Below are 72,089 nucleotides of genomic sequence, written 5' to 3' on the forward strand. Positions count from 1 at the left end.
TGGGACCGAATCCCATGTCATGAAGTTAAACATTTACTTACACTAATTCAACTACCCCGGAGTGGTCATTTTATCTTATATCTACCGCCACCAAATATCTATACGTGAATAAAAAAAATATACTGCAGAAATAATCATATGTTTACGTAAACCATGGAAAAGGAAATAATATTGCGCGTCTCCACCAGTTGGAAGACAAATGAAATAAAAATCACACGAACACAGGCTCGACAACGAACCCGTCACTTCCAACAACTACCAGTGAAAAATTCACGAAGTCTAAATTCGCGCAGAACAGTACATAACACAAAACAAGATCACACTCTGAAAAAGAAACACATATTATACACCAACACAAAGTATAAATGGCTGTATTTCATCTCGCAGCACCCGCTACTTGAGCGAGCTATCGGTCCCTTCTGTGCTCTATTGAGGTTCGAACCTGAGACTCTGGTCGTCTCCATCAGGGACACTGAAATAAAAACCCTAATTAACCTAATCATGTCAAGAACAGTCATAAATTCCTACATTGCCTTTAGATTATGGCTGGTGGATCGTGTGTGGTAATTACGTAAATATTCTGTCTTTATTCTCACAGAAGACTGCACCGTCTTAAAAGAACATTTCTCGGCCAAACGACTCCCCTCAGCTGCCCTCTCACAAGGACCTTCCCATTCTGGGGCCATAAATCTTCCCTTCGCACAGCGGCGAGAGACCATTTAACGCACTCAATATCGGCAGCCACCGAGTCATCAAAATCATATAATCGAGCTAATGCAGGGTACACCTGCTCGAACCAGCTCATACTATCATTATGTCCTTGAATCATTTCTCAAATTAAGCCGCTATCTTATACCAAAAATCCCGTCAACTCTCCAGGAGTCTGGGGTTCAACCATACATTTCTTCCGTCGTACGTTTTTTACCACAGTTACGTCAGCCTTTAACCCAAAGAACGATGTCCCCTAATCTCTCCCCCTTGAGGCGAGATTGTGTACCTGTCATATACTACCCTACTACTCGAGATATATCGGTATATAAAAATCACCGATCACATTACTTTAAGAAAATACATATAATAATAATAATAATAATAATAATAATAATAATAATAATAATAATAATAATAATAATCCACTAACCTGTTGCTTGAAATGTATCAGTATAAAACACTGATCAAGTTACATTAAGAAAATAATGATAATGATAATAATAATAATAATAATAATAATAATAATAATAATAATAATAATAATAATAATAATAATAATAATAATATTCAGACATGATCAAACTCAACTAGAAAATCTCTACTTTATTAGCCTAGCTAATGTGTAGGGTGGGCCAGGTTTGAACCTCCGCACGTATTTTCTCGAACGTCTTCAGTTACAGCCAAACTTATACACTAGCATGCAAAAACTAACTACTGTCTCTACGTTTATGACTTGAGTGCTGTCACTATCCCACATTAACTTCTGTATAGGCACATGTTAATGATACTGACACCTACTAATCCCTGCTCGTATTATGCAGTCACGCAGATGAAATTATGGCATTAACCTGGCCAAATTTCTATTCATTTTTCCCCCTTAAATCCTTCTCAGCACTCATAACAAAAAAATATAGTATAGCATGCGGCTTCTAAAAGGGGTCCCAAACTCTATACATCCTTCCTGGTTCACTTCCTTCCCATATCTACTTACAAAAAACAAATTAAACAAGGGTCATCCGACCACTCCAGGTAATTAACCTATCAATTACCTCATCATTAACCCTATCTTTACAGTAACTTTATTTACAAGGGGAAATACTAACATTGGAAGAAATTAGCTCAATACTCAACAGTTTATGATGTGTTTCTGGCCCCCGTCCTAAGTTTTCAGGGGCCTGCCATCGGTGCTCACTCCATGTCACTGGCTCGTGCAGTCCTTGGTTCTAGGCGTGTGATGACCTTGCTGGAGTAATCCATCTTCCTGGTGAACAAATCACTGCAATTATATTTACACAATCTTGCACACTTGTTGATCACTCGACACCATCCAACTTCCCCTCTATCGTTCTAGAGCGATACTAGTTACGTGATGCTAATTGTTATGGATATCTCAGCTAGTCTATTTCGTTAAATCAGGCAAGCTGTGATTCGTGGTTTCCTCCTTCCCAAGTCTATCGCCTCCTACGTCCGTGACTTATATCAACCGTCCTTTTCTTACTTTCTTATCTCGATTAAATCAGATCCTGTACTTATCATTCCCCTTTACTTGGTGTTATAATCCGTTCCGGAAATCCTGCTCTCAATGTTACATGGATTTAACTGATAGTATTTCTTCACACGATCTGATTTTCTTTGAAACAAAGTTTACCAAATCCCAAAGTTAGACTCCTCGAAGCTGAACTCCCTTACTGCTACAGACATTAGCCTTTTACAGTCACTACCTAAGACATAATGACAAATATTCAGAGTTTACTTCGCGATCGGATGTCGCACAAATACCTCTGTCATATAGTTACATTTTCTACTATCACTGCACACTGGAAAACACTTTTAAAACTTCACTCCCGTTTCTTTGTGTCAGTTATTCAAACAAAGAAGAGGTGGACCTCGCTCGCGGACCGCACGTAGTTCCACCTTCTGAAGCTCGTTTCTGACTACTCACTCCCCCGAGAAACTGCAACAACTTATAGCCAAACCGGGAATAGGGGCGGCTAGCGTGTCCTACCCCCACTCTGATTCTGGCCTTTCCTGGATAAACCAGCCTGTCGAAATTAGCAATACGCTAGACTGTGTGACTTGGATATGCACAAGTACGCTATGATATGCGGAGTTGAATATGTTCGGCGGATCTGCAGTAATTAATTAATCAGCTTGGAGGGGAAATAGGGAATCCCCAAAGGCATCTGGTTTCAGCCATCGCGTCCGTACGCTATGGGTCTTATATAACTTGTTTACCAACGCCTTTCGCTTGGAGAGTATTTTCTATCAGAACTCTTGACTTTATAATTCCACCAAAATTCAGCACACTCCTCTAACAGGTGCAGTTTTGTTAATCAAGTCTATTTTACGCCAAAAATGCATTAAATTTAGCCCGATCGCTCTGGCATCGCTGTACGCTGGCAGATGTTTTCCAATATGGAGTCGCTAAATAGTGTTCTTCTCCTGCTTCTTCTATGACGTGTGGCTAATTCGGGGATTCTTTAAGCCACCCAGTGGGCGGGTGAAGGCGCCTCTCTGGCGGGCTTCGTATTGCACAACCTGACGATACCCCCAGCATCCACACAAAGAAAGCTTGCTGCCAGCTTCCTTACCAAGCATATCACTTGAAATAAATACTAATTGTGCCGATACGGTCACATCTGCCCCTCCGTTGGTTTCAAGAAATTTGAAACGGAGTTGCGAATTTCTTGAATAATTACTACTCAATCCGTCCTAAGATCAATCTTCTTTAGCTGCTCTAAGTTTCTGTGATTCCAACCTCAACTGGGCATTTTCTCTCTGGAGCAAGAAACATACTCGTGCCATGATGTCGCGTCTCTGGTACATCTCTACGCACTCCTCACAACTCTGGTCACTCAAATCATCTCGTTCCTCCACCGTCATTACATGGACTGCTGGATCTTCTTCACCATCTCCTTCTTCGTCCCCTGGTTCCTCATCTTCGTCTCTCTCTAGATCCTCTTCCTCTTCTTCGGCGTTCTCGTCTACCTGATTGGCGTCTATTCTGCTGCTTCCTGGAGGATGGTACAATTTCAAATTGGCGGCATTGTATACGGTCTCAGTCGTGCCGTCCATGCTCTCTTGAGGATCGATAGCTTCCGAAAATCCAGCTATCTCCCCGCTTAGTAGTTGGGCCTTTTTTTAAGGCGATTCCCCTCTGTGGCCTCATACTCTGGCGCACAGGGGTTCAACCTCCCTTGATTCGCGTTATGCTGCTGTAACGCAAGACTCTCTGCCCCTTGACACTCATTAGTTTGGGAGAGTTGCCTTATGGGCTGCTCCCATATGTCTCCATTACTTCGCGCCTCGCGCAGTTCTTTAACGTACCGTTGAGATTCTTTCTTGCGGTCGTTCTGGTCTCCCTGACGATAATCTCCCCGTGGTTGCGGATTCCTATCGTTTCTAGGTTGCCATTTCGGATAGGGTCGCCGGTCCTTACGGTAATTATCTCTCGTATAGGATTGCCGACCGTAACTCCGCCTATCCTCTCTCCACGGACGAGGATTCCACCTAGTATCCCTTGAATGGTTATTTGTAGCGTACAATTCCCGCGTACTTGACCCTTGGTCCTTTTGACCGACCGAATTAGGATTTCCTTGGCAGTTCACGATGTTTACCATTTCAGTCTGCCTGGTCCGCATGTGTTGGCCACCTGACGTCTGGTCCAGATGCCGTAACACTTGCTCCATCTCAACAGCTGTTTTTACATCTGCCGCTATCAAAATACGCTGCACGTCAGCGGGAAATTGTTTTGTGAGCGCTGCTAATAGTTCACCTTCTGCCGGAGGGTTGTCCAACTCCCTCATCTTCACTAGCTGTCCTGTGAAATACTCGCAGAAGAGCGTCGGTCCCGTCATCGAATACCGACGTGAGTACAATTCGAGGCGCAAACCCTGCTGCGTTTGCATCCCCCAATATTTGTCTAGAAATGCCCTTTTGAAGCTTTCGTACCCGTCGAAGCAGTATCGAAATGCTTGGAACCATACAAGGGCCTGGTCCTCTAAAAATTTCTCGACAACCCGTAACTTTCGTTCAGACGAGATCCGGTTATCGCTCATGTAACCGTCCATCTCAATCAAAAATTTCTTTGGCGTCATATTCCCGCCGGGTTTGAAACGTTTTGGTTTGTCGTCCGCCATCTTCACCATATTATAGATGGGGATAGGTTCGACAGGAAGGAGTGTTGAGTTATGCCCTGGTGTCCCCGCTACCTGATCTTGACTCATATTCATGTTCTGGAAGAGTCCTGATCTTTCGGATTCGGGTTTTGTATCGAACGGATTAAATTGACCTTGTTTCATTGGGCTAAATTCCTTCCCAACTTTAATTTTCCCAAACTCTTCCTTTAATTCCTGAATCATGGAGTCGTGGATGTCTACTTTGAGCTTGACCTTCTGAGTTCTATGTGACCAATCCTCGATCCTGTCTGAAAGTTTATCGTCCCTCTTTTCGATTTCTTCCCGGATCGCGGTAATGTTTACGGCCGTTAGCTCTCTTTCCTCTGCTACACGCAGTTCGATCGTGTCGGTAAACTCCTGTCGTAACGCTTCGGCTTTATGGCGTACGTCATTCAGCTTCATCTGGGTTTGGGATATTTCCCGAGTTATTGCCTCAGTTTCCCTACGCTGATTCTCTTGGTATTCGACTGTCGCCTTCATATGTTCGTCTAACTGCTCCGCGACACTTGTGCTTTGAGCCTCAACACAGTCAATGCGTTCAATTGCCGTGTCCATGGTCTTACTGATCTCCTCCTGCTTTGCCTCTACGCTCCCTACTCGTTCTTCTAAACGTTCGGTTATCTTAATGCAGCGTTCCCGATCGACTCTCAATTGTTCGACCAATTCGTCCTGCCGCTCATCGATTCGCTCTAATCGCTTATTTATTTCTTCCCTTCCTACCTTGCACTCTGTCTGCACCTGGTCTATCATTTCTTTGATGTTTTCCTGAACGTTTCCAATAGCCTGACTCAGTTTTCCCGTCATCTTTTCCTGAATATCCTCACTAGATTGATTCAGTTTTTCCGTTAAATTGTCCTGAATATTTTCACTCGTTTGATTCAGTTTTTCCGTTAGATTATCCCGAATATCCTCACTATTCTTATTCAGTTTTGCCTGCATCTCCTCATTATTTTGATTCAGTTTTTCCTGCATCTCCTCACTATTTTCCCGCATCAGTTCCTTCATACCCTGCATGTCCTCGCGCAACTCCCGTAAGAGTTCCCTGACTACTTCCATATCCATCGTAATACAACTGTTTTCATTAAAATGAGACCCCCTTCACCTTCGGACCTTGGACCTCGGGTTGATAGACACACAAAACAATGTTCGTTCAAGAATGCGTTCCCCCCGTTCAACTTCGAAATTTTTTTCAAAATCAAAACATTACTTCCAAAACATCGCCTCAAATACGGCGAACTCGAAGTTGCCTAACCTGTACACCCCTATTTCACCGAGAGCAAAATCACGATTTAAAAACATAGCCTTTTTTATCAATAATCAATTTTGAATAAATTAATCACGCGCGCATTAAATTACCAACACAGGTTGTATATGCCAATAAAGCAGGTCATCCGTCAAGCATTGAGGCAGATACACCCGATACAATAGGTCATACCGTCCCAAGACTTTCCGTCTGAAACCTAATTTATTGCCATTTCATAATCAGCTCAAGGGCCTGAGGTTACCCTTGCTAAATCACGAGAAATCTACCTTAATACGTAAGTAACATTCACTACTAGCAATGAGGCCTACATCAAACAGTACCTTCCGACTCATACCCGCGAATACGATTACCTGAAGGGTATCGATATTCATTTTTCCCCAGATTCTGGAAAATCATTTCATTGTTTCCTGGACTCGATTGAATCCTTATTTACCTTCCGGGTACGTCCATTGCTTTGAATGACCGTCATGGTTATTGCCATGATAATAATAATAATAATAACCACGACATACCGAAAAATTCCTCAAATTAACATTTATTATTTACTTAGTCATTCAGATTTAACTACTGGTCCAATTACGTGCATCCAAGTATGAACTAAATCAGTTCCTTTTCCTAATTGGCCATTCCTATCCATTTTAACTCAGGCATATGTGCCATGCGCCCAATAAAAGAAAAATTAAAATCCGAAAATTACCAACCGAAAAATGCCGAAAATGCCTACACGCAAATGCCGAAAATGCCGAAAATGCCAACACGGAGGGCGCCATATGGAACCTTTCCCACCGTCCCCCATGACTCATGGGACCATGTGACAACAAACCAACCCTTTCGGGTCACGAACACATGGGACCATGCTCCACGGAAGTCGATAGTCAAGGGATCTTTTTGGTCTGTGCCGATTTCTCCTCATTGGGATTGTATACTTAATCCACTCACATGAAGAGTTATCGACCATTCGACTCAGCTAGATCAGAGCTACTCTCCCGTTCCTGAGGTCTGAACACGGACTCCTCAGGGCCGAAGAACGTTCGCGGCAAATAGAAGGCTATCAAACATAAACTACCTTAAAGGCCTACAATGAACGGAAGAGGATTTTGGATGCTTGTTTTTCGGCAAAGAATAAGCACAAATAAGTTTTCCAAATTTACTAAGGCGCTCGTTGAAATATACACATACACTATGACATCCTTGGAAAATTAATATAAATTGACAAGTTGAATACAAATATTTAGCAACGGTAAAATCCGTGCTATCATTCATCAGCTAAACTTCATCCACATTCCATAAGAATATTTATGTGGATGACCACATTTCCTAAGGATACTTCAAATGCAAGAATACTTCCATCCGAACTAACAAGCTGATGGATACCTGATTTGACATACACAGAAAAATATACATCCCCGAGGGATGTCCAATCTCGTTGACATACTACGTCCATACCATTTGTTTTGTCTGTCTATCTCCCGTTGGATATCAAAAACTGTTGAGTGTTACACAAACAAAATATAACACAGATTACCTATTTACAGTTACAATTCGAACCATTTTCCTCCAAATATCAGTATTCCCTGGGACCGAATCCCATGTCATGAAGTTAAACATTTACTTACACTAATTCAACTACCCCGGAGTGGTCATTTTATCTTATATCTACCGCCACCAAATATCTATACGTGAATAAAAAAAATATACTGCAGAAATAATCATATGTTTACGTAAACCATGGAAAAGGAAATAATATTGCGCGTCTCCACCAGTTGGAAGACAAATGAAATAAAAATCACACGAACACAGGCTCGACAACGAACCCGTCACTTCCAACAACTACCAGTGAAAAATTCACGAAGTCTAAATTCGCGCAGAACAGTACATAACACAAAACAAGATCACACTCTGAAAAAGAAACACATATTATACACCAACACAAAGTATAAATGGCTGTATTTCATCTCGCAGCACCCGCTACTTGAGCGAGCTATCGGTCCCTTCTGTGCTCTATTGAGGTTCGAACCTGAGACTCTGGTCGTCTCCATCAGGGACACTGAAATAAAAACCCTAATTAACCTAATCATGTCAAGAACAGTCATAAATTCCTACATTGCCTTTAGATTATGGCTGGTGGATCGTGTGTGGTAATTACGTAAATATTCTGTCTTTATTCTCACAGAAGACTGCACCGTCTTAAAAGAACATTTCTCGGCCAAACGACTCCCCTCAGCTGCCCTCTCACAAGGACCTTCCCATTCTGGGGCCATAAATCTTCCCTTCGCACAGCGGCGAGAGACCATTTAACGCACTCAATATCGGCAGCCACCGAGTCATCAAAATCATATAATCGAGCTAATGCAGGGTACACCTGCTCGAACCAGCTCATACTATCATTATGTCCTTGAATCATTTCTCAAATTAAGCCGCTATCTTATACCAAAAATCCCGTCAACTCTCCAGGAGTCTGGGGTTCAACCATACATTTCTTCCGTCGTACGTTTTTTACCACAGTTACGTCAGCCTTTAACCCAAAGAACGATGTCCCCTAATCTCTCCCCCTTGAGGCGAGATTGTGTACCTGTCATATACTACCCTACTACTCGAGATATATCGGTATATAAGAATCACCGATCACATTACTTTAAGAAAATACATATAATAATAATAATAATAATAATAATAATAATAATAATAATAATAATAATAATAATAATAATCCACTAACCTGTTGCTTGAAATGTATCAGTATAAAACACTGATCAAGTTACATTAAGAAAATAATAATAATGATAATAATAATAATAATAATAATAATAATAATAATAATAATAATATTCAGACATGATCAAACTCAACTAGAAAATCTCTACTTTATTAGCCTAGCTAATGTGTAGGGTGGGCCAGGTTTGAACCTCCGCACGTATTTTCTCGAACGTCTTCAGTTACAGCCAAACTTATACACTAGCATGCAAAAACTAACTACTGTCTCTACTTTTATGACTTGAGTGCTGTCACTATCCCACATTAACTTCTGTATAGGCACATGTTAATGATACTGACACCTACTAATCCCTGCTCGTATTATGCAGTCACGCAGATGAAATTATGGCATTAACCTGGCCAAATTTCTATTCATTTTTCCCCCTTAAATCCTTCTCAGCACTCATAACAAAAAAAATATAGTATAGCATGCGGCTTCTAAAAGGGGTCCCAAACTCTATACATCCTTCCTGGTTCACTTCCTTCCCATATCTACTTACAAAAAACAAATTAAACAAGGGTCATCCGACCACTCCAGGTAATTAACCTATCAATTACCTCATCATTAACCCTATCTTTACAGTAACTTTATTTACAAGGGGAAATACTAACATTGGAAGAAATTAGCTCAATACTCAACAGTTTATGATGTGTTTCTGGCCCCCGTCCGAAGTTTTCAGGGGCCTGCCATCGGTGCTCACTCCATGTCACTGGCTCGTGCAGTCCTTGGTTCTAGGCGTGTGATGACCTTGCTGGAGTAATCCATCTTCCTGGTGAACAAATCACTGCAATTATATTTACACAATCTTGCACACTTGTTGATCACTCGACACCATCCAACTTCCCCTCTATCGTTCTAGAGCGATACTAGTTACGTGATGCTAATTGTTATGGATATCTCAGCTAGTCTATTTCGTTAAATCAGGCAAGCTGTGATTCGTGGTTTCCTCCTTCCCAAGTCTATCGCCTCCTACGTCCGTGACTTATATCAACCGTCCTTTTCTTACTTTCTTATCTCGATTAAATCAGATCCTGTACTTATCATTCCCCTTTACTTGGTGTTATAATCCGTTCCGGAAATCCTGCTCTCAATGTTACATGGATTTAACTGATAGTATTTCTTCACACGATCTGATTTTCTTTGAAACAAAGTTTACCAAATCCCAAAGTTAGACTCCTCGAAGCTGAGCTCCCTTACTGCTACAGACATTAGCCTTTTACAGTCACTACCTAAGACATAATGACAAATATTCAGAGTTTACTTCGCGATCGGATGTCGCACAAATACCTCTGTCATATAGTTACATTTTCTACTATCACTGCACACTGGAAAACACTTTTAAAACTTCACTCCCGTTTCTTTGTGTCAGTTATTCAAACAAAGAAGAGGTGGACCTCGCTCGCGGACCGCACGTAGTTCCACCTTCTGAAGCTCGTTTCTGACTACTCACTCCCCCGAGAAACTGCAACAACTTATAGCCAAACCGGGAATAGGGGCGGCTAGCGTGTCCTACCCCCACTCTGATTCTGGCCTTTCCTGGATAAACCAGCCTGTCGAAATTAGCAATACGCTAGACTGTGTGACTTGGATATGCACAAGTACGCTATGATATGCGGAGTTGAATATGTTCGGCGGATCTGCAGTAATTAATTAATCAGCTTGGAGGGGAAATAGGGAATCCCCAAAGGCATCTGGTTTCAGCCATCGCGTCCGTACGCTATGGGTCTTATATAACTTGTTTACCAACGCCTTTCGCTTGGAGAGTATTTTCTATCAGAACTCTTGACTTTATAATTCCACCAAAATTCAGCACACTCCTCTAACAGGTGCAGTTTTGTTAATCAAGTCTATTTTACGCCAAAAATGCATTAAATTTAGCCCGATCGCTCTGGCATCGCTGTACGCTGGCAGATGTTTTCCAATATGGAGTCGCTAAATAGTGTTCTTCTCCTGCTTCTTCTATGACGTGTGGCTAATTCGGGGATTCTTTAAGCCACCCAGTGGGCGGGTGAAGGCGCCTCTCTGGCGGGCTTCGTATTGCACAACCTGACGATACCCCCAGCATCCACACAAAGAAAGCTTGCTGCCAGCTTCCTTACCAAGCATATCACTTGAAATAAATACTAATTGTGCCGATACGGTCACAGTACAAGGAGTACAATATCCAGTCAGCTTTCAGAAAATTCCACCGAGCTTTAGGTGTTGATTTAATTATTGAGATTTACAGACCGATTTTGTAGATTATTGGCCTGTGTTGGCTTCGTGAGAAATCATTCAGTACTTAACTTTTGGTTTGTAAATATTGGGTCATTATACCATGCGACATAAATCACAAGTCTGGAGAATAACCATGATCCCATCGTGCTGAGTGGAATGTACACCAGTGTCAGGTTATTAATGTATATCCATTGGAATAGTATACCCCAGTGGCTCAGGCGGCAGCGCGTCGGCCTCTCGCCGCAGGGTTCCTTGGTTCAAATCCCGGTCACTCCATGTGAGATTTGTGCTGGAAAAAGTGGAGGTGGAACAGGTTTTTCTCCGGTTACTCAGGTTTTCCCTGTCATATTTCATTCCAGAAACACTATCCACTATCATTTCATTTCATCTGTCAGTCATTAATCATTACCCAAGAGCAGTGTGACAGCCAGCACAATTAATTTCCTCTCCGCAAGATGGGGGCTTCATTCTTTCCATCCTCGACACGGTCACTGACTGGAAAGCAGGTTGTGTGTTTTCATTCATTCATTGAAATAGTCTACCACCATTCTCATCGCTTTTCTTATAACCCCATAATGTATGGTGGCTGTTAAAGTCACCTCCGGTAGGACTAGAGTATTTTTGCGTGATAGGGTCTGGCCAATTCGCGATTGGTGATTTGTAAACGTTCATGATAGTAATATTTCGAACCTTGACGGATGTGCTAAAGATATTATGGATGGAGTCTGGTGGCAAAACTTCATAGTTGTCAATATCGTTCTTCATATAGATGGCGATGCCAAATTTAGGGTGGTGAAGTCCGGTAGTTGGTTTGTACCCAGGTATTTTTCCTCTGGTAATCAGTTGGTGTTCATCTTAACAATATGTTTCCTGTAGCACCAGAATATCAACAGAATGATCCAGAAGTATCTTGGATAATTATTCACTTTTGGCTCTACTTATAGCCTCAGTGCTTAGTTGACAGATGGTTAATTGAGGGTCTAGTGTCCGTGTGTAGGACGCTGCGCCCTGAAAAGGGCTAACTCTTCGATTGTCATTGCCGTGAGGTCGATAAGGACATTACGGCAGCGTCTAGTCTCTGTTACTCGCCTAGCACCACCCGAGGATCACGTGCAGGGCAATGTGTGGTTAAGCCTACGGACGTGAGCAACAAGGTATAAATCTAAACGAGGCTACAGAACTATCTACAAATAAAGGATTGTGGTGGCTGTTAGTAAATGTACAGAGGCTTGAAGACTGGACACTGAAATGTATAACAGTCTATAATGAGGATCTATGAATGTTTTCTATAGCTCTCTAGTTTCACTCTGTAGCATGGGCACATTCTGGTTTAATTACCGTGTTGTAATGCCTGATTTTAGTTTTGATGGAGAGACTCTTCTTAATAGAATAGGTATCCTTGGTCATTTTGAAAGCTTGTTTCAATTTCCTTGCTCTTTATTTATTTACTTCTTTGTCAAGAGCACTAATTTGAATTAGTTCCCCCAAGTACTTAAAATGTTACATACCGTCGACATTTTTCCATATTCTGTTATTAACATTATAGGTGAATTTACAATGTTATTCTAAAATTTGGTCTTCTCAAAATACATCTGAAGTCTATTATTATTATTATTATTATTATTATTATTATTATTATTATTATTATTATTATTATTATTATTCGTTAGAGAAATCTAGGACCACGTTAAGTCTTGTTACATTTGGGAGTTTGATTCGCTTTCTTTTGAGCGAATTCCCTCATTCTCTGTGAGTGGGCCGGATTGCTTTCCTCTGTCCAGGTGGTACCTCGTCTTCTTTTCGGTTGCTTGTCTCGCTTCAGCCCATTCGTCAGTATCTTTTTGCTGAAGAGATATCCATTGAAGGCATCTGCGCGTTTTATATTCAGCGTTTGGAGTTCTTCTTTGGTGTTCATAATCCAGGGCATTGTGGTTTTGGGTTTGGAATCAAAAAGTGAATATATATAAAGTGGAAGATTATTATTATTATTATTATTATTATTATTATTATTATTATTATTATTATTATTATTATTATTTTGCCGATAACAAGAATGCTATTATCCCCGTAATAAAGCAACAGCAACAACAATAACGTTCTCGTTCTCTGGCGTGACCACGAAGTTCTTTATTGCTTTAATGAGCTCTCGGGACCAAGTCTCTAATTTGGTCAATGTGACCTGGTAATACACTACAGACTGGACCATATCAGTCGATCGAACGGCGTGCTAGATGGAGCGCCAAACTGTTTAATTAATGTAATTAGTAAGTTATGGAACACAATGAAGTCTATTGAAGCTGCGGCCTGAGTGATTTTTAAATGCCAGCCTGCTCCCTTGATTGGAAGATAGAAGACCCACCGCTGTTGGCAGAAGAAACCACTAACGATCTTTTAACGAATAGCAATCCATCTGCCCAAGAAAAACAATGTTGAAGGAGAAAATAGGGTGTAGAAGACGGGAGAAGGGGGATAGGGGTTCGATAATTTGATTGGCACACCGCGCACTAACATGCTGCTCCGAAAGTTGTGTGTATCGAGTGAAACGAATCAAGACTTCATAGTGATTCATTGCTTTCTCAAACTTCAAACCCAATTACAACTCAGAGTATTTAATTTGAACTTTTATTCATTTCAAGGATATGAAGTTAAACAAGTTGAATTAACGAACTGAGAAGCCTGTTTAGTAAAATAATATTACAATCATGTTTATAAGTCCGACTCCTTGGCTGAATGGTCAGCGTTGAGGCCTTCGGTTCAGAGAGTCCCGGGTTCGATTCCTGGCCGGGTCGAGGATTTGAATCGCGTCTGATTAATTCTTCTGGCTCGGGGACTGGGCATTTGTGTTTATAGCAACACTTTCTTCTTCATAATCGTACAGCGTACTACACTACCAGCCACAATAGAATACACGCAATAGTGATTACATCCCTCCATATAGGATTGCCGTCAGGAAGGGCATCCGGTCGTAAAACAGGGCCGCATCAACATGTGTGACATAGTTTGCACCCAAGACCCCACAGATGTGGGAAAAGTGCTATAATAATAATAATAATAATAATAATAATAATAATAATAATAATAATAATAATAATAATAATAATAATAATAATAATAATAATAATAATAATAATAATAATAATTTCTATAACCAATAGCAGCGATTGGGAATTAGAAGTGATGGGGGGGTCGGGGTACAGAAATGTATAGACAAGAAGAAGTACTCGGGTTAAGGGATATACCAGGGGGGGGGGGTACATCAAAATGAAAATGCAGCTACAAAGTGGCAATTTTTTAATGCTCTATGAGCGAATTTCGATAGAAATGTAAGGGGTTCACAGTCTGCCAATTAAGTGCGGTAATAATCGTTTTGAGATTTTGATTCAATACTATGTAATAAAACTTTCACAGAAGGAACAATAATTACACGTGTATTACAATTAACTAGAAGTATGGCGTGATTATCTATATATTTTAAAAAATATATGAAAACTTACGTCAGTTAGTCCGGCCATTCTGTCCGGTCGATTTCCTTCACTTTTCTTAACTGAAAGGTATTCATGCACAGATTTGTCATCAGGTACTATAAATCACTTAACTTCTGCCTTCCTCAAATTATTTTTTCAATGTTTGTCTCCTTGAAGCAATCATATCTTTGGTGCTAATTGAGGTACGGGGTTCATTTTGGCCTAAGAACACTCAGTGGATCAAGTTCGTTCATTTCAGCTCTTAACCGTTGAAATTGGTTGATTCTGAGGAAAGTTATGAGTGCACATTGAATTTGATGTTTCATTTCTTCAACATTTTTTATCATTGAAGCAACCATATCATTCGTTCTAATTGAGGTACGCAGCTCGTTTTGGTTTAAAAACACTCAGTGGATCAATAGCTTTCTTTTGAGGTAGTACCTACGTAAATTAGTAGATTCTGAGAAAAGTAACGAGTACATTTGTCTCCATGACGAAGATCTTTGAAGGACTTTTTGACAGTTCGGCGCATAGTGTTGTTCCAAGGAATGTTTAATTCAATTTCTTTGCGTGACGTATTTTCAAGTGTTTTTGTTGACATACTATTACATTCTATTACCATAGCAGATCATGTGCTTTATTTCATTAACTCGAAAGTTATCAAATACATCCGTGAGGATAGTAACGAACAACACCATACTTTGTTCATTGCGGGCGGAGCCAGCGGGAAACTGCTAGTATATTTAAAAATAATTTAGTACTTGACCCTACACTAACAAAGTAACAGACCCACTGACTGATTGAGATTGCCAGACTGTCGAATTCGCGTGACAAGGGGGTGAATCAATAGCCTATTGGGGTGAATCATACCCCAGTATCCATGAGCTTGGCGAAAATATACCCCTGTTACCCTTCCTCACAGCACATGCTACACGCTGCTGTGGGAATCTCCACTACATGTTGTGGCGCTGTACGAATAGTATAGTCGCGACGAACGACAATTTTTCTGTATTTCCGCTAAGTATTTTCCTTAACAACAGGGTCTCTGTAATTCATAGTTTCAAGCGGCCAAAATGCAATAAAAATATAATGTTGTCTCCACAAATTGGGGGTGCAGCTCCCCCCTCGCGTTCCGCCTCTAATCACCGCTACTGTGTATAACGCCCCTTCAATTGCTGGAGAATAGGAGAGAAGCTGAGATATCGAATCTTCACACCAACTAGGCAGTCTTTAAAATAATAATAATAATAATAATAATAATAATAATAATAATAATAATAATAATAATAATAATAATAATAATAATAATAATAATTATCGTAAAGGAATGTGGCATCCGGAGAGGCCTGGTGCAGATCTTTCGATTTTATGCCCGTATGCGACCTGCGCTTCGTGATGAGGAGGAAATGATGATGAAGAAGGCACACACACCCAGTCCCCGTGCCAGGGAAATTAACTAATTATGGTTAAAATTCCCGACCCTGCCGTGAATCGAACCCGGGACCCCTGTGATTAAAGGCCAGCACGCTAACCATATAGCCATGCAGCTGGACATAACAATGATAATACTACTAATAATAGCATAGCCTTCAGAATCGTGCACAGGCTTTTTTGGCTTCATGCCACTTATACAGCCTACCTGTCATTTTCGACGTTTCGTGTTGCTCTACCAGATCCCAAAAAACGGTCTTTGTTGGACGACCTATGGCTGGTTTTTAATATTGTCGGAAAAATATCAGATGTGCTGACAAGGATTCAAACATTCAAAAAAGTTCTTAAAAATAATTTATTATGAATGTTTATGTCGATACGGAATCAGCTATGAAATTTTTAAGTTACCAGAATTCTTACTTACCGCCATTTTACGACATACAGAGAGCCGAATGGATTTTTTTCAGTCTTCAAAAATGTTGACTACATCTACCAGACGTAAACACAAGATATAGGAGTCCAGAGACCAGCACTGATCTGCAGAAGGAATAATAATAATAACAATAAAAATAATAACCGATTTGAGATAAAAACAGACCTACGTTATTCTTTTTCCACTCCTCTTTAATTACATCCTAGAAAATGTCACCACGGATTTAAGATCTAGAAAGGCTGGCAATGAAACTCAGAATGGGGTAAAGATAGGTTGTTGAAAGAATGCCCTCATGTTTGACTGTCTAGCCTTTGCAGATGACATCACTCTGATAATAGGCAACTCCCACACAGCCAGGAAGCGAGTGGTAGCACTAAAACATGTTGCGACCAAAACATTGTTAAGGATTTCCTTTGAAAAGAAATCTAGCGTTCATAAACTCAGAAAAAGCTGATGACACGGGCAGAATTGAAACTCAGTTTTGGGACACCTTTCGCGTTCATAAATTTATATACCTGGGAGAAATTCTCACTCCCAATGGCCATAAGAGAGAGGAGATTGAAGATGATCTTTACAATATGTCATGTGTTTCACAAGTGCATGAGCATCTCCATTCAAGCCAAATTAACATCACTGCACAGTGGTCGAACAGAGTGCCTTGGCGTAGCGGAAACACGAACAATGGTAGCAGACTCAGAAAATGAAAACAAAGACGGAAGTTTCCTTCGAAAAATCTTGGTCCCAAAAATGTCGTAAAATGATGAACATACTTTGCGGTTGAGATCTAAATACGATGAGGAAAAGAAAAATTGGGTCTTTTTTGGGCATGCTAAAAGGATGAATCAAGAGAGGTGACCAACAGAACACTCCTACATAAGAGTGGTAAACACCTCTTGGGTGACTTGCTGTACATAGGTGCACAAATACCCTGCAAAATTGGGTGTCGAGGAGGAAGAGAGACTAGACAGAGCGAAATTTAGTTAAAAGTTTGCGGGAGTGAAGGATGCACTTCTCAGCGGAACAGCGATACAGGAGAAACCAAAAACTTAAGGATTTCTGGCGAGAGTGCAAAGAGGAGGGCATTAGTCTGCGTGACGGAAGGGCAGGTAGATTGTGTAAACGTGGCCCACAGATTGCCCATTCGATGAATAATAATAATAATAATAATAATAATAATAATAATAATAATAATCATAATCATAATCATAATAATAATAATAATAATAATAATAATAATAATAATAATAATAATAATAATTTCACCGAGCTCGATAGCTGCAGTCGCTTAAGTGCGGCCAGTATCCAGTATTCGGGAGATAGTAGGTTCGAACCCCACTGTCGGCAGCCCTGAAAATGGTTTTCCGTGGTTTCCCATTTTCACACCAGGCAAATGCTGGGGCTGTACCTTAATTAAGGCCACGGCCGCTTCCTTCCCACTCCTAGCCCTTCCCTGTCCCATCGTCGCCATAAGACCTATCTGTGTCGGTGCGACGTAAAGCAACTAGCAAAATAATAATAATAATAATAATAATTTCAAATGCGCAAAACTAGACACACAGTGATGACGTTCGTAGATTTTAAAAAATCATATGACTTCATAGACCGACAGACACTTTTCAAAGTGTTCGAAGAATTTAAAGTAGACAGATAAACAACAGGACTGATCAGACAAACATTAAATGATACTACTTCCAAAGTTAAATTCTTACGAGAAATGTCTGCGCCTTTTGATGTAAACACAGGCGTTCGACAAGGAGATGGACTGTCACCTCTCTCGTTCAATCTTGTTCTAGAAAAAGTAATCAGAACCTGAGAAAAAAAGTTAAAAGACAACTGAAAAGCAGAATTCACGTGCGGTGTCTAGCTTTTGCAGACGACCTGGAAATTCTTTCTAATAATAGACAAGAAACAATGCACTCCCTCGAAAACCTACATGAAAATTTAGCCAAAACAGGACTTCAAATATCATATGAAATATCCCACTAAATGGAAGGAGCATCTCGGTCTCTAGATGGGCAAGCAATGATTACTAAATTTGGACAAATTTTCCAAGCAAATAAATTCAAATACCTTGTAGAAATCATTGAACCCTCTGTATTAAATCATGAAGCAAATAAAGAGATAATTACTAAATTGCAAAAGTATATTGGAACACATATAACAAAAATCACTATCTCGGTAAACAAAACTTAGACATTATACAGTAGTACACTAATAAAACCTGAAGCATCATACACATCGGAAAACTTTATGATTGGCGATAGATCACTCGTAAAGGATATAGAAAACCAGAAATAAAAATTATACGGAAAATTGTCGGCCCAGTCTGCACAGATGGAGTATGAATGAAAAGTAAATCTCATGAAATTTATTGCCATACAAAAAAAGAAATCTGACACTATCAGGAAAAGGAGGTTGAAATTCTATGGTCACATTCTCAGAATGGCCAAGAATGACCAAAATAATTTATATCTTTCCCTTACACTGAAAGTAAAGAACAACTGGCTATATAAAATAGAATCTGATCTTCAGGAAATCAACATCAACCAGGAAAATGTGAAGAATCGATGGTGCTTTCAGAACACTGATTAATAATCCTTGTTTTGCGGAGCCAAAAGCTAGAACTAATAAAACCTGGACAGAAGAATGTAAGAAGAATTCCAGTGAGAGGATGAAGAGATTTTGTGAATGAAGAAAGCAAAACCATCAGTTAAATTAGTTCAAGCGTGCTCCTCACTTGGGCATAACAATGTGAAAGAAAAAATAATAATAATCCAGAAAGTGGCTGAGGGGCTTGCGCCACGTAGTTATCAACTTGTATTCTGGAGACAGTAGGTTCTAACCCCACTGTCAGAAGCTCTGAAGATGGTTTTCCGTGGTCTCCCCGTTTTCACACCAGGAAAATGCTGGGGATGTACCATAATTAAGACATCGGTCGCTTCCTTCCAACTCCTAGCCGTTTCCTTTCCCATCGTCGCCGTAACAACTGTCTGGGTCTGTGCCACGTAAGGCATATTGTAAGAATAATAATCGTGTGGCGTCACTGGTCACTTTGTAGACCTTCTGAAGTGGTGTCATTTAGGAAGCCTGCGTACCACTCTCTGCGCTCCGAAATGTGACTTAATTTTGCAGAGTGCTCGCAGACTGCGTCTTCAGCAAACCAAAAATGATTACGATATAGAATATTACGATCTTTGCCCGCTGCTAAGAAGTACAGTAATCAGAACCTAATCTGGGATCGAACCTGCGATCCGGATCCTCTGCCTCTGATCCAGCGACGCAGCTTGTAGCTAAGCTAAACTTAGCTGAATTGTTTGATTATCTGAGGAGTTTTTGATGTCTGTATTAGCGAATATAATAGTGCTTTTTTTGGAAATGTGATCATGAAATCACGCATGGTCTAGACATAAATAGCAATACTAATATTATTGGCTTTACGTCCCACTAACTACTTTTACGTTTTTGGAGACGCCGAGGTGCCGAAATTTAGTCCCGTAGTTCTGACAAGTTGTGGTCACAAGGCCAGTGCCTCAACCGTCTGAGCTACTCAGCTCAGCAGTCTAGAAATAAGACTAATCTTCACCCTCAATTTGAAGTAAACGTAGGTAAAAATTCAAGCAATGTAAGGTAACTTAGGGAGATCCCGACATGAGGCAGAACTCGACACTTATAAGCTTAGCGCCTCTGTTAACCACAGTACTGCACAGGTCAAACTTTCCACTACCGAGCTCGATAGCTGCAGTCGCTTAAGTGCGGCCAGTACCCAGTAATCGGGAGCTAGTGGGTTCGAGCCCCACTGTCGGCAGCCCTGAAAATGGTTTTCCGTGGTTTTCCACTTTCACACCAGGCAAATGCCGGGGCTTTACCTTAATTAGGGCCACGGCCGCTTCCTTCCAATTCCTAGGCCTTTCCTATCCCATCGTCGCCGTAAGACATATCTGTGTCGATGCGACGTAAAGCATAAAAAAACTTTCAACTACATTTACTGCAGCCGTATGGTTCTGTGCTCATGGCCATCCTGTTAGCTGAAGGTTATCACCATAAATACAAGCCATATGAATAACTGAAGGTGAGTAAGTAAGTGATATATGATTTAAAAGTAACTTGCTATAATACGATGAGTAGGTTATGTAACGAAATAGGTAGATATGCGATACTTTTAAGATAATGTTTTAGGTTAGGGGCACAAAGCAAGTTTCGGAGAAGCGGTCATGCCATTTCCAAATCGCGAAACCTTCAGCTTGGTAAGTGTCGTGACGTCTTGCCTGCCAATGAAACTCGGGGAGATCTAGACACTGTCGAGATCTCCCTGAATCTCTAAACTGGGATACATTTTTGGGGACAGGGTTTAATGGTGCGTTAATACTACAGTTTAGAAGGAGTAATAAATTATGACAATGTAGTGTACTAGGATATTTATAATATTTTTGTAATGCGATATTTTTTATAACAATGTTTGTATTGTTTAGTTAAACTCGAATTACGAAGGTGGAGACTGATGATATAGTAGAAGTTTCGCATTAATAGTTTTTCATCCAAATGGTTATAGGTGGAGGATGCCACGGATATATGTGTACAAAGGTCTGCTTGGACGATGGAATGCAGAAGATTTGGTTGCTGCTATTAAGGACGTGAAAGAAAATGGAACTAGTTTAGCAACAGTTGCGAAGTATTTCAGTATTACAGGGAATACATTCATATCAAGAATACTATCTGCTTTATCTATCAATAGAAAACTGGGAAAAGGAGCAACAATTGACAAAGCTATGTAGGAACATTTACTCAAGAATATTTTTCATCTCGATTCTAAGGGCGAACAGTGACCGACTTACGAGAACTGACTTTTAGGTTCACTCAGAGGAATGGTGTTAAGAAGCATATTTAAAAAAACAAAATGCAATGGTTTGATAGGACTGGGTTTTTCAAGAGCCTGGTAATATTTTCAATGCCTATGAAACTGGTGTTCAGCTCATATTTAAGGAAGGGAAGATTATCAGTGAAAAAGAAAAGAAAAACTTGTTTCACAGCACCACGGCAGAAAAGGGATCTACGGTAACAGTAATGGTGTGTGGTATTGCTATTGGATATGCTGTCCCACCCTTTGTTATAATGAAAGGGGTAAGACAAAGATACACTCAAAAGGAATGCCCAGTGGATCAGTTGTTAAAATGTCCGAATCAGTGTATATGACAACTGAGGTATTTTCATTATTCCTTGATCACCCAAACCGTTACAAACCTCGGGGCAGGATTCGATTGATAATCGCCGGACACTCAACGCACTGCAAAGATCCGGATGTGCTTGATAAGGCATCAGCTTTATGAATAGAGATGTGTTGCTTCCCCCCCCCCCCGCTCCATCCGCCACGGTGACTTGGAAGGATTATAGGGAACATTTAAAGAATAGGAAATGCGAAAATGAAAAGAATCCTTCAAATCGAAGGACAACAACGAAAACTCGGCGTGCGCAACGGGGAAGCTAGTTTCTCAAGCAGTCTTCTTTGCTCTGAGAATTATTGCGCGGTATGTGACGACAACCGTAATGAGGCATGGGTCCAATGTAGTGGGGAATGCAGGAAATGGTTCCACAAGATGTGTGTGGAAAATGGAAACGATTAACAGTTTATATGTACCCACTGTGTTCAATAGCTGTGTAACTATTCGGAGGTCCTACCTAGTGTCAGGTTCTCCCTAAATGCGGGAGAAGTGGACATTATTGCATCCTTTATTTATTTGATAATTTAACATGTTTTGAAATGCTATTTTTGCCATAAATAATAGAAAACATAAACTAACTGTGTACAAAATCACCAGGGAAATAATTGAAATATTTTACAAATAAAGCATGATAAAAATTACAGGTTTTTGCTTAGCGTGTCGAGATATCCCTAAATTACTATATATTTACGCTCAGAGTTTGATATGATTTAACCTACTAGTCTGACATTTTTGTCGTTCGTACTACAGTAACACGTGTTTCTTTCTACCTCCAGAAATATATTGTCAAATTAAGTAACCCCACGTTATGCTCCAATGGACACTGGTTGTATCCAGAGATAAAATGGCTGGCGCCCTATGTCGCATGGGTTCCAGTTGTGTGAAGCGTCGTTAATGGCCCGTGAGTAATAACGGAACCAGTGTGACGGGGACTTTTTGCAGGCTTGCTCCGAATTTCATGGAAATTTTCCGTGAGTGCAAAACATATAATGAGATTTCCTTCACGCAGGGGAGATATAAGATACCAGGAGAATAATGGTGTGGAAATCTGCTTGGTGGAAACATACGGCATATTAGTTATGTTTGTGATATATTGTATGTAATCTTCTGCACGGTGTATTTATGTACTGTATATAGAAACCGTTTGGTAACTAAAATGTTATTGTAATAATAATAATAATAATAATAATAATAATAATAACAATAATAATAATAATAATAATTCATTTATTGGTTCTACGTCCCACTAACTACTTTTACGGTTTCCGGAGATGCCAAGGTACCGGAATTTTATCCCGGATGAGTTATTTTACGTGCCAATGAATCTGCCAACATGGGGCTAATGTATTTGAGCATCTTCAAATACCACCGGACTGAGCAAGGATCGAACCTGTTTGTGTAAAATATGACGTTGTGTTTCATCTCACCTTACTTGTATCTGTGATTAGGATAGATGCTTCGAGACATGAAATAGTATAATTATTTATTATCAGAATAATTAACAAAATAATTTCGGAGAAAAGTCGGTAAATACTGTAATGGAGTATAAAGGAGAATTCAAATCGTGCCAATTGATTGCTTTCTTCTGTAATGGGACCTATCATACTACGTCAGTTGTGCCTGATTGTCTTCGAGAAAAAAACTTGTAATATGCAGCCTTTTCTTTATTAAAATCTACTTCTTCATACGACGTCTCATGTCCTAGTCTAATTCATGTGTCGTTCAAAACAGAACAGGTACAGGTTTGGATTTAAGAAAAAACTACCATGGCGCAACAGCCCCGAAGTGCCGTGGCCTAGCAGGTGAACGCTGCTTAGCTTGAAGGACTGCAGATTATGAGGTGCCATGTGGTCAGGGCGAATCCTCTCGGCCATTATTCTAGACCGGGGCCACCATCTCACTGTCAGATGGTTCCTCAATTGTAATTACCTAGGCTGTGTGGACCTCGAACCAGCCATCAGATCCAGGAAAAATCCCTGAACTGGATGGAAATTGAATCCCGTGTTTGCGGATAAGAGACACCGTGGGGCCGGCACAGGTTTGAATAGAGAGTGTTAAACATCTTTGTTTGAAGTAAAATGGATCACTTTATACATTTTTATACGTGTTTCAGTACCTTCAGATACCACTGGACTGAGCCAAGATCGAACCTGCCAAGTTGGGGTCAGAAGGCCAGCGCCTCAATTGTCTCAGCCACTCAGCCTGGCTGTCACATCCTCAATCCTCACTCCTAGCTTCAATACTGTGGCACGATATCCACCTAATACTGTTTGCCAAGAGACTTACGTTTGCATTGCATAATCAAGAAAACGGAACCCAAAATATTTTGAGAAAAACAGGATATTTTTCCCTTATACAGTGCTGAAATTTACTGTCAGATGTTCCAGAGAGAAGTGTTCCGGCATAACTAACCTACATTTGTATAGACTAGTTTCACCATTATTTTTGGTTTCAAAGAAAAGAAAAGGGAGAGTGTGTCTGAAAGATATCCGCTTTGCCATTTCTGTGCTTGATAGTGCTGTCAAATACTTGCACTTAAGGTCCCTCGCAGACATCAAATGAACTGCGAAAGATGATATTAATGTTCGCTCGTTATTCCAATCCCTGCTGACATGACACCGAGGCGACTTGCATGTCTTGGTTATTCGGTAGAATGCAGTTTCTCGAGGATCACTCTAGTACCCCGACTTGTTGTTCAGAACGAATTTAATTCTCCTTCTTATTCTTATTCCTAGAATTTTTATCAATTTATTGGAGGCGGCATTTCTTGAGATTTGGCCATGTACATCCGGATGCCCTTCATGAACTCAACCCCATGCGGCGTGAAATATTCACAATTGCGTGATTTCTGTTGTGGATGGTAATGTGGTATATTCTATGTAGATGAAGAGAAGTGTGTTAACCCTTGAGTACATAATATTTACTGATCATTTGTGTTAAATGTATTCTGTCCAGCCATACGCAACTCTCAATATTCCTCACACAGTTAATGAAGAAAACAATAATAGCACCACTAAACCACTATTGTTGGCTGTTTAACAATCTCATTCTTCTTCCACCACTTTTCCCACATCTGTGGGGTCGGGGGTACGAACTGTGTCACACATATGTGGATTTGGTCCTGTTGTACGACTGGATGGCCTTCCTGACACCAACCCTATATGAAGGGATGTAATTACTACTACTGCGTGTTTCTGTGGTGGTTGGTAGTGTAATGTCTGAATATGAAGAGGAAAGAGTTGGAACAAACACAAACACCCAGTTCCCGGACCAGAAGAATTTAGCAGACGCGATTATAATACCAGACCCGGCCGGGAATCGAACCCGAGACCCTCAACGCTGACCATTCAGCCAATGAGTCGGACCGTTGGCTGTTTTAAAATAATATTGCTTTATTATAAGTTACCATATATTTACAGGAGCCGGGCCTCATTGTTGAACATCGGCAACAATAATTGACATCATTTAGAATTTCGGTGACAATCTTCTGCAACTTGAGAACGGTTGTGGAAGTGGTGCAATATTGAATAAGAGCTAATTCACTGTAAATATATGAATACTACTTAGCACTGTTCTCAGTACCGTAATACTTTGGTAATTATTCATTTCGCCAACGACACTCAAAGTAACAGAACATTTATGTGTTTTACATTTTCGATTATTATTTTCTATCTACTGTATGTTACGGATAAATATTGATAACAATAGCTATCTTTAATTAAAACTATTTCCTGTGTTACTATAAAATATGTGATATTATGATATATTTTACCATACACTTTTTTTTATTAATTTTTAGATGGCCAGCAACTATACCAAACTTCAAACAAAACGGTAGCCACTATTTGACCTGTTGTATGTAGCCTGTCTCAGTGCCTTCCTATTTATTGAATTTTTGAATCTCAGCACCCACACTTGAACACATTTTTGAAACGGAACAGCAGACTATACCTTAAACACCTTACTAAGCAACTTGTATGTCGAAACATCATTGAAAAAGCTAAAATGTAAAGTCTGAGAAAGACTACGAAGGACCCAAGTGCTAAAATGCGTAGGAGGTGCCACAAGTGCCCCTAAATATTAATCGAAAATCAAGATTGGTGTGTGGAGGAAGCCAGAAATCTATTACAAAGAATATAGGCCTAGTTCATTAGTTTACGATAGCTGTATGTGAGTGAGCTAGGGACTCATGTGTCTCATAAATCAGTTCTTTAAATCACTCATTTGACTATATTCTAACTTCAGTTTATATTCTGCCTATGTTAAACTTTCAGTTTAAAACTTCAATCAATGTAGTAAAATATTAACCGTTCATTCTTATTGTTATTACTGGTCTCTAACCATTATTTTCTCTATATAGGCCTACCGGGCGAGTTGGCCGTGCGCGCAGAGTTGAGCGGCTGTGAGCTTGCATCCGGGAGATAGTGGGTTCGTATCCCACTGTCAGCAGCCCTGAAGATGGTTTTCCGTGGTTTCCTATTTTCACACTAGGTAAATGCTGGGTCTGTACCCTAATTAAGGCCACGGCCGCTTCCTTCCAACTACTAGGCCTTTCCTCTCCCATCGTCGCCATAAGACCTGTCTGTGTCGGTGCGACGTATAGCCCCTAGCAACAGAGGAAAATTCTCTATAACTCAAATGGGGGCTTCGCAGGTCCGGATTATGTAAATTTGTAAAAAAAGAAGTGACGAACACAAACAACCCAGATCCTAAACCAGAGGAATTAATCATACGCAGTTAAAATCGCCGTCCCGGTCGGGAATCGAATCTGGGGCCCTCTGAATCGAACGTCAGTACGCTGATCATTCATACGGACAACGAACGGAACTGACAAACTAGTATTTATCAGCATATGGTAAAACTCCACCCATAAGACTGTCCTATGGGTATCTTCGCCAAACGCTCATTGTGAACGATACCTCATAAGTTAAATAATCATAATTGATTAAATAAAGAGTGTTACATAAAACTAATAACTTATTTCTTTGTTTCAGGTAAGATTCGAGAGCAAATTCGGCAGCTGACGTGAGTAGCCTATATTTTTATGTAATAATTGCTTTTCTATAGACTTATTGTTACTATTTATTTGCTGTAGGATTAGCATTTACTGTACAAGGAAGCCATGTCATTACACAACTCTCACAGGATTGTTTTTTTTATGCCTGATAATTCATTAAGGGACTGGTATCATCGTACTTGCGAAATACGAGTACATTGAATTTAATAATGCTGCTTGCTTGTTTCTGTAAGGTGGTATCGACACCGCCGGCATTGTAAACATGAATATTGAATACGCTTCCACTAAACGGTAACAATTGGCGGCTGTACAATTGAATATTTGCCAAAAGAGAACATAAATTGCATGACCTCGTTGTGCATAGAAAAACCGCTATGCGATAATACTTCAGCTTAGAACTCTGACCAGATAGGTTCAGGCATCTAAGATTCAATATTCAAGATTCAAAGAATTTTCGTTCTGTTAAACATGTGCTGCGGTCAGTATTCCTCCCCTCACCATTGTCACATAACGGTATTTCGAGGTGCAACAACAACAACTACAACTACAACTTAAGTAACGCATGGTTAAAGAAGAACACACTTTGTGTTACGCTGATTATTTCTTAATGATTTCTTAATATGAATACTATATTTGTATTAAGACCTTCCCGTGGTCAACGTTGATACTTCCAATCTTGTTAGCCCGGTGGACTGGGATTCATCCATGAGTTAATGATTGAATTGAAGATGTGCAAATTAGTGCACGTGGCAACGAATACATTACTAAGAACAGTAATTTCTCAATTCTGTGAAAATGTTGGTAGTTTTATTTTCATGACTTGATTGTAATTCTTCTTTTTCAGCTTTCTACTTAGAGTGCTGATCCGTTACCGGATGTTGGCTGTCCACATGAAAATTTAACTTTTTGCAGTTTGAAGTAGTTCTGTCGATGAAATATTGAACCAAATTTCCAAATATTTCATCCGACGTCTTCCATGCCTGCGACTGCCACTTACTTACCCTTCAAGTATTAACTAAGAGTTCAAACCGCTCAAGATATCTCGCTATGTGTCCCGGATATTCAGTTGTTCTTTTCTTCACACTTTTAATGAGGTCTGCGTCCTTTTAGAGTTTCCTCAGTACTTCGTGGTTTGTTCTGTGGTCTGTTCAGGAGATTGAAAAGAAGGAGGTAATCTGTAGTATTATAATGAGAGCTACTAAATTTATTTAGAGAGCATTTGGAGTTCGAATTGTATTTATTTTTACTACAACATATAAGTAATTGAAATGTTTATTTTTTTTATTTATTTATTTATTTATTTACTCAATCGGTTTACCACTTAAGGTAACCCGCTTTTACCGCCTCAAGGGCAGTGTCGTAGAGCGTGAGACATTTAGTCGAGGATACGACTGGGAAGGAGGACCAGTACCGTGTCCAGCCGGCCTCCCTTGCTATATCTTCGGGGCCTTGTGGGGAATGGGAAGATTGCAAGGGATAGGCAAGGATAAGGGAAGGAAGTGGCCGTGGTCTTAACTGAAGTATCATCCCGGCATTTGTGTAAGAAAGAAGTAGGAAATCATCGGAAATCACTTCGAGGATGGCTGAGGTGGGAATCGAACACCCCTGTACTTAGTTGACCTGACGAGGCTCAGTGGACCCCGTTCCAGTCCTCGTATCATTTTTTAAATGTCGCAACAGAGCCGGGAATCGAACCCGGGCGTCCGGGGCTGGCAGTAGAAAGCCAGGATACGTCGTGCTGACCACACGACAGCTCATTATCTGCAGGCTTTCGGATCAAGCATCGGTTACTTGGAAGACCGTGGCACTTAGGGACAGCTCGAAATTTATTCAAGTTTATTTGCGTTATTTCTATGTAAATATATATTTCATGATGCATGTTTTATTTGACGATCCTGAAATATTTTGATAAGCAGCCTTCTCTGTATGCTGCTGTTTTCTTCCTGATAGAGGTTTAACTTCCCACTAAAATTAAAACAGACCTTCCTGACGATGATAGGAGCGGGAAGTAAACGGTCGTGGATATAATTACGGTACACCCCCGGCATTTTCCTGTTGTGAAAACGGGGAACCACGAAAAACCATCTTCAAAGCTGCCTATGGTGAGGTGGAACTCTCCATTTCACGAATCCAAGCTAACAGATACACGGCTCGACCCGCACAGCCAACTTATTGGATGTGCATCTAGGTAAAGATGCTCATGATGGTCAATAATAATAATAATAATAATAATAATAATAATAATAATAATAATAATAATAATAATAATAATAATAATAATAATCCGATAAACTATTCGTAGTAGATTTCAACAATGCATTCTTCAAATATAAGTATTATTCTGGATGAAATGAGATTCTCGTGGTCAAAACTAGAGCGTGACTTATACCTCTTAACATTATACGTAACGAGCTCTCGATCTCTTGACGAATGGAGTCACCCGATAAGGAAATCGAAGATCACAGAAGATAGACAATTAGGAGACTATCTTGATCGCGCAAACCTAATACACTCAGAAAGGGAACAGAGGAAAGAATTGCCAAAGTGTTCAGATAGAACAAGAAGTATTATAGAGGAGAGCCTATCTCAAGCAAGAAGATATACCGCCAGAGTCAGCTTTAATGTCAGCCTCTGTGGTATGGTGGTTAATGTGATTAGCTGCCACACCCGGAGGTCCGGGCTCGATTCCAGGCTTTGCAACGGAATTTGAAAAGTGGTACGAGGGGTGGAACCGGGTCCGCTCAGCCTCGGGAGGTCAACTGAGTAGAGGGGGGTTCGATTCACTCCTCATTCAACCTCGAAGTGGTTTGCCGTGGATTCCCACTTCTCCTCCAGGCAAAGGCCGGGATGGTACTTAACTTGTAAGGCCACAGCCGCTTCTTTCCCTCTTCCTTGTCCTATCCCTTCCATTCTTTCCATCCCCACCAAGGCTCCTGTTCAGCATAACAGGTGAGGCCACCTGGGGAGGTACTGGTTCTACTCCCCAGTTGTGTGCCCCCGACCCAAAGTCTCACGTTCCAGGACACTGCCCTCGCTCAGTCTGAGGAAATAAACAACCCTGGAGGGTAAAAGGATTAAGAACAAAATAGGAAAGAAAGAAAGAAAGAACGAAAGAAAGACAGAAAGTAAGCTTTAATCCCGTGGTCGCCATTTCACGCTCCTCTCTGGTAAAATCGTAAATTGCATTTACTTTAAATATAGTTTATGGGATCGAACCTAATATATATGAAAGTACTAGTTACACTATTACTAATACTGGTCAAAAGTGGTCAAGCCTCATTTGACGAAAAAGTGTACCAAATCTGGGAACACGATGTTGCCTGTTCGTTAAGTTTCTAATTATAAATTGGATTTTAATTTGTTTGTCATGTCGTGAATAACGTTGCTTATACAATATCAGAAATAAAGGCGAAGGGAAGTTAATTATTTATCGAATCACTTAGATGTTGTAGCTAAACGAAATTTTATCGGGTATTGATCGACAAGAATGTTTGTTAATTAAAAGCAGAAGCGATAGACTGGAGTTGCAATGCCTTTGAAACTTGTGCAGATAAATACGAATTCAAATGAACCATTCAATAACAAAGAACAAAGCATTTGTTCTCTGGGATGATTGAAAATTTCACGACTCAAATGAGATATTTTCACAGATTCTCATTTAGATGCCGATTTAAAGCTGAAGGTTCGGTTCGTTTCGTTTCGTTTAGATGTGATCATTTGTGTTCTTGCTAGGTGATTTGTTGTATCTATTACTTTCTTTCATACCCTCAGATTCTACTCCATTTGTCTGTAAAACTTTATTGTTGAACTAATTCTATATCCGTGCAAACTAATGAATGAAGTGAAAGTCTAAGTGTAATGTTTTATTACAGGCCTTGGTTTTAGGCAAAGTACTACTATGGCATTCGGCTAAAACTGTATTGCTAATCTATATATTAACAAGCATTCCCGGTTTAAATATTGCCTCAAACAGTCAGGATCAGAATGATATACAAGTAATGGTCCGTTTCCCTGATTTTACAAAATTTGAAATTTTTTTTAATAAGTTTCTCTAAGTTATTCGCTTACAGTCTATTTGCTACAGGTGTGTACTGTTCAATCAATTACTACTGATCTGCATTTAGGGCAGTCGCCCAGGTGGCAGATTCCCTATCCTATGTTTTCCTAGTCTTTCCTTAAATTATTGCAAATAAATTGGAAATTTATTGAACATCTCCCTTGCTAAGTTATTCCAATCTCTAACTCCCCTTCCTCTAAATGAATATTTGTCCCAATCTGTCCTCTTGAATTCCAACTTTATCTTCACATTGTGATCTTTCCTACTTTTAAATACACCACTCAAACTTATTCGTCTACTGATGTCCTCCCACGCCATCTCTCCACTGACAGCTCGGAACATACCACTTAGTCGAGCAGCTCGTCTTCTTTCTTCCAGACTTTGCAACATTTTTGTAACGATACACTTTTGTCGGAAATCACCCAAAACAAATGGAGCTGCTTTTCTTTGGAATTTTTCCAGTTCTTGAATCAGGTAATCCTGGCGAGGGTCCCATACCATGGAACAATACTCTAGTTGGTGTCTTACCCCCTGTGGGTGGGGGACGGCGACGAAAAATACACCCACGGTATCCCCGGCCTGTCGTGAGAGGCGACTAAAAGGGGCGACCAAGGGATGATTGTCTTAGAACCATGAAACTACTTTTGATTAGTACCATCACGCGGGGAACACCATGGGTCTCCTTTTCTTGCGAGTTGTACCACTATATTAGGTACACAATAGGTTTGAGATTAGTAGTAGCAGAGTGTGTGTGGACTGTGGGTTTCCAGTACCCGTGAGTCGTACCCATGTGAGCAACACCACGGGAATTTCGGCGCCCGTGATTAGTACACCTAGGTGAGGAATCTCACCGGTTTGCGTTGGCTATGAGTGGCGCCAATGCGCCATTGTGTGAGAAACACCATAGGTCTGCGTTCCCTGTACGACGTACAATACCCGTGAGTAGTACCATAATATTTGGAACACCGTCAGTTTACGCTATCTTTGATTAGTACCACAACTTGAGAAATACCATAGTTCTCCTTTAATAGCGATAAGTGCCATTATGCGGGATCGTTGACATAGATATTGGCCCATTTTTACAAGCATCATCGATTCAGGATAGGGCTTTGGAAGGATTCCCTTGGTCAGTAATATTGTTTATGGGAATGTGAGGCATTGCGCGTCTTATCCACTGATTATTTTAAATTCATATTCATCAATTCATTCCTCATCGTTACGTTTTGAATTCTGGTCAGTGGATGAATTTTGTACTTTCAAATTGTTTCCGCATTTCGTCTCATTTCGTACCATGGGGGCCGATGACCTTGATGTTAGGCCCCTCTAATCAACAAGCATCATCATCATCATCATCATCATCATCATCATCAGTTGGTGTCTTACCAGAGACTTATATGTCTCTCCTTTACATCCTTACGACAACCCATAAATACCCTCACAACCATGTGCAGAAATCTGTACCCTTTATTTACAATCCCATTTATGTGATTACCCCAATGCATATCTTCCTTATATTAACACCTAGGTACTTACAATGATCCCCAAAAGGAACTTTCACTCCCATCAACTCAGTAATTAAAGCTGAGAGAACTTTTCCTATTTGTGAAACTCAAAATTGACTTTTAACCCCATTTATCCTCATACCACTGCCTACTGTCTACCTCACAACCGCTTCCCAGACCCCTCAGTGTCGGTCTACATGGCTAAGTGGTTAGCATGCTGGCCTTTAGTTCATGGGACCCCGGGGTCGATTCCCGGCCGGATCGGGGATTGGTTATTTCAACTGTCCCGGGGACTGGGTGTGTGTGTCGTCCTTAAACAGAAAATACAAGAAAAGCAAAGAGAGAATTAGAAAAATAAGAAAAATATAAGTGAAAAAGTATAAAATACATTAAAAAAAATATTGCCCAAGGGCCCGATAATCCTGTCACCGTGCCTGTGTTGTTTTTGAACGTAAACTCTCAAGTCTAACTACTCTCTGACACTCCGTCTGGTTCAGTTCGTACGAAGGCATTGACCTTGAACTCGTTAATCGTAACGTTCTGTCTGCTTCAGGGCTCCAGTAGAGCCGGCACCACGTTCGACCTTAACCTTCCGAATCATAACAGAGGCTGGTGCAAATGAGTTCCAATTTATCACCGGATGAAACCACACCACAAAAGGTGCAGCAAACGTCTTTCAAAACAGGCATACAATCATTTCTCCTTCTACCGAGCAAAGTGGCAATGTGGTTTTTGTCACGTAACTGTCAGCTTGTCCACCTTTGTGGTGTAGTGGTTAGTGTGATAGCCGCCAGCCCCTGAGGCTCGGTTTCGATTCCCAGCTCTGCCACGAAGTTTGGAAAATGGTATGAGGGCCGGAATGGGATCCACTCAGCCTTGGGAGATCAGCTGAGTGTAAGGGTTTCGATTCCCCCTCAGTCAATCTCAAAGTGGTTTTTCGTGGTAACCCACTTCTTCTGCAGGCAAATGCCGGTGTGGTACCTAACATAAGACCATGGCCGATTCCTTCCTACCTTCTTCCAATCTAACGCTTCCAATCCCTGTTCAACATAGCAGGTGAGGTCGCCTGGGCGAAGTATTGGTCCTCCCCCAGTTTTATCCCACGACCAAATGTCTGACGCTCCAGGACACCGTCCTTGAGGCGGTAGAGGTGGGATCCTTCGCTGAGTCCGAGGGAAAGTCCAACCCTGGACGGTACGCGGAGTAAGAAAGAAAGTCATCAGCTTGCATTCGCGAGATAGTGGGTTCGAACCCCACTGTCGGCAGCTCTGAAGATGGTTTTACGTGTTTTCCTTTTTTTAAATTTTTTTTGAATGTTGCTTTACGTTGTACCGACACAGAAAGGTCTTATGGCGACGATGGGATAGAAAAAGGCTAGGAGTGAAAAGGAAGCGACCGTGGCGTTAATTAAGGTGCAGCCCCAGCATTTGCCAGGCGTGAAAATGGGAAACCACGTAAAACTATCTTCAGGGCTGCCGACAGTGGGGTTCGAACCCACCATCTCCCGAATGCAAGTTGATAGCTATGTAACCCAATCCGCGCAGCCACTTTCTCGGTCTTTCGCATTTTCATACCAGGCAAAAGCTGGGACTATCCCTTAATTAACGCCATGGTCGCTTCCTTCCCACTCCTAGCCCTTTCCTGTCCCATAATCACCATAAGGCCTATCTGTATCGGTGCAACGTAAATAAAATTGTTTAAACATCTAACTTATGCACTGAGTAAAGTAGGCCTACTACTGGAGTTGTGCGTTTTTTTTTCCTGTACCTAAAGTTGCAGTCTATTGTGGTTACTAATTGCAGCCAGTCCCTGCTATGAATGGTGTGAAAATATTGCTGATAGGGTCAGTTGGCGCATGCATTTTAGTGGGCTTGGCAGACTGATATGTAATAGCAACTTCTGGCTTGGTGAGGAAAGCAACGGGAAGCTACCTCACTCCTCATTTCCCTAGTACGCGTCTTCAGCGATGCTTAGGTCAGCTGATGGCGGAACTGTTGAGGATTCAACCAGCCTTCGGGATGAGGACTAAACATACATACATACATACATACATACATACATGGTCACTAATAAAATAAAATGGTCTTGGCATGAATTTACAGTATACATCACTGCTACAGACGCAGGCCTAGTCATATACACCTTCCACGGATCAACGACACCGCTGATACGTCTGGTGAGACGTAATACGGAATTCGGTCGGAGGATTCAGAGAAGGCTGTACCGTGCCTGTACAGCTCTGCTTTCCGGGAAGGTGAGGGTCATATCCGCACAGTGAGCTTTCCTGGAAATGGTGGTTTCCCATTTTCCTGCACTAAGGCGAATGTTGGGACAGCTCCTCGTATAGGCCACGGCCGCCAACACTTCACCTTCTCCATACATTTTTTTTCTTCATTAGTCTGGCTTTGGGCTCCAAGAGTTATATTGGCAGCAATCCACAATCATATAGAGGATGGTCGGAAACAACGTGAATCGAGTATATCGGCGTTACAAGGTTGGTCATACCGATAAGTAATTTATAAATGTACATCGATATCACCGGCGTTGTCATTTTATCAGCTGCTGAAGTTAGCCAATCAGATCACTTCGCGGGCTAATTTAAATTGGCTGTACGAGGCAGTGTTGTTAAATATACATGTGCTTGCTCGGACTTGAGAGCCACGCCGAGAAATGAGTATCAAACATTAACACTCAGTAGGTTTCAGTCAATGCCACTCTAGCGTGCTTGCTATGGGCCGAGCCTTATCAGCAGGGAGGTCCTTGTTCAAGTCCCTCCCCTGGAGAAGTTTATTTCTTCCATTGGCACTCTCAAGCCGGTGATAAACCACGTGCAGGTTTAGCAACACCGCCTCGCAAACCCCATCTGAAGGTGCACGCAAAGAGATATGATTGGTCAAATTCAGCAGCTGATAAAATTACAACGGTGCCAGGTATCGACGTAATTTCTTCTAAAAACTTATCATTATGCCAACCCCTCTAGCGGTCATATATCCTGTTTACGTTGTTTACGACCACCCTGTGTAAGGACATATAAGATATATAACAACACTGAAAAACACACACAAAAGAAAACAATGTCTTTGATAAAAACAACAACTTGTGAACCATTGAGCAAATTAAAATCTTCTGTCAGAATAGTCCTTGCGACGTTCTGATAACATTAAATAAAAAGTAAACATTTCTCACGACATTGATTTACAAATCTATATATACAGGATGATGCAAAATTCGCGCACTCGATCATCGCAGCGCGATTCCTCATATGCAAACAATAAAAAAATGTCTCTCACAAAAATTCGTCCTAGGAGTATATCCGGGAGAAAAAGGTCATTGAAGAGTGGCAATCTGGCAACAGTGTAACTACATGTTGGGTAACCATCTGTCAGCACATATAAGTCGTGCTGTGCAGTTGGTGCTGGGGATAGAGTTTTAGGTTAATGTGCAGGAGGTCAAGGGGTCGATCCTGGGTTGTGGAGTATGTTTTTTATTTCCTATATTTTGTCCAGGTGGTATGGTATCTGGCATATTAATCGTCAACAGCGATTGCAGCGGGTCCTCTAGAAACCATATGCACTTACATACTATGATCCTAGAAATGGACGAACATTCGTTTTTATTGGTCAGCTTTGAAAGACACCCTTTCCACGTCGTAGGCGGGAATTTATTCGCACCACTTCATTTACTAGATGCGTTACAACGTGTTCAGCGTTACTAAATTTTTTTAATGTAGGATACACGTGACCTAAGAAACAGTGTCTTACTGTATTCCAGTGTTAATGTCCGATGGAAATTAGCAAATAATAAAGCGCCTCAACCCAGGATCAAATTCTCGACCTCCTACATGCTAACCCAAAACTCTAGGCCTATCCACTGCACTAACTGTACAGCACGGCTAATAAGTGCTAACAGAGGTAGTTACCCTACACGTGGTTACAGTATTGCCAGATTGCCAGCCTTCAACGTTCTTTTTCTGCCGGATATACTCGCAGGACGATCTTTTGTCAGAGACATTTTTTTATTGCTGGCATGTGAGGAGTCGCGCTGCGACGCCCGAGTGCGCGAATTTCGCTTCACCCTGTATAAAAGTGAATGTTTGTATGTTTGTACGTATGTAAATTACACATCTCCTCCTAAACCACTCGAGCAAAATCAAAGAAATTTGGTACACTCATAACTTACTATCTGGAGACGAGCACTGTGGGGGTAAGCCATCCCTAGCACCCTTAGGGGTGGGGGTCAAGGGGGTTATATATAAAATTAATAGTGTCGAATAAGTTTCCGAGTTCGCTGACATGAATAGTGACAGGCCGGATTTTTTAAAAGTCCAAGTCAGCCCCCTTCTTGAAGGGGGACGAGGGGGGAGTGATATATAAAAATAATCGATAATAGCGTCGAATCCATTGGTTTCGGGGTTGCTGAGATGAATAGTAACACTCCGAAAATTTTTAAAGTCCAACTTCAGCCCTCTTTTGAGTAGGGGGTACGAGGGATAGTGATATGTCAAATAATCCAAAATAGTGACGAATCTATAGATTTAGCGATCGCTGAGGTGATTAGCGACATTCCGCAATTTTTTAAAGTTCAACTTCAGCCCCCTTTGGGGTGGGGGGCGAGGTGTTGGTGATATATGAAAATAATCGAAAATAGTGTCGAATCCATACTTTTCGAGCTTGCTGAGATGAATAGTGTCACTCAGGATATTTTTAAAGTACAAGTTCGGCCCGCTTTGGTGTGGGAGGCGTACAAATATTACCTACCATCTGAAAAATATACTGTGGAGGCAAGACGCCCCTAGAACCCCTAGGGAAGGGGGTCAAATATAACCTATATTAATAAATGGAAGTCAGTTTGGAAGTATCAATAACCGTAATAACTGTACTGTATATATAAGTTAAGGTATACAAATTAAAATTGACTTGAATTAATGAGGCACTTCGAGGCATCCTAGAAACTTAAAACATAGTACCAGAGAAGCTGGTGACTTCAGGATCCCTAGAAAAATCGAAAATTTTCAAAATACTCTGAGGAGTCTCGCTGGGAGTCTCAAATTTGTGGCTCATCATAAGAACGCATTCGGATATATTTATCCTAAACGATAACCTATAGGTTTCATGGGTTTAAAAGTTTCCTGAAAGTCGTAATTTTTAATCTCCACCCCCATATCAAGATTGCGGCATAATATGCCAGGCGAGCTAGAAAATTAATATTTAGCAAAATTATAGATTTTAGCCTGGAGCCGACGGAAAAATTACGAGATTTTTAAAATGTTTATTTTTTATCCCCAAAAATATCGAAATATGCAGGCAATTTTAAAGACGGCGCAGACCTTCCTTTTGAGGTATTTGGTGGCTAAACGGTAAGTCGTATCACAAAACGGATGGCACATTCTCTGTTCAATTTGGAGTGATCTACAACTTTGGTCCTATGACATTTTGTCGTATCTCTCTCTCTCTCTCCCTTACGTGTTAGATTTGGCTGTATTTTTCCATTGTACGTAAGTTTTTTTCACAGACGTATATTTCATAGTTTGATTCACTTATCCGAAATATAGGATCATCAACTTCTACGTGAAGCTTGGCCCACGCAGTAGCTATATGTGTACCAAATTCTATGTTTGTAGCTGTCACATATGTGTCCGTAAAGTAATTCACTGTGAGAAAACCTTACCAAAATTTCACCGTATCCAACCTTTCTAAATCTTACCCATAAATAGATGAGATACGAGAACATATCATAGGACCAGCCATTTACACTGTTATATATGGCATCTTATCGTAGGTCTACAATCCTTTTGTCGATATGATGTACCTTTTAGAGCAGTTAATCTTCAAATGAAAGTAAAAATGCATATATTTTCGTATGCCGATCTATATTTATTCATTGAAGTCGATTTGTAACGATCCAGAAAAAGTGTCCGTGCCTTTGTAATTAATATTTTACAAATCGATAATGATTCTCAGCAGGAGAGCGTCTGCTGTTGTAATCGGTGCTCCCCACATCGACTTTAACTGCCAGTATGAATGGGGTCTTTCTCCAACTCCTGTATACCATTATAATTATTTTCCTTCTCGATTTGACTTGTAGAAGGCTAGAGAACATGCATTTTTTTTAAACCTCCTTCACCCTATTGTGTTTAGTAGTAGGCTAGGGTGCTCGCCATTATAAACAAATTTACCTTCTAAAATATGCTTGACATTAGGCATAGTGGCCTGCTATTTTAATGGAAACTCAGAAACTCGGTGTGAGTGGCAGTAAGCTGACTGACAATATGAAAAGGGGCCTGTCATTATATTGATAACAGCACAACTCAATTTTGACTGGCTGTAGGGAGGGTGCCTGCCATTATAATAACAATTCCTGGATCGTTATCTGTCTAGAAGTAGGAAATGGGGCCTGTCATTGCAACGAAAACTCCCCAAATATATTGTGACCACGCAGCAGGCAATGGGGCCCACCATTATTATGAAAATTCCCAAGTCGATTGCGAATGGCAGTAGGTAAGTTGACATGCCATTATCGTCACAACTCCGCAACTCGCTCTTTACATTAGAAGCAACGTATGTGGACCTCCCTATGCTGTTCCTCGGATAACGCTGTGAGACATGGAATTAAAAAGGATCTTATTCACTGCATGTACAGTAATTTACTTAGATATCCGTATACAATATAGAATATCGTAGCGAAGCACGGGTACATTTGCTAGTGTTAAATAAGACAGAAGAGATGAGAGGAGAGACGATTTGGTACATTCCTTGACTAACAAGTGTGTCTTAATTAAAGTGTGTTCTTGTACTGTGTGTGCAGTTACGGCTTTTTAATAAACGAATTGGGGATGTTGTTTGTAAGAAAACAGGACAATCTTGTGCGAGTCGAACGAGAAAACTTGTGCATATGCGCGGAGCGTTATCTCTGTCTCCATCATACACCCCACTTACCCTCCCTCCCCCTCACTTCACTGAAGCACACCAGCGGCTTGTGCTCTGGCATAGCAAATGCGGCGAGTTCGTCAATTTGAATTGCGCGCCCAGAAGTAAGAAAGTAACCTCATTTCCTCGAAAAGAAAATTTTAGGCAATTAGAATCGCGCGCTCGGAAGTAACAAAGTACCCTATTTTCTCGAAAAGAAAACTTACCTCAATTAGAATCGCGCGCCCGGAAGTAACAAAGTAACCTCACTTTCTCGAAAAGAAAACTTACCTCAATTAGAATCGCGCGCCCGGAAGTAACAAAGTAACCTCATTTTCCCGAAAAGAAAAACTTTCGTTAATTAGAATCGCGCGCCCGGAAGTAACGAAGTACCTCATTTTCTCGAAAAGAAAAATTTTCGTCAATTAGAATCGCGCGCCCGGAAGTAGCAAAGTAACCTCATTTTCTCGAAAAGAAAAATTTTTGTCAGTTAGAATCGCGCACCCTGAAGTATCAAAGTAACCTCATTTTCTCGAAAAGAAAAATGTTCGTCAATTAGAATCGCGTGCCCAGAAGTAACAAAGTAACCTCATTTTCTCGAATAGAAAACCTACCTCAATTAGAATCGCGCACCCTGAAGTATCAAAATAACCTCATTTTCTCGAAAAGAAAAATTTTCGTCAATTAGAATCGTGTGCCCAGAAGTAACATAGTAACCTCATTTTCTCGAAAAGAAAACTTACCTCAATTAGAATTGCGCGCCCGGAAGTAACAAAGTAACCTATTTTCTCGGAAAGAAAAACTTTCGTTAATTAGAAGCACGCACCCGAAAGTAACAAAGTAACCTCATTTTCTCGAAACGAAAACTTACCTCAATTAGAATCGCGCGCCCGGAAGTAACAAAGTAACCTCATTTTCTCGAAAAGAAAAATTTTCGTCAATAAGAATCGCGCGCCCGGAAGTAGCAAAGTAACCTCATTTTCTCGAAAAGAAAAATTTTTATCAGTTAGAATCGCGCACCCTGAAGTATCAAAGCAACCTCATTTTCTCGAAAAGAAAAATGTTCGTCAATTAGAATCGCGTGCCCAGAAGTAACAAGGTAACCTCATTTTCTCGAAAAGAAAACCTACCTCAATTAGAATCGCGCACCCTGAAGTATCAAAATAACCTCATTTTCTCGAAAAGAAAACTTACCTCAATTAGAATCGCGCGCCCGGAAGTAACAAAGTAACCTCATTTTCTCGAAAAGTAAAATTTTCATCAATTAGAATTGCGCGCCCGGAAGTAACAAAGTAACCTCATTTTCTCGAAAAGTTAAAATTTTCGTCAATTAGAATCGCGCGCCCGGAAGTAACAAAGTAACCTCATTTTCTCGAAAAGAAAAACTTTCGTTAATTAGAATCGCGCGCCAGAAGTAACAAAGTAACCTCATTTTCTCTAAAAGAAAAATTTTCGTCAATTAGAATTGCGCGCCCGGAAGTAACAAAGTAACTTCATTTTCTCGAAAAGTTAAAATTTTCGTCAATTAGAATCGCGCGCCCGGAAGTAACAAAGTAACCTCATTTTCTCGAAAAGAAAAACTTTCGTTAATTAGAATCGCGCGCCCGGAAGTAACAAAGTAACCTCATTTTCTCTAAAAGAAAATTTTTCGTCAATTAGAATCGCGCGCCCGGAAGTAACAAAGTAACCTCATTTTCTCGAAAAGAAAAAATTTCGTCAGTTAGAATCGCGCACCCTGAAGTATCCAATTAACCTCATTTTCTCGAAAAGAAAAATGTTCGTTAATTAGAATCGCGTACCCAGAAGTAACAACGTAACCTCATTTTCTCGAAAAGAAAAATTTTCGTCAATTAGAATCGCGTGCCCAGAAGTAACAAAGTAATCACATTTTCTCGAAAAGAAAAGCTTTCGTTAATTAGAAGCACGCGCAAAAAGTAACAAAGTAACCTCATTTTGTCGAAAAGACAAACTTACCTCAATTAGAATCGCGCGCCCGGAAGTAACAGAGTAACCTATTTTCTCAAAAAGATAAACTTTCTATAATTAGAAGCACGCGCCCAAAAGTAACAAAGTAACCTCATTTTCTCTAAAAGAAAAACTTTCGTTGATTAGAATCGCGCGCCCGGAAGTAACAAAGTAACCTATTTTCTCAAAAAGAAAAACTTTCGTTAATTAGAATCGGGCGCCCGGAAGTAACAAAGTAACCTCATTTTCTCGAAAAGAAAAATTTTCTTCAATTAGAATCGCGCGCCCGGAAGTAACAGAGTAACCTATTTTCTCAAAAAGAAAAACTTTCGTTAATTAGAATCGGGCGCCCGGAAGTAACAAAGTAACCTCATTTTCTCGAAAAGAAAAAAATTTCGTCAATTAGAATCGCGCGCCCGGAAGTAACAAAGTAACCTCGTTTTCTCGAAAAGAAAAATTTTCTCATCCGATCCGATTGCACCTTCGTTCTTAATATAACACGAAGAGCATCTCTGATTTTTTATTGTCAGTATAGTTATGGCACACCCAATGGAGTGTTTCAGAAAAAGTGCGCATAAAGGAAACAGGAAATTGATGATGCTCTACTGGGCGTTTTAAGATACGGGACATATGATTTGACAAGCCAGCTTTAGGAGAAATGGACCTGTGGCGTGATTGGAAACATGTTTAATGCTATTGGCTTTACTAACTACTTATACAGTTTTCGTAGACGCCAGGTGCTGGAATTTAGTCCCACAGGAGTTCTTTTACGAGCCAGTAAATCTACCTACAGGAAAGCTGACGTATTTGAGCACCGTTGAGCCTGGATCGAACCTGCCAACTTGGGGGTAAGGAGCAGCAACCGTCTGAGCCACTCAGCCCGGCTGATTAGAAACGCCGGTGATAGTTGAGAAAAGTTCAGCAGATTCTCGTACGTCGATGTCGTGATTGGATTGAGATTGGTAGCCGTCATTTCCAGCAGCGGTTGTGTGTCACGTAACTCAGGTTTGTCAATGATATGATACTGTACAGTAATAAATATAAATAATGCAAAGTTTTAAGAGGAAGTGCAACTGGGTAACCATCCTCTATTAACATTAATCAGAGGGAAAATGAAAGAGGTCTTCGAAGAATGAAGGTATCGGCAAAAGGAATAGAAACGCTACGAAGGGCGTGAAAGTGAAAAAGACTCTAGGCTTCGCAAATATAATACCGTTCGGGTCAGAAAAGAACAAGATTTGACGAAAGGATGTCGGATTAGAAAGATGAAAGTGAGGAGCCTGGCAAAAGTAAGTGGGAGCATTGCGAAACTCAACTAAGGGACCCGTGGTCACCAACTCAGGCTCTCAAGGTCATTATCATTTCGTGTGGCTATTTCTAGCAGAGTGCAGCCCTTGTATGGCAGTCCCTCCGATGAGGGTGGGCGGCTTCTGCCATGTGTATATAACTGCATGTTATTGTGGTGGAACATAGTGTTATGTGTGGTGTGTGAGTTGTAGGGTTCTTGAGGACAGGACAAACACCCAGCCCCCGAGCCACCAATGAAGGTTAAAATCACCAACTAGGCCGGGAATCGAATCCGAGATCCCCTGAACCGAAGGCCAGTACGCCGACCATTCAGTCAACGAGTCGGACGCTCTCAAGATAAAAGCCTCTATTATAGTGAGGAGTACGTAAGAAGGCGGATGAGCAATAGCTGTAGAAGTACCACATGATCGTGAGCCAATAGTCGGTAGTTGTCCGTTTCTCTCCCATGATTATAAGGGGCCCATAGAGGTGCAATATTATTGCGAAAAATGGATTGTACAATATATTGTTAGCTGCCTATAGACGTACAATATTATTGCACAAAAATTGAGTTTGTGCAATAAATAGAATCGTGTGGAGGTAATATGATAGTTGTGCAATATATTGTGCAAAGCGGTCATAGACGTACAATACGCGTTGCAGTATATAGTCAGTCCATGCCGGTATTTTATTTGGTGATTATATTGAGTGACACTGATCTTTGCTGCGTTTAGATCGCCGTGGGCGTAAGTGCCAAAAAGAAGTTGTTGTTGTTTGAGTCATCAGTCCATAGACTGGTTTGATGCAGCCCTCCATGCCACCCTATCCTGTGCTAACCTTTTCATTTCTACGTAACTATTGCATCTTACATCTGCTCTAATCTGTTTGTCATATTCATACCTTGGTCTACCCCTACCGTTCTTGCCACCTACACTTCCTTCAAAAACCAACTGAACAAGTGCTGGGTGTCTTAAGATGTGTCCTATCATTCTATCTCTTCTTCTCGTCAAATTTAGCCAAATCGATCTCCTCTCACCAATTCGATTCAGTATCTCTTCATTCGTGATTCGATCTATCCATCTCACCTTCAGCATTCTTCTGTAACACCACATTTCAAAAGCTTCTATTCTCTTTCTTTCTGAGCTAGTTATCGTCCATGTTTCACTTCCATACAATGCCACGCTCCACACAAAAGTCTTCAAAAACATCTTTCTAATTCCGATATCAATGTTTGAAGTGAGCAAATTTCTTTTCTTAAGAAAGCTCTTCCTTGCTTGTGCTAGTCTGCATTTTATGTCCTCCTTACTTCTGCCATCGTTGGTTATTTTGCTACCCAAGTAACAATATTCATCTACTTCCTTTAAGACTTCGTTTCCTAATCTAATATTTCCTACATCACTTGCCTTCGTTCGACTGCACTCCATTACTTTTGTTTTGGACTTATTTATTTTCATCTTGTACTCCTTACCTAAGACTTCATCCATACCATTCAGCAACTTCTCGAGATCTTCTGCAGTCTCAGATAAAATAACAATATCATCCGCAAATCTCAAGGTTTTGATTTTCTCGCCTTGGACTGTGATTCCCTTTCCAAATTTCTCTTTGATTTCCTTTACTGCCTGTTCTATGTAAACATTGAAAAGGAGAGGGGACAAACTGCAGCCTTGCCTCACTCCTTTCTGGATTGCTGCTTCTTTTTCAAAGCCCTCGATTCTTATCACTGCAGACTGATTTTTATACAGGTTGTAGATAATTCTTCGTTCTCGGTATCTGATCCCTATCATCTTCAGAATCATAAATAGCCTGGTCCAATCAACATTATCGAATGCCTTTTCTAGATCTACGAATGCCATGTACGTGGGCTTGTCCTTCTTGATTCGATCCTCTAAGATCAGACGTAAAGTCAGGATTGCTTCACGTGTTCCTACATTTCTTCTGAAGCCAAATTGATCTTCCCCCAACTCAGCTTCAACTTGTTTTTCCATTCTTCTGTAAATAATACGTGTTAAAATTTTGCAGGCATGAGATACTAAACTAATAGTGCGGTAGTTTTCACACCTGTCAGCACCGGCTTTCTTGGGAATAGGTATAACAACATTCTGCCGAAAATCGGATGGGACTTCTCCTGTCTCATACATCTTGCACACTAAATGAAATAACCTTACCATGCTGGTTTCTCCTAAGGCAGTCAGTAATTCAGAGGGAATATCATCAATTCCAGGTGCCTTGTTCCTATTGAGGTCACTCACAGCTCTGTCAAACTCTGACCTCAAAATTGGGTCTCCCATTTCATCAGCATCAACAGCCCCTTCATGTTCCAGAACGAAATTATCTACATCGTTACCTTGATACAACTGTTGGATATGCTCCTGCCATCTTTCTGCTTTGTCTTCTTTCCCTAGAAGTGGCTTTCCATCTGAGCTCTTAATATTCATGCACCTAGATTTCCTTTCTCCAAAGGTTTCCTTGATTTTCCTGTATGCAGCATCTACCTTTCCCAGGACCATACAGCCTTCGACATCCTTGCACTTCTCCTTCAGCCATTCTTCCTTAGCTACCTTGCACTTTCTATCCACTTCATTCTTTAATCGCCTGTATTCTTTTCTGCCCTCTTCATTTATAGCATTCTTGTATTTTCGTCGTTCATCAATCAGGTCTAATATCTCCTTAGTTATCCACTGATTCTTAGTTGATCTTTTCTTCCTTCCTAACATTTCTTCAGCAGAAGTAGAAACGGAAAAGAAGCACAAGGGCCAAACAGTGGTTTCTAGACAGAGAAAAGTACACTCATGAAAATTTACTCAATGAACTGAGAAAATGGGGACCAAATGATTTTCGAAACTTTCTGTGCATGAATGGTGAATTGTATGATGAACACCTCGCTTTGCTCTTAACGTCCAACAGAGCCGGAAGGCCATGGTACACTTCGATTAACTCCAAAATAAACTTTTTCTCCTCCTTTTTGCCTGCCATCACGATACCTTCTCCAACGCTTGTTGATACCAACTGGCGGGAGGACGGGATATTGCACAATATTGCCAACACACAGCACAGTATTTTGCGATTTGCCCAATATATTTCAAACTTTCTTGATTTCGTACAATATATTGCACAACCCTTCAATATTAAATACACACTATCAATTTTATTGCACAAACCCCGATATTGCGCAATAATATTGCACGTCTATGGGCCCCTTTACAGTTCGAGGCGCGTGCGGTGTTTGCTTTTGAGTTTTTCCTTGAGTTCACACGAAGTATTTGGATTATTTCACTCATCCCAGGGAATAACAAGATAAGTCAAAAAGTTAAAAGTTGTAAGAGAAGCATTTTTTAAACAATACGAAATCACTGATTCACCAAATGTTATCAAACCATTCTGCGTGATATGAAACAGCTTTCTAAATAATGTTTTTTAGTTTGATTCAGTTTAATTCAAAATATTAATGATGTATCTGCTTTAGATCTTGAATGAAGGTGACTTGTCTTACATTGGCCAGACAGTATTTTCTGATGTGGATCAGTCAAAACCAAAGTGGTGAAGTTCCGTTTGGGTATTCTTAGCTAGTGTAAAACAAAACACAAATGTATAAAATTACTCACTTAAACAGTCTTAACAATATTGAACAAAGTTAATTTTACAAGTGTAATTTAGACAGCCTTAGAAAAGAAGCAATGACATTATAAACCTGCTGTTTTTTTTCTGTGAAAGTATACTCTAAATGTTAACTGGGAACTGGAATTTCAACACACTCGAACTTTTAAAACATGATTGCCGTCGTTCTGGATAGAGGTCGCACGCAAAGGAAATGTGATTTAAGTCTTGAAGCGACTAATGATGGCCCGAACAGTACTTCTCCATACTTTCACCGCTCTATATCTCCTGGCCCGAGAGAGGGCGAAACCCTCCAACAGGCCCGTCGTACCCCATCAGTGTACGGAATGAAAACATGTAGTAGTACAGGATTCAGTGGGCGAGTTGGCGGTGCGGTTAGAGGGAGATAGCGGGTTCGAGCCCTGAAGATGGTTTTCCGTTGTTTCCCATTTCCACACCAGGTAAATGCTGGGGCTGTACCTTAATTAAGGGCACGGTTGCTTCCTTCCAACTCCTAGGCCTTTCCTATCCCATTGTCGCCATATGACCTATCTGTGTCGGTGCGATGTAAAGCCACTAGCGAAAAGTACAGGACTCTCCGTTGGGACCATTCAGCCTCTCTTTCAGTGGGTTTGTCTCTTTCTCTCTCTTTGCCCTCTCTCCCTCTGTCACACACACACTCCTTCCTCATCCACCATCCGAAATTGTATCATAAGCTTACTGTCTCATCTACTTTCCCATCTTAAAAATGATTTCTGCTCAAAATATTATTGAAGGGTGTGACTAATTTACGGCGTTACATGAGTAAGGAATAACCTCACGATACAGTCAAGTTCTTCTCTTTGGAAATACCTTTTACGTGTTTAACCTCTTAACTGGGCGTGACGAGTTTATTTGTCACCAATAGCCGTTACTTCTTCAGGTAATGACGACTTGATTCGCCCACTGCCTACGGAAACTGTTGGCGTTGGCATTATGGCCAAATACGTTCCATGATATTGTCGAAAATAGTTCGGTAATCCTTTTGTAGATGTCAGTAGTTTCCGTGTTTCATGCTCAACGCTGTGTCGTAATATTTCAGTTTTGCACATCTACTATATTTCCGTTTGTAATGGTTCTATACCTCAAGCCTTAGAATTGCGAATAGAGAATCGTTGAATATATATATTCTAGACTTCCGACCTTCTGTGTATTTTTAAGTACTGCCTTTACTATTTTGAGTGCTTTTCTTAGTATTCATTTCAAACTGTCAAAAGAAACATAAGGTAGAGTATTATAGGATAATGGCGTCGTTTCAGTGAGCCTTGAATGTGGTTTGAATCAGGAAATAAAACAGGCAAGACGAGTTAACTCGTCTTCTACGTACGTATACGCGCACAATAAGTAGGGTGAGTTATTTTGTCACCTGCATTATGATATTGCGTGTGAGGAATTAGCTTGTTTTCAAACAGAATATACCCGAAAGGCGTCGTTTAGTGCCGCTGTTCTCCTTCAAAGATGCCGAAAACAACGCAAAGATGTAGTTGCATGTTTCACTGATTATGAGAGGGAATTTGACAGAGTCAAACATGAAAAACTGATCGAGATTCTCCAGTTAGTCATAAAAGATATCCGCATCGTACAAAATCTTTACTGGAACTAGCAAATCACAGTCAAGATTAGACGAACAAAAACTTCAGAGATAAGTATCAAAAGAGGAAGACGCCAGGGCTGCATACTTTCACCACTCCCATTCAACCTCTATGCCGATCACATCTTCAAGGAAGCCTTTCATGATACTGAGCAAGGTGTGTAAGTAAATGGAGTCGTTATAAACAATATTAGATATGCAGATGACACCTTAATTGTATGCGACACCATTGAAGGTCTTCAAGGACTGCTCAGTAAAATTCATCTCTATGGATTAAGATATGGTCTAAAGATCAATACCACAAAAACCAATTTCATGTTATTTATCAGAAGCAACCATGAAGGTATCTCCAGTTCATTAAATAATCAAAACATTGAACCAGTAATTCAGTTCACATACCTTGGGAGCACCATGACAGACAATCTGGACCCTGAGAAAGAGATCAGTAAAAAGCTGTTGAGATGTTATGTCTGGTCAACATTGCTTTATGGAGTAGATATATGGGCTGTCAAACCGTTCTCCACGAACATATTAGAGGCCTTTGAAATGTGGTTACATAGGAGAATGCTCAGAATAGCCTGGGCAGATTTTGTAACCAATAATGAAGAGTTAAAGAGAGCTGGAGGTGAGCATGAAGTGGCAAACATCATCAAAGCCAGGGAAACAGATTAATTAGGCCATTTTCTACGAGGTTGCCAGTACGGGCTTCTACAGCTCATATATTATAAGGAAAGGTAGAAGGCAAATTACGATCTGGTAGACCACCGATGTCATTGCTTCAAAACATCAAAGACTGGACTTGCATCAACATAGACAACTCTTCAAATAAGAAAGGGGCTTTCTCCAGGGTAATTGCCAACGTATGGGGGGGGGGGAGACGAAATATAGAACTTGAAGAAGAAGAAGAAGAAATATAATATCTTCGTTGTGCCTGCGAAATCCGCTATGTGATAACATTGTGGGAGAAATACTGAACCGCAGCACATATGTCTTTAACAGCGAGAATTCTTTCACATTACTCTCTCAGTATTGAATCATAAATGATAGAACCTTACCGGCCAAAATTCCAATCGCGGTTTTCGCAGGTCCAGCAATGGATATGATCTACAGTATTCCCCACTATGCATGCCAGCGGGAACTTCCCGTTTACGAGGTTAATGCGTTAGAGAAATGTAGGCTATGTCTGTTATTATTCAATCATCACTTGACAAGGAGGAAGATTATAAAAGCAGTACCTCGCAGGTTGGCATCTTTTGGAGTTGATTTAACTCCTCCAGGCTAGACTTGCAGGTGTGTTTGATTGAGAAGGGAAGTGTGCTTAAGGACCCTATCTAAACCCAACGAAGAACAGTAGGAGTAGATACTTTAATCGAATTGTACAGTTAAATTACTGCGAAGCACATTTTTTCTCTCCTTCTCGGTGTTTGTTGCTGTAATGGAACGCCAGTATACTCGTAATTATCATCCGACGGAACGACCAGCTAATTGGCGAGAAAATAACCGAGACATCCTCAGGCGAATTGATATGTGCTGTGCAATTGAGAACGATTTAAAATGACGGAATGCGCCATGATATGAAGTCTAGATTGTATGTTGATCTCAAATCCGATTATAAGTACAGGGTTTTACGAAAATAAAGGAAGGAAAAAAATGACTTAGGTTCTGGATTTATCAAGAGTTCTTTAGAAGTGTGCCGAAAACGTATCGCGTTTCTGTGATTCGTGCATCTTGATTGACAAATAGACCAGAGAGGCCAAACACCTTGTGGTTACAGCATACAAGCGCAGCCTTGTTGTTGGGAGTTTTTCTTTCCATGTAAGGAAGGCACAATATTCGACTTTGAAAGAGAAGCATCTGGCAGTTTAATTGTGCTTGGAGCGAGTGTCGGCTTTCACACGAACTAGGGCTGATTGTAGACCCATCAGCGACATCCCTATCACATACACGTGGAACACATTACTGAAGTCTCAAGAACAAATACAGGCTTGAAAGAGGAAATCTCCCTAGAGTACTAGCTTTTCTGCTCCCTAACGAACAGAGCTCAAGCAAATCTGTTGACACAGGGTAAGGAGCTTGACTGTAGACCCGCGTGGAATTAATGGTTCTCTGATAATTTGGCTGTTTGGGCCTCGTCTAACTCGTAGCAATGTGAGCTAAGATCCAGGTTACAAAGAGGAAGTTTCTAGCAGTTTAAAGTCAAATACTCGACGGAGGGTGGTTTGATTTTTTGTCGCGGCAATGTAATGTGTGGCTTCTTTCAGACAATGCTACTTGGAAAAATAAAGGAATCGTTTATTATTTCACTCATCAGAACACAGTTATGTACCATAACAAATTAATTAGAGAGATACGAAGATTAACCGACACCACAAATAATACCATACATCTGTTAGGATTTACGTATGTAGTAAAGAAAATGTAAATAACTAAGCAAGTACCTGTAAATGAAGCAGAAATACACCGCATCCACAAAAACAACAACAGTAACAACACTACCTAACCTACAATGAGCCTGAAACACATGGCACTTTACCGAAGTGAACATTAGTGTTCGACGTAACATTTTGGCATGTCCGTGGCATTTTCTTTATTAAAAGGCATCTTCATTCCGATGGACAACACTTCTGCTTTCCTCTGTAAAATGGTAGATACGTATTTTCGTAAATATTAATAGTTAAACTACACAGATAATAACTAATAAGTAGATGAGTATTGTTATTGCAAATACTGGAGTTGATTATATTGTAACTTGTGGACCGTCTAACAATAAATAAATAAATAAATAAATAAATAAATAAATAAATAAATAAATAAATAAATAAATAAATAAATAAATAAATAAATAAATAAATAAATAAATATCCATGGTTTCCCATTTTCACAGCAAGCAAATGCTGGGGATATACATTAATTAAGGCCACGGCCGCTTCCTTTCCACTCCTATGCCTTTCCTGTGTCATCGTCGCCATAAGACCTATATGTGTCGGTGTGGCGTAAATCAAATTGTAAAAGAAGAAAGAAATTAATAATACCGCTCTAATAACTCATACCTTATTTTCTATCCCACACTTTTGTGTGAAATAAATTCCTGTTTCTCATGGAGTTTTTTCCCTTATATCTCAATTATGTTCATTATTGAAATGTATGTGTCACCTTTAACCTCTATTAAAACGTTTGTTAGCAAATGTATGCGGATATCGAAGCCCAATTAATTTGTCAGCTTTTATTTACTACTATTCTTTGGGTCGAATACATAGAAATAAATAAAAAACAGAGACAGGTAGAACGGAACAATATTAGAACCTACGAAATTTCATATTCTATCGGTGGAAATTAACAATTTATGTAAACCACATGAGAGTTACTTAATAGAAAGGGCCGAGGAATAGAAGTTAGGCCCTTAAAATAACAATCATCACTATCATACCTTGAAAGGAAGCATTCTATAGGCATTGAGATAGTTGGCTATGCGGTTAGAGTCACGTAGCTGTCAGGTAGAGTTATGGAGATTGTGAGTCCGAACTCCAGTGTCGGTAGCCTTGAAGGTGGTTTTCAGTGGTTTTCCATTTTAACGCCAGGCAAATGCTGGGGCTGTACCTTAGTTACGACTACGGCTGCTTCTTTCCCACTCCTAGACCTTCTCTATCCCATCGTTGGCATAAGCCCTTATCTGTATCGGTGCGACTTAAAGCAAATTAAAAAAAATTAAGTATCTTCCATTTTTGGAAAAAGACCTCTAGGTCTAAGGTAAAGCATTTCAAATGTCAATCTTCAGACTTACAAACTAATACAGTATTTAAAGTAGCTTATTTTTCTATGGATTTATCTTTTACTTAATCTTAATCTTACGTGAATGACCGATGTTGCTTATGTGACTAATCAACGTTTTAACTTATTAATTATCACTACTGCTAACAAATATCTCCCAGCTTTAAGGGCACAGTAACGTAATAATTACGAAAGTTCAAACTGTTGTCATTCATCGTGTGATGTTCCTTAAATAATGAAAGTGAATTTAGTGGCAGTGTAGAAGCGGGAACTGCTCGTGCTCTTTAAGTCCGCTGCTGGATATTACGCTTAAATAAATGCTCTAAAATAACCAACGAGCACCTTAATTTAAAAATAATAACGTGGACCTCTTGTAATTATTCTTTAATTTTGTCAAGCAATCTACGTTCTATATTTCACTTTGTGATAATAGTGTGATTAAAAAAAATGCACAAGTCGAGAAGAATAATTAATCTAGGTAGTCGTGACCTATTTGCTCGGCCAACGTTATTGCCATTAGAGATAAAAGTTCGAGGTCTCTCATTCCGTACGCAGTGTAGGCTGCTCATGTTTAACTGAATGACACTCCTCAGGTCCAGTAGAACGTAGTAATGAGACACAAGTTGTAAGTATGGTATAATTTCAGAAGCGAGCTAGCTAGCAAGACCCGTATGCATCATAAAGTTAATTGGAAAATATGTGTACAGTTCTGACCATAAGAGTAACAAGAATTAACATCTTTTTCATTTTACTTCTCTTCTTGCACATTGTTGGTATTAATAACAATGTTGGCTTTATAAGTCAAAGTTGGCAGGTCCAATCCCAACTCAGCCCTGTGGTATCGGCAGATTTACTAGCATATAAAACATCTCCTCCGGGACAAAATTCTGGAAATTCGGCGTTTTCGAAAACCGTAAAATTAGTTAATGATATGAAAGTTTACCAGATGGCAGAGACGCCAGAGACACGTTGGGCGTCCTATGGTAAAAAATTTTTTAAGATGAATTTTGACGGGTAAGCAATAATTGTGTTGTCAGAGATCTTAAGATATCTATATTATTATTATTATTATTATTATTATTATTATTATTATTATTATTATTATTATTATTATTATTATTATTATTGCCTCGAGGTCCAGCGAGAAACTGCAAGAGACACTTGACGCGCTGGTGAAATGGACAGAAGAGAATGAACTTCAGTTAAATGAGGAAAAGACAGTAACAATGACATTTAGGAAAGGAGGGAAAGCATCAGAGTTTCATATACATGGGAGACCTCTAAAGAATGTATCGAACTTCAAGTATTTGGGGGTCACACTACAAACTAGAGGTAATATTTTCTCTACCCACAGCAATGACAGGACAAATGCAGCAATCAGAGCCATCAACGACATACAGAATTTGAATAAGCTATCTATCAAAACAGCCCTGAAAATATTTGACCTCAAAGTGTCACCAGTGATCACCTATGGATTATAAATTGTACGGCCGCATCTAAAAATGAAACAGTTCGAGCAATTAGAAAAAGTGAAAGCTACGTTTCTGAAAAAGGCACTTTGTGTCTCGAAGTATACGCCTTCAAGGCTTGTATATGAGTTAACCCGCGAACCTTTCTATGTAGAAGATGTTCGTTGTCACCTACCACTACCAACTACATCAACATATCTACAGTTCATAGAGAAATTACGAGCAAAGAAGAGAGACATATGGAGCGAATTTTACTCGACGGACGCAATGGTTTACAAAGACTGGCAAGCAGGAGGATATGAGCTCAGACACATGATTACACGCTTTCCAATACACGGATTTCATTACAAGCTGTGTAAAACAAAGAAATTCCATCAACCAGACACGGACTGTGTATGTGAACGTTGTGGTAAGAGCTGTGAACGATATCATGCCATGAGCTGTACTTGTCGGCGCGAATCGATGATAACCTTTTGCAGAGATGACTAATGTTGTGTATTAATGTAAATATCTTTTGGCCATTGGCTGCAATAAAATATTATTATTATTATTATTATTATTATTATTATTATTATTATTATTATTATTATTATTATTATTATTATTATTATTATTATTATTATTATTAATAATACAGCACCAGATGGTAGCGAAACTAGAACTCTATTGACTGACCTATTACTTCGCTGTTTTCGATAATTTTGGTGGATAAGTACTTAACGTAACTTTAGAGATCTTTCACAGCACATGCCAACTTCACGCGATATGGAATGGAGATTGTTCTGCTCATTAGGGACTTGGATACCTCTGCCAGGATTTAAACCGCAATCCTTAGTTTCGGTGGTCAAAGAGGTACCACTGATCGCCGCATACAGGGTTTTGGTCTTCTCTGGGAATGTATACGATGAAAAGTAAATCATAATAAGCGTTCAGGTATAAGCTGAACTTGACTCCTTACTAGATGTAAAGTGACCGGAAATTCTGGAGGAAAAAGTGGGCCACCCAATCCGTGAAACTGTTGTCACAAATTACTGTATATAGTTAATAGCTTATTTATAACATGAAAATAATGGGCCTATATATATATGGTATAACTAGCAAATCTACCCGTGCTTCGCTACGGTATTCTACATTCTATAGGGATATCGACGTAAAGACTGTGCGTGCAGTAAATGAGATGGTTTTAAAATTGCATGTCTCTTAGCCTTATCCGAGAAATGGCATGGGGAGGTCCCCATACGTTGTTCCAATGTAAAGTGAGGGCTGCGGAGTTGTGATGATAACGGCAGGCTCACTTGCCTACTGCCATTCACAATCGAGTTGGCAAGTTTACATTATAATTGCAGGCCCCATTGTCTACTGCGCGGTCACAATCGATTTGGGGAGTTTTAGTTACAATGGCGGACCTATTTCCTATTTTCAGACAGATTACAGTTGATGAGTTTTTATTATAATAGCAGGCAACTTCCCTACCACCATTCAAAATTGAGTTGTGCAGTTATCATTATAATGACAGGCCCTTTTTACTGCTGCCAGCCAGGTTACTGCCAGTCACACAGAATTAGTGAGTTTCCATGAAAATAGCAGGCCACTATACCTAATGCTAGTCAAATTTTAGATTGGAACATTTCTTTATAATGGTGGGCACCCTGGCCTAGAGCCAAACACAATTGGGTAGGGGACTTTCGAACAAAACTGTATGATCCCTTGCCTTCTGCAAGACAAATCGAGAAGTAAATTATTCATTAAAATGGTAGGCCCTCCTTACTAATGCCAGTTACACAGGAGTTGGTGAAGGATATCATTCCTACTGCCAGCAGTCAAAGTCGGTGTAGGGAGTACTGATTACAATAGCAGACACACCCTTTCTCGATCGCTACAAATCGACATCAATGAATATATATAGATGGACATACGAAAGTATATGCATGTTTACAATATTGCAGACCTTCATTTACAGATTAACTGCTGCTAAACGGTACGTCATATTGACAAAGGATTGTACCGTAAGGCGCAGTATTTAGCGATCTAAATGGCTTGTCCTAGATATTTTCTCGCATCTCATCTATTCATAGATCAGATTGAGTCAGAAACGTTGAATAGGTTGAAATTTGTGTAAGATTATCTTACATTCCATTACTTTTCGGATAATTATGTGACATGGCATTTGGCTCGCATATGGGTACTGGGTAGGCCAATGTTCGTGTAGAGTATGATCACACAATCTTTCCTGTAAGTGACTGAAAGTATGAATTATATAGGTAAAGAGTCCAAATTTACTTAAAATCGAGAAATAGAGACGAATCTAGCGATACAGATACGACAAAAAGTCATAAGACCAAGGTTGAATATCACTCCTAATTCAACGAAGATTGTGCCATCCGTTATGTGATAGGACTTCCCGTTTATCCCACGAAATACCTCGAAACGAAGGTCTGCACCATCATTAAAATTGCTTCCTTATTTCGAAATTCTTCGGGGATAAAAAAAGAAAAAATTAAAGATCTGTGTTTTTCGTTCGTTACAAACTGAAACGTATAATTTTGCCAAATTTCAATTTTCTTGCCTGTCTGGCAGATTTTGCTGCAATCTGGATTTTGGGTGAGGGGGTAAAAATTAGGACGTTCAGGAAATTAAACCAAAAAATATGCAGACGATTATTATTACCCCTCAAACGGGTATCTGCACGAAAATTTCACCAAAATAGTCAATGTACAGGCACACAAAGTCGTTACGATTTTATTTATATAGATCGATCAGGAATCTGCTCCACGTACAACACATTTTGGCTACGTCCGTTGGACTTAACCTGCAAAACCAACCGTTCATGATATCTCACTTATTAATCCTCCTGTCGAAAAATTCACATGAGAACAAAAGTTTTAGAAATGGATTTCCATTAAAGATTGTCAATTAATTTCGGATGTGCATATTTTGAGGAAGTGCAAAATAATGGTTCCGGTTTCGGATAAACCCCCACTAAATTTAGGTGTTCAGAAATAATATTGGCCCTAAAACCTACACAAGGACAGGTATATTCTAAATATCAAGTTTGGTAGAAATATATTCAGTAGTTTTCAAGTTATAAAAACTCATACAATCAAACCGACAAACAGACACCAAAGTTAAGAAATATGCAGATTGTCATTATTACAACTGAAACGGATAACTGTACGGAAATTCCGCCAAAATAGCCAATGTATAGACAGACGGTCGTTGCGATTATATTTATATAGATGACAGATAAGCATGGGCACGTTTGAAAGTTCAAACCTTCATTTCTAGATTTACTGCTCCTAAACGTTACATCATACCAACAAACGGTTTGCACCCTCAGACGTCCCATTTATCGCTCTACGTGTTTGGTGTTAAAACATTTTCTCGTATCTCACATATTTATGGGTTCGATTGAGTAACGATATTTGAATGAGGTGAAATTTGGGTACATTTTCATTATTTTACATTATTTTTCACATACTTATGTGGAAGCTAGAATCATGAAATTGGGTTCGCATATAGCCATTGGTCGTGTCAATGTGCGCGCCAAATTCGATGACTCTCCCTTTCCTATAAGTGTGTCAAACTAAGTAGTACACGTGTAAAAAGCACAATATACAGGCAAATCTACCCTATAAGGGAGAGAGAGAGAGACGACAAAATATCACAGGACCAAAGTTGTAGATCACTCGAAATTGAACGGAGATCGTGCCATCCGTTTTGTGATACGGCTTACCGTTTAGGCGCGAAATACCTCGAAACGAAGGTCTGCACCGTCATTAAATCGCCAATATTTCGATATTGTTCCGCATAAAAAGTGAAATATTTCAAGATCTTGGAAGTTTTCCGTAGGTTACCGGCTAAAAGGTATAAATTTGCTTAATTTCAATTATTCAGCTCGTGTGGCAGATTGTGAGGCAATCTTGATTTTGGGCGAGTGGGGGGCGGGGTAAAATTTAGGACTTCCAGGAAACTAAAGCTAAAAAATATGCAGGTGGTCATTATTACCCCTTAAACGGAAAGCTGTAGGAAAATTTCGCCAAAATAGTCAATGCACAGACACACGGTCGTTACGATATGATTTATCTAGATAGATAAGGAATCTGCTCGACGTATAGCACCTTTTGGACCATGTCCGCTAGACTTAGCCTGAAAACCGTCCTTTCATGTTATCTCCCTTATTAATCATCCCGTTGAAAAATGCACATGAGAAAAAGAAATTAGAATTGGATTTCCAAACAGTTTGATCGATTTCCAGTCAGGCTGGTCTTGTACTTTATATATTGTGGAAGAGTAAAAATCACCATTTCGGTCCCCTATAAAACCCCAGTCCATTCCGGGAATTTGAAATTGTATAAACCTTAAAACTTACCCTTGGAGGGTGGATGCTAAATATGAAGTTTGGTTCAAATATCTCAGTAGTTTTCGTAAGAAATACGCTTTACGCGCACCCGCTCTTGCGTTAAGTCAGGTGGGACTTGTACCGAAAAACGGTCCGTTAATGATATCTCCGTTATTAATTCTGGTATCGAAATGATGCACATGAGAAAAAAAGGTTTAGAAATTAATTTCCATTAAGGCAGGTGGATTTCCATTAAGTTTAGTTGTGTATATTTTGAGGGAATGCAAAATCACGGTTTCGGTTTCGTGTAAACCCCCAATTAGTTCAGGTATTTAGAAACAATATTTGCCCTAAAACCTACCTAAGGACAGGTGGATTCTAAATATGAAGTTTGGTGGAAATATATCCAGTAGTTTTCAAGTACTTCAGACTGACTAGATCTGGAGGCCATCTACAAAGAAGTTAATCACCTTGGCAGGTCATAACGGATGAATGTGCATTAGGTTTGTTTTGTTCACAAGGATATGACAAAAGACGTACTGTTGTATACCATTCTGACAGGAAAGCAACGGGAAACATGTTTTTATTTTTATACAATTTGCTTTACGTCGCACCAAAACAGGCAGGTCTTATAGCGACGTTAGTATAGAAGTAGGAAGGAAGCGACAGTAACCTTAAATAAGATATACAGTAAGTGTGAAAATTGGAAACTACCAAAGAATATATCGTCGTTACCGGGACAAAACCTCCTATGTGATAATATTTTTTGAGATATACTGACCCTCAGCACATACATTATGAAGAGCGAGAATGCCTTGACAATATTCACACAATATTGCACCTTACCGGCCAAAGTTATAAGCTAAAATATCACACATAGGAGGTTTTCACCCGGCAGCGACGATATTTAGGTCTACCGACAGTGGGGTTAGAAAATACTATCTTCCGAATGCAAGCTGACGGCTACATGACCCAAAACAATTATTTTTAAGGTGGATGAATGCCACTATAGTTAGGCTTCCTGCTCGGTTGATGCGTGGTTGACTTCCGAGACTGCTACGAATTTACGACTTACAAGAGTCTGGATGGGACTGCATTCAGACTTATTCAAATGAAATGCGATCTAGGTGTTTTTTATTTCTTTTTTTGCTAGCGGTTTAACGTCGTATTAACACATGAAAGGTTTTCAGCGTCACGCGGATGGGAAAGAGCTAAGACTGGTAAGGAAACGATTTGCCTTAAATAATTTGAATGGTGTGAAAATGGGAAACCACGTATAACCATCTTCAGGGCTGCCGATGGTGGTACTCGAACCCGCTATCTCTCGAATTCAAGCTCACAGATACGCGCCCCTAACCGCACGGCCAACTCATTCAATCCATTCAATCAAGGAGACTGACGACAACATCCTATAAAAATTATCATGTCGTAGAGGAAACAACGCGTACTGGGTTAGTGAAATTATACTTTCACATTAAAATGTGTCAGAACATTATGTCTACAGCAAATGACGACGACGTCCATGATGATGATTGTCACTGATTCTCACAGGACACTAGGGAAGTTTTCGCAGCACTCTCGGTGTTGCTATTTGTACTTAGCGTTATCGGTATGTACAGTTTCACATTTTGACACTTGAAAAATCTAATGATAAACAGAATATTCATCTAGATTTTAAAAACATTGGAAAGCGTAGAAATTATTTGTTGAGTACTGTGTTCATCGTTCGTTCGTTCGTAATCTGTTTACCCTCCAGGGTCGGTTTTTCCCTCGGACTCAGCGAGGGATCCCACCTCTACCGCCTCAAGGGCAGTGTCCTGGAGATTCAGACTTTGGGTCGGGGATACAACTGGGGAGAATGACAAGTAACTCGCCCAGGCGGCCTCACCTGTTATGCTGAACAGGGGCCTTGTGGAGAGATGGGAAGATTGGATGGGACAGGCAAGGAAGAGGGAAGGAAGCGGCCGTGGCCTTAAGTTACTGTAGGTACCATCCCGGCATTTGCCTGAAGGCGAAGTGGGAAACCAAAGAAAACCACTTCCAGGATGGCTGAGGTGGGATTCGAACCCACCTCTACTCAGTTGACCTCCCGAGGCTGAGTGGACCCCTTTCCAGCCCTCGTACCACTTTTCAAATTTCGTGGCAGAGCCGGGAATCAAATCCGGACCTCCGTGGGTGGCAGCTAATCATGCTAACCACTACACCACAGAGGCGGACTGTGTTAATCGTATCATCGTATTTTCATTATATATGACAATCTGGAGCAGAGTATGAGGTTTCATAAAGGAGACTAGTTGATGATCATGTGTGCTACGGGAACCTAAAACCATCTAAGGCAAAAGATTTGACGCATAATTAGTTACATTTCAACGGGAGTTTCCAAGAAACTGCTGCTGGAAACATCTGAGAGTGAAAGTTTAGTTCCAAACAAGCCAAGGGAGAGTCTCCCAAGCATCTCGATATGTGAGCGCTGGTCGATCGTGGCCCTGCGGTGATCTACGTGAGAGGTTAACTGATTGGAGAAACTTCGGATTGTTTGTCCATCACGAATCGCAAGTTCAGCTCATTTCCATTCACCAGCCGTCGTCACCCAAAACACGTTGTCACGGCAGATGAACGTAGAAAGGGATCGAGCGAGGAATTAGTTGAGCCATCATTTGCTGCAGCACTTGAACTCATTGTATTGGTTTTTTGTTCCTTTTTTCTGCGGATAATCATCGCGCTAATTTTGGTTAAGTTTTCGGCAACTATGAAATAAGAAAAGGCATGGACTGGGAAGGAAGAGCTGTGGCAGTAACAAGCCTAGTATTTGCCTGATGTAAACATGGTAAAACTGCGGAAAACCGTCGGGAGGGCTGTCAATAGTGAGTTTCGAACCTATGATCTCTAGAATGTCCGACTCGTTGGCTGAACGGTCATCGTATTGGCCTTCGGTTCAGAGGGTCTCGGGTTCGATTCCCGGCCGGGTCGGTGATTTTAACCTTAATTGGTTAATTCCAATGGCATGGGGGCTGGGTGTATGTGTTGTCTTCATCATCATTTCATCCTCATCATGACGCGCAGAAAGACCTGCACCTGGCGAGCCGAACCCGTCCTGGGATATCCCGGCACTAAAATCCATACGATATTTCATCTCTAGAATGCAAGCTACAACCCTAAGGCCCGTACAACTCATTCGGTTACTCAGTAATATAGTTTCATGTTCCCTTCGCAGATTAGATTAAAGTACGTCCAAGATGCATGCTGGTTTCCTGAGTCAGACAGTCGGCGCCGAGTCGGCATAAGTATATCCTTTATTGCTAAGCGGGACTGGCCATAATGCACCTGCGCGCAGGAAGCCTGCGCACCGGTAGTCTGACTCAGATGTTTACCGGAATGATTGGTTCATTCTGGTTTCAGACAACCTGCCGCGCAGGCTGTTGATTGTGTTTGACATTTTGTTAACGATGGATATCGGGGATTAGATTTCAAAAGTTCAGCTTAATTCTCCGATATGGGATAAGCGAATTAAAGATCATTCCAATAGGAACATCGCCTGTGTTCAATTTTTAACAAAATAAAATGTATCCGAACTCATTCTGAAATATTCGAAAAATCTGTTTTCGTAAGCAAGTAACTGTGGATAAAGGTGTTTGTACTCCCCGTAAATAGATCATAATTCATTAATTGGATGTATATCACTTCTCATTCGTTTTAACTTGGTTTTAACTTTGTCAAGCAGCAATAGAACTGCAGCATGTTCTCTTGTTAATTGCATGCTACACTGATCAGTTGTATTTCATATCTTTTCTTTTGTGGCAGGTCTCTCTGCGCTGACATCAACTTTCATAATGGCCACATCCCACCTGCCGCTCGGAGTCAGAAAGTCAGCGCCGTCTGTATGACTCAGACAACCAGCGCGCATCTTGGACGTACCCATTACACTCAACGTATCAGCACTATAATCAAAGCTGCACTTCCTCTTACGGTGGCGTGTCGCTTAGTGTTGATAATATTATGGGATTTTATTTCCACCGAAAGTGATATTCTTATCTGTGGGCAAGTCATACTCATGCTTAGCCATATTTGAGTAATGTGTAGGAAGACGATAGCTGACTAACGTTTGGCGCACGCACCAACGAACTTCATTGGTTGCGGTAAGCAAATAATTGCATCGAAGATACTTCTATTTCCAGTTTCGAACCAATATTGAAAATTTATACGACTGCTAGCTAAACGCCGGCTGAACATTATTTATGCAATTGAAGATCGTACTCAACTTAGACGTTATTTAGGTGGACGTTGTCTAAAGCGTAAAACTAGTCATCGTTTCTGCAATCGCCCATAGGATTTTACAAACAAACAAATGCCTGGAAGAAAAAATAAAGACACTGTCACAAAAATTAAAAACGAATATAAATTTGACTAGAACTGTTTCATTTGTTTCAAGTCAATATTTTGTAGCATTTTCCTCGTATTTTAGCACATCCTTGCACCTTCGATTCATGGAGTCCCACCAAACGCTTGCATATTACCTTTTCAATATTGTTCGAATATTTTTGGGCTTCTTGCCTCAACTGAATTTAATTGGTAACTTTCCCAACGCTATAACATTTTTCACTTCCGTCTCTCCGTCAGTCCCATAGATTTTAATTAGGGTTAAAGTCAGGCGACTGTGTCGTCCAAGTCATAAGATACACCTGGCTCTCTTGAAAACTATTTGTTTACCAATTTCGAGGAGTGCTTCGGAGCGTTATCCTGATGAAAACCTCAATTCACTGGCATGTTTTCCGTCGCATATGCTAGCATGGTATCATTTAGAATGTGTCCACAAACCTTTCTTGTCATCATGTCTTTAATCCAAAATATGGGGCCTACACCTTTACGGAAAAAGCATCCCATGAAGTTTCCACCTCCTAATTAAATTGTCTTCTATATATATTTGGAATCGTATTTGAAAATGTTAGTCTTTTTAAGGTATTTTTTCTCGTCAGATACAAATGAACTCAATTTAGATTCATGACTCCAATTAAACTGTAAGTGCGAGATTATTTCAACCATGCGAGGTACAACGAAACAAGAAAACTAACGAAGGACCAAAGAGAGGTTAACCGGGCTGAGTGGCTCAGACGGTTAAGGCGCTGGCCTTCTAACCCCAACTTGGCAGGTTCGATCCTGGCTCAGTCCGGTGGTATTTGAAGGTGCTCAAATACGACAGCCCCGTGTCGGTAGATTTACTGGCACGTAAAAGAAGTCCTGCGGGACTAAATTCCGGCACCTCGGCGTCCCCGAAGACCTTAAAAAGTAGTTAGTGGGACGTAAAACAAATAACATTATTATTATTATTAAAAAGAGGTTGTAAGTTTATTGCAAACATGAAAGTAAGATGCCTGACATAAGGAAATGCAAGCAGGCTGTCCTCATGATCATTCGCCATTTACACTATAAAGACAAGAGCAACCCCGGGGAGGAAACATTCGATATATGCACACAATACTTGAATTAAAACACTAATAGATGTCAATATGTGCTACTCTCATGCTGTACGTATAATTTGCTTGCTTTTTACCCGAATTTCCCGGTTTTGCTGGTAAAATTACTGCGCTGTCAGCTCCGGAAAGCGAATCACTCATCAGCAAGCATTTCAGCACCTCTTCTATAGTAGACCGTGTGATAGTACATATATCACACCTCCGCACTGTATTGATTATTGATTCTATTCTGTATTATATTATTCATTTCATAATATGTTAAATGTAGAAGATAGAAAATTGTCCAATTGTAATGTATTTGGGAAATTCAGAGCTATTTACGGAAGACAAACTAAATGTTTGATCTTATATGGGCCACTTCTGCGATTACGGACTTAGTACGGCCCCTATATTACCACCCTGATCCACTTTCCATCCCCAGGATGCTAAAAATCTGTTTATCGCGACTTTGAATTGCTTCCACGGGCATGTTAGCAGAGTGAAATCGTCACTGGCATCTCAAGGGAACAGCCGCGGTCAACAACTTACATGTTTGAAATGAACTGTCATCCTCTTGCAGTTCGGATTCCTCGTAAAACTGGAATTGCTGTGGCTGTGTTCAAGAAATGAAGTCACAAACTTGAGTTTTAAACTGCTGGCACTGAAACCAACTAGAGCTCAGTTTCACAAGCTGGGACTCAAATTCTTGTATGATTCGAGAGTTGAACTCAGAGTGCGAGGTAGGGATTCCACTACTTTTAACTCGTAACCACAATACGAATTTTACTAGTGGAATAATTTTTTCATAGGTTGGGAAAATAATTAGTTTGATCTGTCTGGTAAATTCATTATTGTAACTTTACTCAGATTTCTTGAACACGATTTTTAACTGAGGAAATATTCCTTCAAGGCATTTTAACTGTGGAGGGATTTCCAATGTAACCATTTCCCTCATTGTTTGTGTAGTACTACACTAGTTAATGGCCGCTGTTAGTCTAATGTAAAGTGGTAGTGTTTTTCTCTTTTTAATTCTGTGGTGTGTTACGTCACGGTAGTCTCCGTCCGAACACGATGTTAGTGTTGAGCGTCTGCCAACTAGGGCAGCAACGCATGTCCATGTACTTCGTAGAACGTAAATTGAAATTAGGTTGTTTATGTTTCTAGGTAATATTTAAATAGCCTCCTAGAATGCATTCTCTCTTCGTTTTCCTTAGTCAATTCTTCAAGTTTAGTATCTGTCGTTTTCAGGAGGAAAATTGTCTTTATGTGTCTTGTCAGTTTCATTCGCCGTACATAATGCATGGATTCTGTGAATAAGAGATAGGAAAACAATAAAAATTAGCCCATAACAGTATGTATTTCAAATTCTCTCCCTCAGCCAGTAGACAAGCGCTGTCAGAGAGACTGTTCTCCGCTTGCACTTCGTTGTGTGACATGAATCACATTGTCCATTGTACAATACACATGCACACTCCTGGCTGGCCCGGTGGTAGGATTTCGTGCCACAGATACGGTGGTGAAAGCCGTGTATTGCAAAGCGCGTCACCAAATGTCTCAGCTCATATTCCTCTTTCATCCAATACTTATTTCATTCCCTCGACGGCATTTCGGTTAATGAATCGCCAAATATCGGCGAGAAATTACATTTGAAAATATATACCATACGAAAATACACTGTTCAACACTTAATTCAGATATCATGAAACGTACTAAACCGATCAATACAATAAAATACAATAGAGTTGTAATAATATATATATATACACATACCGAGCGAGTTGGCCATGCGGTTAGGGGCGCGCAGCTGTGAGCTTGCATTCGGGAGATTGTGGGTTCTAACCCCACTTTCGGTAGCCCTGAAGATGGTTTACCATTTTAACAACAAGCGAATGCTGGGGCTGTACCTTAATTAAGGCCAGGTTCGCTTCCTTCCCACACCTAGCCCTTTCCAATCCCATCGTCGCCATAAGGCTTATCTGTGTCGGTGCGATGTAAAGCAAATTGAATAAAAAGCAATTGCGCTGTACGGTAGCTTATCGCAGACTAGCTGAGGCCATGGCAGCACTGGAAGAGCTATTTGTATATTGGTCAGGCGGCTTTTGAATTATTTACTCGGCCAGGTGCTGCACAGATAATACCCGGCATCTCGACTGAGGCTCGCAATACAGTGAGAGAGACTATTCTCTTCTTGCACTTCATTACGTGATATGTATCACACTGTTCAGTGCACAATACACATGCACACTCCTGGCTGGCCCGGTGGTCGGACTTCTTGGCACAGATACGGTTGTGAAAGCCATGTATTGCAAAGTGTGTCACCAAATGTCTCAACTCATATTCCTCTTTCATCCAATCCTCATTTATCAGTGAGTCTGCACTGTAAAAGCTTTCCTTGATCGAGTCCCTTTTCTCTCGTAGTTATCGTTACAGTTCCTCGTATGCCGGAGTTTGCTGTAGAGGCATTTGCAGTCTTAAATCCTCCATCAAGAAGGTTTCCCTGGCTAAAATATGCACGTACCGGAATCGGGTGAATTTAGATACCCCTAGATCCTCTTAAGGTATCTCGGTTTCATGCTTTCCAGTTCTCGTAGCTGTTTGCGTGACAGATACTCCCATATTAATTCTAATCCGTATGTCAGCGTTGTTTGCACTTTGACTTGGAAAAGTTTCATGGCCGTCTCCAGTGAAATTCTTTGCAGATGTTTGATGTCACTTACGCTTCTAAGTGCAGCAGCTAGTCTCCTCTTTATGTGTACTGAGAAGGTCCTCCCGGAGACTTGTAGTGCGATGCGTAGATATGCGAACTGGTTTTTCGATTTTAATGTATGTCCCCCACATACAATGTAGTCCCCTTTCGATAAGTGCCCTCCTCTCCTGAATACCATTAATTCTGTCTTCTTTAGGTTCATACTTAGCTCGTTGTCATCCGCCCATCGTGTCCATTCCGTTTCGCAAGTCGTTTTTGTTATCAGCGGCTAGTGCCATATCATCAGCATATATGTATATGTTTACATTTTGTACTCCCTCTTTGATTTTTTAGGGAGATCCTGGGTCAACGCATTGAACAATAAAGGGCTCAATGGGTCCCCTAGTAGCATTCCGATGGTTTGATCTATCCAGCGTGATTCAGATACCCCGTCACAGATTTGCACTTTGTTTGCCGCTAGTATATTAGCTATCAAATTCGTCATATCCGAGCGTCCCACGAGGCTATTCAGTTTCTCGATTAATTTCCTTCTATTGACAGTGTCAAAGACTTTGGCGTCCTCAATGAAAATAGCATACTTCTTTCTTGTATGTGCTTTAGAAGACAGCTCGCCGCTATCAGGGTGGGTCTCGCTTTCCGGAATACAAATTGTTCATCAGGTAACAGTGGTTCCATCAGGCTACTTATTTTCTGTGCTAATAGTTTCGTGAGTATTTTGAATGCCACCGATTCCAGGGCTATCCCTCTGTAAGATTCTGGTTTGCTCGTGTCCGTTTGTCCTTTGTATAGCAGCTTTATGACTGTCTTTTGCCATGCAATGGGTATGTTACCGGATTCCACGCCCATTACTAGATATTTACTATCCCATCGTCGCCGGCAATGTATCTCAGCGATAATTTACTACCTTTTAACTTGCTTTACGTCGCACCGATACCGATAATACCGATAAGTCTACGGCGACGATTGGATAGTAAAGGGCTAGAAGTGGTAACGAAGCGGCCATGGCCATACTACTAGTTGTCTATTAGCAATAATAATAATAATAATAATAATAATAATAATAATAATAATAATAATAATAATAATGTATGCATGTTGGGTATTAAGTCCGAAGGCTGGTTTGATCCTCCACTAGGAAAATGAGTGATGTAGTTTTCCGTTGCTTTCCTCATCGAGCCAGAAGCTGTTATTGCACATGTCTCCCAAGCCCAGTTAAATGCATGCACCAACCGACCCTATGAGCGATATCTTCACACCATTCATAACAGGGACTGGCTGCATGAGGAATGATGTTAGTAGCATCGCTCATATCTCAGTCTCATTCATATTGTCAAAGTCAAAGTCAATGAAAGTAACAAATTGCTGTAGCCAATACCAGAAGACATAGTGCACTGTAAACACTACATCTCGCCAGTAAGGGAATAATAATAATAATAATAATAATAATAATAATAATAATAATAATAATAATAATAATAATATGATTCCATCCACAACAACATTTTGGATCTGATTTCGATGGTATTCTCTGAATTTGCGTTAATATCACCACATTTCTGTCACCTCGCCTCTTAAAACAGCAAACACCGGGCGAGTTGGCCGTGCGGTTAGGAGCGTACAGCTGTGAGCTCGCATCCTGGAGACAGTGGGTTCGAACCCCAGCCCTGAAGATGGTTTTCCGTGGTTTCCCATTTTCACACCAGGCAAATGCTGGGGCTGTACCTCAATTAAGTCCACGGCCGCTTCCTTGCAACTCCTAGGCCTTTCCTGTCCCATCGTCGCCGTAAGACCTATCTGCATCGGTGCGACGTAAAGCAAATAGAAAAAACAGCAAACATAGCATTGGAATTAACACTCCTGGAATATCTGCGAAATTTCGTTATAGTCCTGAACAGAATATTTTCGTCCCCGTGTTATCTCGTGTCGTGATATGTATCAGCCAAAAATACCAGGAGACTGGAAATTACTCTATAAAAAAATAGTGTACTACTATCAAAGAAGCCTTATTTGTATAATACACCTAAATATATTTTTACCGCTGTGAAGAGACTCGACGTTTTCCCACAATAAGCACAATATGGAATTAAATTGGAATTCCGTTTTTAATATTTTGCTTTATTTAATGAAAGAGAATATCATAGCAATTCGCGCTCTGCGGTTACAATTGAATGTCAAATAAAATGTGGATTTAATTAACTGTTTCCACATCTCAGCACTGTATTAGTCATCGGAAAATTTCATTGCGATAGGTACACCTGTTATATTTTGGGGTTTGTGTATAATAATAATAATAATAATTATCGGTTCCGCGGTCTAGGGGTAGTAAGCCTGCCTTTCTTTCAGAAACGCCAGTTTCGATTCCCGGCCTTGTAAGGGTCGTTTTGTTATTGGCTTTACGTCGCACCGACACAGATAGGTCTTATGGCGACGATGGGACAGGAAAGGGTTAAGACTGGGTAGGAGGCGGCTGTGGCCTTAATTAAGATACAGCCCCAGCATTTGCCTGATGTGAAAATGGGAAACCACTGAAAACAATCTTCAGGGCTGTCGACAGTGGGGTTCGAACCCACTATCTCCCGAATACTGGTTATTGGCCGCACTTAAGCGACTGCAGCTATCGATCTCGGTGAGGGTCTTTGACTTGAACGTGAAGGCCGGTTCGAACTCCACTCAACCTCTGTGACTACAATCGAGAAGGTATTCGGCGGTGAGATTGCGGCCCCGGTCTAGAAAACTAAGAATAACTGTCGAGAGGATTCATCGCGCTGACCACGCGTCACCTCGTAATCTGCAGGCGTTGGGGCTGTGCAGCGGTCGCTCAGTATACCAAGGCGCTTCAGGATGGGGCAACATGGAGTTTGTTTATTATATAATAAATTATTTCTCACGAATGTTGATGGTGAAATTCGCCCCCATGTTCGTAGCCATCGAGTGTGTAAGCTATGCGTTGTGGATCGTGTAGCTAGGAACTTGCATTTGTTTTGTGTTCGTATTGCATATTTGGCTTTCGGTTTATCGTCACACTGACGCAGGTACGATTTCGACGACTGGGGGGTAGAAAGGGCCAGGAATCGGCAGGAAATGTCCATGATTTCAATGAAGGTATAGCCCAAGTTTTTCTCTGATAATAAAACGAGGAACTACGTAAAACTATCTTCAGATCTGCCCATGGTGGGATTTGAACCCACCACCTACAGAATTCAAGCTTTGAACTACATGGCCTGAACCGTGCACCGAACTCACTCATTCGTAGGGCAGACTGGGGTTCGACTCTTATTGTTGTGTGTCCTCCTGGAGATGGTCGCTGCTTCTTATAATTGGCTAGTAGATAATAATTTACATAAACGAGCACTTAATGCATGTGAAATCAGTTTGATCATTTCTACTGCTGCGAAGTCTGTCCTTGTGTGTGTATTCCGGAAAAATGAGTATCTTGGGCCTTCCAGCGGAGACAGTGGAGGAGATCTTCTGCCACCAGGTACGCTGATGGAGTCCCATTATTTTCAAACCAGTCAATACGTGTTTCAGACTATGGTTTCACCCTTTAATTCCAAGTGAATGCCAGAAATAAGCTGGCATATCGACCATGACAGATTCCTTGGAAATCCTAGCCTAATTTCATTGAAAGGTTATCTCGGTACTAAATAATGTCTCCTACACAAGTAGAAGGTATAACCTGGATGGTCGAAAAGTTATCCACCTGCTCATTTTGTTTCATAAGTGACACGTAAACAGTGTGTTTGCTTGAAGCCGCTTTTCCACATTAATAGCAACGTCGTCACGTTTATAACCGTATTTTTGAAGATTTCCACCGGATCCTGGTACAGGTAAATGTCTTCAAGATCACTGTTTTGCACTTCACTTGTAGCTTGTATATTTTAGTTCACCAATGGCTTTTAGTGCCGAGAGTGTTCGAGGACAAATTCAGCTCACCAGATGCAGGTCTTTTGATTTGACACCCATAGACGACCTGCGCGTCGTGATGAGGATGAAATAATGATGAAGACAACACATACACCCCGCCCCCGTGCTAGGGAAATTAACCAATTATGGTTAAAATTCCCGACCCTGCTGGGAATCGAACCCGGGTACCCTGTGACAAGAGGCCAGCACGCTAACAATTTAGCCATGGACCCGGATATTTGCACAATGAAATGTTACAATGTCACCTTTGACCGTAGACGCGTGCAAAAGACGTGTGACAGAGGAGGTATTACTTTCACTCTGCATGTAAAAATATCTGATTGGTGGAATAAATTGTTTTTTTATGTTGAGAGGCTTACGTGACTATGAAAAATTCCACTATTCGTCATGTCGACTGTGGGGTAATTAAATTAATTTCGTGTGGCTATTTCTAGCCGAGTGCAGCCCTTGTAAGGCGGACCCTCCGATGAGTGTGGGCGGCATCTTCCATTTGTAGGTAACTGCGTGTTATTGTGGTGGAGGATAGTGTTATGTGTGGTGTGTGAGTTGCAGGGATGTTGGGGACAGCACAAACACCCAGCCCCCAGGCCATTGGAATTAACTCATGAAGGTTAAAATCCCCGACCCGGCCGGGAATCGAACCCGGGACTCTCTGAACCGAAGGGACTGTGGGGTAGAGTAGTGGGACTCTATGACCGGGCGTCTTTGCTCCCAGGAATTAGATCTAACCTGGCCTCATTTCTGATACAGAATGAGTGAGTTCCAGGGCCATGTATCTCTTAAGATGAGTTAGGTTCATTTACTAATAGCCTCATTTTTCTGTTACCTGTACAGGGTGGTCGGGTATATGTGCGCAAAGGGGTTGCACATGCTGATACAATAATTGAAAAAATAATTGGACATTTCACGCCGTTACAATTTTATTAAATACTGTAGTTAGCCAATCAAATTTTGTTTGCGGGCGAATTCAAATTGGCTTTCCGAGGCGGTGTTGATAAATTTGCACGGGGCTTAAGAGCGGCTTAAAAGCGATGCTGAGAAGTCAGCATCAAACACTAACAGAGTGTGGGTTTCAGCCGCTGTCACCGCTGTGGCGCGATCCTATCAACTTGGAAACCCGTGTTCAAGTCTCTCCCTGGCAAAGTTGTTTTACTTCGGTTAGTGCTTTGAATCCCATCTTAATCTACGTGCGGATTTAATAACACCGCCTCGCAAAGCCCATTTCAGTTTCAGCTACGAAGCGATCTGGTTGGCTAACTTCTACAGCTGAGAGGATGGCAACGGTGCGGGATATAGAATTATTTCTTTGAAATTATTTATCAGTACGACCAAACCTCTAATGCTCATATACACGGTTCACGTTTTTTTCGACCACCCCGTATAGACGCACAGCCATCGGAATTGGCATAGTACGCAACTGCCAGGGAATGTGATCTAATGTCTCAATGAATAACGTAATCTTATCACATCAGTAGTTGTTGTGTACAATATTTTATTCAATAATATGGCGAATTAACTTATTTTAAGGTAAATATTTAATTATATATCATTTTGACATGTCTTCACGCAATGCATCAATGTTTGACTCATGCAGTGATAGTTTTTGTTTTGTTTTGTTGTATGTTGTTAACGAAGATAGTCTATAAGAAGCTTGTACGTAGAGTTATATTTGGTAATATAAAATGCAGTCCGCCTCTGTGGTGTAGTGGTTAGTGTGATTAGCTGCCACCCCGCAGGCACGGGTTCGATTACCGGCTCTGCCACGAAATTTGAAAAGTGGTGCGAGGGCTGGAACGGGGTCCACTCAGCCTCGGGAGGTCAACTGGGTAGAGGTAGGTTCTATTCCCACCTCAGCCATCCACGACGTGCTTTTCCATGGTTTCCCACTTTTCCTCCAGGCAAATGCCAGGATGATACCTAACTTAAGGCCACGGCCGCTTCCTTCCCTCTTCCAACCCTCCACAAGGCCCCTGTTCAGAATAGCAGGTGAGGCAGCCTGTGCGAGGTACCGGTCCTCTTTCTCAGTTGTATCACCCCGCCCCAAAGTCTTACGCTCCAGGACACTGTCCTTGAGGCGGTAAATGTGGGATATCTCGCAGAGTCCGAGGGAAAAGTCGACTCTGGCGGATAAACGTATTTCTGACACAAAGAATAAAACATTGAAGTTTTTTGGTTTTTTTGCTAGTTGCTTTACGTCGCACCGACACAGATAGGTCTTATGGCGACGACGGGACAGTGAAGGGCTAGGAGTGGGAAGGAAGCGACCGTGGCCTTACTTAAGGTACAGCCCCAGCATTTGCCTGGTGTGAAAATGGGAAACCACGGGAAACCATTTTCAGGGCTGCCGGCAGTGGGGTTCGAACCTACTATCTCCCGAATATTTGATACTGGCCGCACTTAAGCGAATGCAGCTATCGAGCTCGGTCACATTGAAGTTTCATATTCTACCCAAACAATGACAAATATATTCTCATTATATCAAAAGAACATTCAAGTGTTTAGTTTTGGTTTCTGAGATATGTAACAAAATATCGGAAGGTACATTTTTTTCTATTGTTTCACACTTTCTGGTTCCCTTAGAGGAGCCACAGTGTCAAAGATCATGGTTGATTTTAGTTGCCTGGAGAGGCGATTTCCTCGGATTGAGTAGGGATACAGCATTCGCCTTTATACCGTATACAGCAATGTACTCGAAACTTCGGCACCATGTACGAAAGGTCCATAAAACAGCAATAGCAACCGTAGAAACTTCACATCTAAGATACAGTAAAACTCAAGCTAGTATCCAATGTCGATGAAGTTATAA

The sequence above is a fragment of the Anabrus simplex genome, chromosome 1, assembly GCF_040414725.1.
Source record: "Anabrus simplex isolate iqAnaSimp1 chromosome 1, ASM4041472v1, whole genome shotgun sequence".
Classification (NCBI taxonomy): Eukaryota; Metazoa; Arthropoda; class Insecta; order Orthoptera; family Tettigoniidae; genus Anabrus; species Anabrus simplex.